This window comes from Trachypithecus francoisi, unplaced genomic scaffold, assembly GCF_009764315.1.
Source record: "Trachypithecus francoisi isolate TF-2019V2 unplaced genomic scaffold, Tfra_2.0 Lachesis_group12, whole genome shotgun sequence".
NCBI classification, from domain to species: domain Eukaryota; kingdom Metazoa; phylum Chordata; class Mammalia; order Primates; family Cercopithecidae; genus Trachypithecus; species Trachypithecus francoisi.
In genome coordinates, this window is record NW_022681457.1 from 8,714,775 (window position 1) to 8,785,941 (window position 71,167).

General features: G+C 44.9%; 4 protein-coding genes and 1 pseudogene across 7 annotated transcripts in view; all 5 read left to right on the plus strand.

The window, feature by feature from the left end:
• LOC117093601 (zinc finger protein 761-like) overlaps positions 1-4,096 on the plus strand; it is a 174,369-nt gene extending 170,273 nt beyond the window's left edge. Inside the window, exon 3 of the mRNA XM_033228920.1 lies at positions 1-4,096. This exon is cut by the window's left edge and continues 735 nt beyond it. Within this exon, the coding sequence (XP_033084811.1) occupies positions 1-2,084 (2,084 nt within the window). The 3' untranslated portion in view covers positions 2,085-4,096.
• Positions 4,097-13,083: 8,987 nt separating this feature from the next.
• LOC117093611 (zinc finger protein 761) lies at positions 13,084-43,598 on the plus strand. Its single transcript, XM_033228961.1, has 4 exons — positions 13,084-13,136; positions 30,804-30,891; positions 34,545-34,671; positions 40,570-43,598. The coding sequence occupies exons 2-4, from the start codon at positions 30,877-30,879 to the stop codon at positions 42,834-42,836; spliced, it is 2,409 nt and encodes an 802-aa protein (XP_033084852.1). The 5' UTR covers positions 13,084-13,136; positions 30,804-30,876; the 3' UTR covers positions 42,837-43,598.
• LOC117093642 (tropomyosin alpha-3 chain-like) lies at positions 23,978-27,672 on the plus strand. 3 transcript variants are annotated; one of them, XM_033229070.1, is made up of 2 exons: positions 23,978-24,035; positions 25,653-27,672. In XM_033229070.1, the coding sequence occupies exons 1-2, from the start codon at positions 24,020-24,022 to the stop codon at positions 26,219-26,221; spliced, it is 585 nt and encodes a 194-aa protein (XP_033084961.1). In that variant the 5' UTR covers positions 23,978-24,019; the 3' UTR covers positions 26,222-27,672. The 3 variants fall into 3 exon arrangements, with proteins under 3 accessions (XP_033084961.1, XP_033084962.1, XP_033084963.1); XM_033229071.1 differs by having other exon boundaries at positions 23,983-24,040; positions 25,658-27,672; XM_033229072.1 differs by lacking the exon at positions 23,978-24,035 and adding an exon at positions 25,153-25,300 and having other exon boundaries at positions 25,613-27,672.
• Positions 42,908-44,273, plus strand: LOC117093649 (annotated as a pseudogene). Its single transcript, XR_004441181.1, has one exon. The product of XR_004441181.1 is annotated as a putative zinc finger protein 137 (transcript).
• A 26,048-nt stretch (positions 44,274-70,321) lies between these two features.
• Positions 70,322-71,167, plus strand: part of LOC117093608 (zinc finger protein 845-like) — an 18,071-nt gene continuing 17,225 nt past the window's right edge. The window contains exon 1 of the mRNA XM_033228953.1: positions 70,322-70,361. The gene's annotated coding sequence lies outside the window, so the exon portion shown is untranslated. The remainder of the gene's footprint in view (positions 70,362-71,167) is intronic.

Here is a 71,167-nt window from a genome sequence, read left to right on the forward strand (position 1 = left end):
ATACTGTTGAGAAACCTTACAAATGTGAGGAATGTGACAAAGCTTTCAGTTTCAAATCAATCCTTGAAAGACATAGGAGAATTCATAGTGCAGAGAAACCATACAAGTGTAATGAGTGTGGCAAGACCTTCAGTCAGGAGTTAACCCTTACATACCATCGTAGACTTCATACTGGAGAGAAACTTTACAGATGTGAAGAATGTCACAAAGCTTTCTGTTTCAAATCAAACTTTGAAACACATAGGAGAAGTCATACTGGAGAGAAACCGTACAAATGTAATGAGTGTGACAAGACCTTCAGTTCAAAGTCATACCTTACATGCCATCGTAGACTTCATACTGGAGAGAAACCTTACAAGTGTAATGAGTGTGGGAAGACCTTTAGTCAGAAATCATCCCTTACATGGCATCGTAGACGTCATACTGGAGAGAAAGTTTACAAGTGCAATGAGTGTGGCAAGACCTTCAGTCAGCAGTTAACCTTTAAATGCCATCGTAGACTTCATAGTAGAGGGAAACCTTACAAATGTGAAGAATGTGACAAAGCTTACAGTTTCAAATCAAACCTTGAAATACATCGGAAAATTCACACTGAAGAGAATCTTTACAAGTGTACTGAGTGTGGCAAGGCCTTCAGCCGGATATCATCCCTTACATGGCATCGTAGACTTCATACTGGAGAGAAACCTTACAAATGTGAAGAATGTGACAAAGCTTTCAGTTTGAAATCAAACCTTGAAAGACATAGGAGAATCCATACTGGAGAGAAACTGTACAAGTGTAAGGAGTGTGGCAAGACCTTTAGTCAGAAGTCCTCCCTTATATGCCATCGTAGACTTCATCCTGAAAAGAAACCTTACAAATGTGAAGGATGTGACAAAGCTTTCAGTTTCAAATCAAAGCTTGAAAGACACAGGAGAATTCACACTGGAGAGAAACCGTACAAGTGTAATGAGTGTGGCAAGACCTTTAGTCGGAAGTCATCCCTTACATACCATCGTAGACTTCACACTGGAGAGAAACCTTACAAATGTGAAGAATGTGACAAGGCTTTTGGTAGGAAATCAAACCTTGAAAGACATAGGAGAATCCATACTGGACAGAAACCGTACAATTGTAATGAATGTGGCAAGACCTTTATTCAGAAGTCATCCCTTATATGCCATCGTACACTTCATACTGGAGAGAAACCTTACAAGTGTGATGAGTGTGACAAGACCTTCCGTCACAAGTCATCCCTCACATGCCATCGTAGACTTCATACTGGAGAGAAACCTTGCAAGTGTAATGAGGGTGGCAAGACCTTCAATCAACAGTTAACCCTTAAATGCCATTGTAGACTTCATAGTGGAGAGAAACCTTACAAATGTGAAGAATGTGACAAAGCTTACAGTTTCAAATCAAACCTTGAAATACATCGGAAAAGTCATACTGGAGAGAATCTTTGCAAGTGTAATGAGTGTGGCAAGACCTTTAGCCGGACGTCATCCCTTACATACCATCGTAGAGTTCACACTGGAGAGAAACCTTACAAATGTGAAGAATGTGACAAAGCTTTCCGTTTCAAATCAAGCCTTGTAATACATAGGGGAATTCATACTGGAGAGAAACTGTACAAGTGTAATGAGTGTGGCAAGACCTTTAGTCAGAAGTCGTACCTTAGACGCCATCATAGTCTTCATACTGGAGAGAAACCTTACAAGTGTAATGAGTGTGGCAAGACGTTTAATCAGAAGTCATACCTTGCATACCATCGTAGACTTCATACTGGAGAGAAACCTTACAAGTGTAATGACTGTGGCAAGACCTTTGGTCAGAAGTCACACCTTACATGCCATCGTAGACTTCATACTGGAGAGAAACCTTACAAGTGTAATGAGTGTGGTAAGACGTTTAGTCGGAAGTCATACCTTACACGCCATTGTAGACTTCATACTGGAGAGAAACCGTACCAATGTAATGAGGGTGGCAAAGCCTTTCATGGGCAGTCAGCACTTTACAAATGTAGTGATTGTCACCACGTCTTCAGTAATGCTACAACTATTGCAAATCATTGGAGAATCCATAATGAAGAGAGATCTTAGAAGTGTGATAAAACTGGCAAACTTTTCAGACATCATTCATACCTTGAACTCATACTAGAGAGAAACCTTACAAATGCGAAGAATGTGATGAAGCTTTAAGATTCAAATCAAACCTTGATAGTCATAGAAATCATATTAGAGAGAAACCTTAAAAGTGTAGTGATTGTGAAAGGGTTTTGAATCGAAAAGCGAAGTTTGCACGTCATCATACAATTCATCCTGGAGATAAACCTTAGAAATGTAAATCATGAAAAAAAAAAGTTTAGTCACAAACCAAGCCTTGAAAGACAAGAAAATTCATATTGGAGAGAAACCTTATAAGTGTAATGAATATGGAGTGGTTTTTAATCAATAGGCACACCATGCACGTCATCATAGTATTCATACTGGGGAGAAACCTTAGAAATGTGAAGCACAGTGACAAAGTTTACAGTTGCCAGTCAAGCCTCCAGAGACAGGAGAATTCATACTGGAGAGAAAGCTTACTAATGAATGTCACAAAGTTCAGTTGCACATCAAACCTTGAAAGACCTAGGTGAATTCATACTAGAGAGAAACCATAAAAATGTAAGTTTGTGACAAGGCTTTCAGGTATGATTCGCACCTGGCACAACCTAGAATTCACACTGGAGAGAAACCTCACAAGTGTAACGAGTGTGACAGGGTCTTTAGTGGGCAGTCAACACTTGTTTACCATCAGGCAATTCATGGTATAGGGAAACTTTACTGATGTAATGATTGTCACAAAGTCTTCAGTAATGCTACAACCATTGCAAATCTTTGGAGAATCCATAATGAAGAGAGATCATACTAGTGTAATAAATTTGGCAGATTTTTCAGACATCATTCATACCTTGCAGTTCATTGGTGAACTCATGCTGGAGAGAAACCTTACAAATGTCATGATTGTGGCAAGGTCTTCAGTCACACTTCATTCTATGCAAAACATAGGATAATTCATACAGAAGAGAAACCTCACAAGTGTGATGATTGTGGCAAAGCCTTTACTTCACGTTCACACATCATTAGGCGCCAGAGAATGCATACTGGACAGAAGTCTTACAAATGTCATCAGTATGCCGAGGTCTTCAGTCTGACTTCACTCCTTGCAGAATATCAGAAAATTCGTTTTGGAGGTAGTTGTTCCAAATGCAATGAGTAGAGCAAACTGTTAAGCATTAATTGACATTAGAGTCAATTCAGCATTGAGTTGAGTTTGAGTTGATTTAACATTGAGTTCAAGCATTAATTGAAATTAAAGTGTTTATGTTAAAAGGATTGGGCTGGGCACTGGCTCCTGCCTGTAATCTCAGCATTTTGTGAGGCCAAGGGAGGTACATCACTTGAGGTCAGGAATTTGAGATCAACCTGGCCAACAGACGTGAGCCATTTTCCCAGCCTGTTTTTTGTTTCTTTAAAAAAAAAAGCTGATAGGGATTTTTATGGGTATTGTGTTGAATCTAAATCACATTGGGTTATATAAGTATTTAACAATATTTTTCCAGAACATCAATATGGGTTGTAGCTCTGTTTTTAATCATTTTGATCAATGTTTGTAGATTTCAAGGTACGAACTTCCGAGCTTTTTAAGTTAATTTCTAAGTATTTCTTACTTTACGTTCTCCAGCAAATGGAAGTGTTTTAAAATTTTCTTTTAAAATTTTTATTGTTAAAGTATGGAAATTCAATTAATTTTTGGTGCTGATACTGTATTGCGCAAATCCACTGAATATGTTACTTAGTTCCAGTAGTATTTTGGTTGACTCTTTGTGATTTTCTACACAGAAGATATGTCATCTATAAACACATATAATTTTACTTCTTTCTTTCTGATTTGGATGAGTTTTATTTCTTCTGCTATTTCACTGCTCTGGCTAGGACAGCCAGTATTGATTGAATAAGAGGGGTGAGAGCATTATTGCATCATGTGAGATCCTACAGGAAAAGCGTTCCATTTTCCCTACATGACTATTTACTCATTGGTCATTTCACAGACGGTCTTTCTATTGTTGAGGTACATTTCCTTTTCTTTTTTCTTTTTTTTTTTGAGACGGAGTCTCACTCTGTCGCCGGGGCTGGAGTGCAGTGGCCGGATCTCAGCTCATTGCAAGCTCCACCTCCCGGGTTCATGCCATTCTCCTGCCTCAGCCTCCTGAGTAGCTGGGACTACAGGCGCCCGCCACCTCGCCTGGCTAGTTTTTTGTATTTTTTAGTAGAGCTGGGGTTTCACCATGTTAGCCAGGATAGTCTTGATCTCCTAACCGCGTGATCCGCCCGTCTCGGCCTCCCAAAGTGCTGGGATTACAGGCTTGAGCCACCGCACCCGGCCGAGGTACATTTCCTTTTCTATCTATTTTGTTTAGCATTTCTATGATGACTGGATTTTGAATTTTCTGAAATGCTTTTTCTCCGTCTATTAAGATGATGTGGTTTTCATCTTTCTTTCTGTTCAAGTGGCATATCACATTGATTTGCCTGAATATGTTGAACCATCCTTGCATCCCAGAAATAAGTGTCACGTGAATATCTACATTTTTTTAAATGCCCTCTTGAATATAGTTTTCTAGTGCAAGCGATCTTGGAGAAATTCATGGAAAAATAAGTATTTTGAGAAAATTGTGCATGAATTTCACAGTTTTTGCAACAAAATAAACTGGTACAAATCTGTTATAACATGTCTGAACAGGCTCTAGTTTAAGGCACTCAGGAAGGATAAGACATGAGTTTGAAAAGAGATTCTATCAAAGCAATATAAATTCTGCTAAAATTGAAACAAGAAGAAACATCAAATTTATGATGAGATCAGATGCAGTGTCTCAGGCAGTTAATCGCAGCACTTTCAGAGGCCAAGACAGGTGGGTCACATGAGCCCAGGTATTCAAGACCAGCCTGGGCAACATGGTGAAACCACCTTGTCTACAAAAAATACAAAAATTAGCTGGTCATGGTGGCATATGACTGCAGGGCCAGCTACTGTGGAGTCTGTGGTGGGAGGATGGCTTCAGCCTGGGAGGTTGAGGCTGCAGGGAGCTGTGGTCATGCCACTGCACTCCAGCCTGGCTGACAGAGCAAGATACTGTCTCAATAAAAGAATAATTAGCCGGGCGTGGTGGCTCAAGCCTGTAATCCCAGCACTTTGGGAGGCCAAGACGGGCGGATCACGAGGTCAGGAGATGGAGACCATCCTGGCGAACAGGGTGAAACCCCGTCTCTACTAAAAAATACAAAAAATTAGCTGGGCGAGGTGGCGGGCGCCTGTAGTCCCAGCTACTCGGGAGGCTGAGGCAGGAGAATGGCGTAAACCCGGGAGGCGGAGCTTGCAGTGAGCTGAGATCCGGCCACTGCACTCCAGCCTGGGCGTCAGAGCGAGACTCCTTCTCAAAAAAAAAATAATAATAATTATGGGAAAGTTTGGGAAGAGGAATAATATAATCATTGAGGCTTTATGAAAAGGTTATGGAGATGATGCCCAAAAGAAATCAACAGGTTGTAAATGGATAACTCATTTGAATCGGGACAAGACAGTGTTGAAGGTGTTGCAAGGAGCGGCAGGCAGACCATCCACATCAGTTTTTTGTTTTCTTTTCTTTGTTGGTTTTGAAACAGTGTCTTCATCTGTTCACCAGGCTGGGGTGCAGTGGTGTGATCTCAGCTCACTGCAACCTCTGCTTCCCGGATTGAAGTGATTCTCCTGTCTCTACCTCCCTAGTAGGTTGGGAGTACAGGGGCACGCCACCACACACGGCTAATTTTTGTGTTTTTAGTAGAGATGGGGTTTCACCATATTGGCCAGATTGATCTTGAACTCCTGACCTCGTGATCCACCCACCTTGGCCTCCAAAAGTTGTGGGATTACAGGCATGAACCACCACATCTGGCCCACATCAGTTTTACAAAAAAAAAAAATTAAGCTTGTTTGTGCCGCGATGAAGAGGACGGACAGGTAACAGCAGAAATAGTATTCAGGAGTTCAAGAACAGGCTGGTTAAAATGGTGAAACCCCGTCTCTACTAAAAATACAAAAATTAGCTGGTTATGGTGGCAGGCGCCAGTAATCCCAGTTACTCAGTAGGCTGAGGCTGGAGAATCACTGGAACCCGGGTGGCGGAGGTTGCGGTGAGCTGAGATGGTGCCATTGCACTCCAGCCTGGGCAAAAAGAGCGAAATTTTGTCTCAAAAACAAACAAAAAGATATCAAGCCCCTTCTCTTCCTCTCTCCTCTCGTGGTGTGTACTTGACTCTGCTTCTCACCGGATCTTCTTGTAAGACTTTCAGGATTAAGCGATTCCTGACCAAGAAGCAAAAGCAAAGTCGGTCCATTCCCCAGTGGACTCAGATGAAAACTGGTAAGAAAAGAGGTACAACTTTAAAAGGAGACATTGGAGAAGAACCAAGCTGAGTCTATAAGGAATTAATTGCATATGAGATGGCACACATATTTATGCTGTCTGAGTGTCTCAATCACGTTACCATATCAAGCTGAAAATGTCACCACTATCTGGAGAGTTGGACATGTTTTATCGGCAATATATTTTTTCTCTCTGAATCTGTTATGAACCCATTGTTTGGCTGGGGTCAGTAATGAATATATGAGACTTTTCATTTCAAAAAAAAGTTAAATGATGTAATTCCATAGAGTACCTTAATTTGTGTATTGCTTTTTTTGGTTGTTTTTTTTTTTTTACTCCACTGGGTTCAGTGGATCACACCTGTGGTCCTTGCACTTTGGGAGGCGGAGGTGGGAGGATTGGTTGAGACCAGGAGTCTCTTGGGAATCTTCTCGTCTCCCATAACCCAGTTCATGACAGACGCTTGGACTTTACTAGTTTGGAAAAATCTACATAAAACAGTATCTGTGTCAGAGCATTATGTCAGTCACAAGCATGTGAAAGCAAAATAAAAATTGCTAAGCCAAAGAGAAAAGTCAAGCTGGGAACTGTGTCAGAAAAACCTGCCTTCCATTTTATTCCTAAATGAGATAGCCACAAGGATTCTTAAAAAGCTACATAGAGGCCGGGCACTGCGGCTCATGCCTCTAATCCCAGCACTTTGGGAGGCTGAGGTGGGCGAATCACCCGAGGTTGGGACTTTGAGACCAGCCTGACTAACACAGAGATATCCCGTCTTTACTAAAAATACAAAACTTAACAAGACACGGTGGTGTGAGCCTGTAATCCCAGCTACTCCTGAGGCTGAGGCAGGAGAATCGCTTGAGCCCGGGAGGCGGAAGTTGCAGTGAGCCGAGATCGTGCTACTGCACTCCATCCTGGGGGACAGAGTGAGACTCCGTCTCAAAAAAAAAAATAAAAAAAATTCCAGCAAACATCATATTTTATAATCTTTGCCACAGGAGAGAATCAGGTATGAGAAATTCCTACTAATCCTTTGCCACAGGAGAGAGTCAGGTATGAGAAATTCCTACTAATCCTTTGCCACAGGAGAGAATCAGGTATGAGAAGTTCCTACATGGAGAACAAAATGTAAGTTTCTACTCTGTCTTCAGGTGCCTTCCCAGAGATGCCCCCAGATTTTCCTACAGCAGTGGGGATATAGGGTGTACTGACACTCCCCACCACACACCCCTCTAACCACCTCACCCTACCCCACCCCCACGAAAAACGCGAATAAATCCGTTCCCATTTCCTGCCACAAACTGCGGGCTCCCAGTGAGAACTACCTTAGATTTTCTTGTAAATCCCGTTCTTTTCTGGCCTACGTGATGACGGGGCCTAGAGGAGGCAGTACTGGGTGGAGTTACCTGGGTGCGCATTTGTTGGGATGTGACATTTTATGGCTACTCGCAGCAAGGTCTGTTATCAGTTGTCTGTCTTGGGGAGAATGTGCAGACACCATGGTGCAATTATCCTGTATCCAAGGACCACACAGGTCACCACAGGTGCTCAGGCAGCGTGATCCACATGCTGTGATGTGTGCTCTGGCAGGACACAGACGGACCCACTCAGCTCTGTCGATGTGTAAACAAGGAGTGTTGCAATGCCATGGTTTATTCACAATCACCATGAAATCTGATGTGGCGTTTTAAAACATGCATAGATCTATTACAACTGGTATGAAAACATCACTGATTGGCCAGACATGGTGGCTCACACCTGTAATCCCAGCACTTTGGGAGGTCGAAGCAGGCAGATCACCTGAGGTCGGGAGTTGGAGACCAGCCTGACCAACATTGTGAAACTCCATCTCTACTAAAAGTACAAAATTAGCCGGATGTGGTGGCGCATGCCTGTAATCCCAGCTTCTCCAGAGGCTGAGGCGGGAGAATCGCTTGAAGCCAGTTGGCAGAAGTTGAGGTGAGTTGAAATGACACCATTGGACTCCAGCGTGGACAACAAGAGTGAAACTCCATCTCAAAAAGAAAAAGAAAAGAAAAAACATGGCCGGGCGCGGTGGCTCAAGCCTGTAATCCCAGCACTTTGGGAGGCCGAGACGGGCGGATCACGAGGTCAGGAGATCGACCATCCTGGCTAACACGGGGAAACCCCGTCTCTACTAAAAAAAAAACTACAAAAAACTAGCCGGGCGAGGTGGCGGGCGCCTGTAGTCCCAGCTACTACTCGGGAGGCTGAGGCAGGAGAATGGCGTAAACCCGGGAGGCAGAGCTTGCAGTGAGCTGAGATCCGGCCACTGCACTCCAGCCTGGGCGACAGAGCGAGACTCTGTCTCAAAAAAAAAAAAAAAAAAAAAAAAGAAAAAACATCACTGGTCGGTGAAAACTATTGAAATAGACAGAAATGTAAATCTGAAAATATATATTTAAATATTGAAAAATGAACAGAATATCTGAATGGTGTGTATATTCATATATATTTTGTATACGATTTCAGAAGCAGGTTTAGATATTCGATGAAACTGTATAGGCAGGATACACCTCAAACTGGTGAATTTATGTTTAGATATAAATGACTACTTTTTATTTTAGTGTTTAAATATTTTATTACATTTGTTCAGGTGTGCATTAATTTTGTGTCTATGAATTGCCACGGTATACCCAGCAGTTTACTACAATACTCGTTTATTTTCTCACAGTTCATAGATGAGAAATGTGTCAGGTTTTTCTGGGTACTCTGTCTGGTCTCAGAAGGCCAAAATCAAGGTCAAAGCCACGGGATCAAGTCTTGAGACTGGGGGGCCAGAATTTTCTTCTAAGTTCATTCAGATTGTTGTCGGAATTCATTTCTTTCTCCTGGTTCCCATATATTCAAAATCCAGCACGTGGAATCACCCTCGCGCTCCTGGGTCCTAACTTCCTCCGCTGTTGCATCTCTCTGACATACATTTCTGCTTCAAGGACACTTAGGACCCACCCAGATAATCCAGGATAACTTTCTTTTCTTTCTTTCTTTCTTTTTTTTTTTCTTGAGACTGAGTCTTGCTCTGTCAACCAGTCTGGAGTGCCGTGGTGCAATCTCTGCTCACTGCAACCTCTGCCTCCAGGGTTAAAGTGGTTCTCCTCCCTCAGCCTCCCGAGTAGCTGGGATCACAGGCACGCACCACCACGCTGGCTAATTTTTGTATTTTTAGTAGAGATGGGGTTTCACCATGTTAGCCACGTTGGTCTTGAACTCCTGATCTCAAGTCATGCACCCACCTCGGCCTTTCAAAATGCTAGGATTGCACATAGTTTTCTCTTTCAAAGCCGAATGAGGCCAGGCATGGTGGCGGATGCCTATAATCCCAGCTACTCAGGAAACTGAGGTAGGAGGATCGCTTGAATCAGAGAGGCAGAGGATGCAGTGAGCCGAGATCGCGCTACTGCACTGCAGCCTGCTCAACAGGGTGAAACACGGTCTAAAAAAAAAAAAAAAAAATTCAAATGACTAGTAACCTTCATTAATTAGGAAACTACCAGCCAAATTCCTTTTGGTAGGTAACATAACAGAAACACAGGAGTAGCAGCAGGAGTTGGAGACCTGCCTACAACATCATAGGACCAGTAAACTTTTTTGCACTCAGAAAATAATTTGTGAACCTAGCTAGAAAATATTACCATTTGGGCCGGGCGCGGTGGCTCAAGCCTGTAATCCCAGCACTTTGGGAGGCCGAGACGGGCGGATCACGAGGTCAGGAGATCGAGACCATCCTGGCTAACACAGTGAAACCCCGTCTCTACTAAAAATACAAAAACTAGCCGGGCGAGGTGGCGGGCGCCTGTAGTCCCAGCTACTCGGGAGGCTGAGGCAGGAGAATGGCGTAAACCCGGAGGCGGAGCTTGCAGTGAGCTGAGATCCGGCCACTGCACTCCAGTCCGGGCGACAGAGCGAGACTCCGCCTCAAAAAAAAAAAAAAAAAAAAAAAAAAATTACCATTTGGCATATTTCTGTTCAGAGAAATTGGTATACTATATATTGATAAACTATATTCGTAATACTATATTTTACATAGTTATATAACTATACATCAATATCATTAAGTATACATCAGTATAATTATATAGCAATATATATGTAAAATTGGTAAACTATATGTTTCTATGAAATTTCTATATTATTTGGTATTCAGTTATGCTCACGAGTCCATTGATTTCTTTCCTTTTTTTTTTTTTTTTTTTTTTCTGAGACCAAATCTTGCTCTGTAGCCCAGATCTGGGGAGCAGTCCTGCGATTTCCACTCACTGCAACCTCTGCCTCCCAGGTTCAAGCAATTCTCCTCTCTCAGCCTCCCAAGTAGCTGAGATTACAGGTGTGCACAACCATGCCCAGCTAATTTTTGTATTTTTAGTAGAGACAACGTTTCACCATGTTGGCCAGGCTGGTCTCAAACTCCTGACCTCAGGTGATCTGCCTGCCTAGGCCTCTCAAAGTGCTAGGATTACAGATGTGAGCCACTGCAGCGGGCCATGATAATTTAATTTCTACCCTACTTGATTTTATGATCCTCTAGTGTTTCATGTCAGGTAGTTAGGACATGATATCAGAGTGTCCATTAATTCCTGTGGTAGGTTGTACTTTCCTATGCCATTGTACTTTCTTTCCTGGCATAAAAAGAAGTGAGTCTCTGTGTGGCTATCCTGATATGGGGTTGATCGTTTAGATCTAATTTAGTCATGAGGCAGATTCCTGTCATTTTATACTCCAATCAGGGTATCTACATTTAATCAAGGTCTTTAACGATTTATTCATAACTGGTATCAGCCTCTGGGGTAATATTTGACACATCAGTGGAAACTGGTCAAAAACAAAATTATGAAATTAAATGTACCTGTGTAAAATATACAGACAAGGTATACAATAAAAATTAAATATGTATGTTCGTTATTGGAAGAACTCCGCTAACTGGCTTTGACAGTAGAGTATGATGGTTAATGCGCTCTGCAATCAGCCCAGACAAGATCAGTCCCCATTCCACCCCAAACACGGTGTGAATTTACACAAATCATGTCATCTCTCTGTGCTTGAGACCTCTTGGTCTTCATAATGGTGGTGCCTGGCTCACAGATTATGAAGACTATGGAGGTGAATACACGTCTGTTCTTCATAGCAAAGAGCAATTCATTGCAAATACACTTAAAATGGGACACATCCAAAGATGGCAAACTCTTCATAATAGAAAGTAACTTTATGAAGTATTTCGATTGCATTTCAGCTGACTTTATTTTTTATTTTTATTTATTTATTTTTTTCTTTTTTGAGACAGGGTGTCACTTTGTCATCCAGGCTGGTGGGCAGTGGCACGATCTCAGCTCACTGCAGCCTCAACCTCCTGGGCTCAAGGGATCCTCTCATCTCAGCCCCCACCAAGTACCAGCTGCCTTTTAAATGTCGCTCATGCATCACGTTCCCTGCAGGATCCTGTGTCTCTGAAGATAAGTAGCAGCCTGTGGGAACTGACAGAACGTCTGCTGGGATGGGGCAATGCCAATGATGTTCTTATCGCAGACTGTACTTGGAATCCTGGGGAATTTCTCTCTTATTTACCATTATCTGTTCTTTTACATCACTGGGTGCAGGTTAAGGTCCACAGGTTTGATTATCAGACACCTAATTGTAGCCAACACCTTATTCCTCCTCCCTAGAGGAGTCCCACAGACAACGGCAGCTTTTGGGTTTAGACATTTCCTGAATGATTCTGGATGTAAATTTCTTTTTTGTGTCCACCGAGTGGGCAGGAGAGTGTCCATTGGCCGCAGTGAGCCCAGACGCGATCTGTCGGGCCACTGCCCTCTAGCCTGGGCGACAGAGAAATACTCTGTCTCAAACCAAAGAAAAGAAATAAGTAAATAAAGAAAAGAAAGTAACAGATCTCTTCCACAAATGTGCTGGGACAACTAACTGGATAACCACAAGGAAAAGAATAATGTTGGATCCCTATCTCACACCATCAAAATTTTATTTCAAAACGTTAAAAGAAAACGAAGAAAAAAAGAGAGAGAGACAAAGGGAGCCCTGCGGGAGAGGGTGTTACTTTGTCGCCCAGGCTGGCCTGGATCCCCAGGCTCAGCAATCCTCCCGCCGCTGCTTTTGAGTAGCTGGGACCTCAGGCTTCCGTCCCCGAGCCCGCATCTTTGCTGTGTTTATCCAGCAGGTCCTCCCTCGCTGACCTGAGCACTCCGTCCTGCATCCCAGGCGATGGTCCTAGGGAAGTCTCTGAAGCTGAGCACAGGGTGGACTCTCCCTCCCGAGTGAATGGAGAATAGAAAGGGAGAGGATTTCTGTTCTGTTTTGTGGGCGGTCAGCATGAAATCCTACCTTCCGCCCAGGCCGGGCCTTGCATTTTACATTCTAGTTTGCATCCCCGTTCCGGTCAATTCCAGGGGTTTTGAATCATGCCTCAGCCTTCCTGGCCGGTCTCGCCTCCAAAACCCCAAAACAGAGGTGCTGGGAAAAAGCCTGAGAGACGCACAGGTCCCGCCCCGGCCCCGCCCTCTGCGGGTTCTAAAGGGCAAGGTCTCTCCGCCTCGCGTCCCGCCCCTACCTCGCCCAGGACCCGCCCACCTCCTCGAGGGTCCCGCCCAGGCCTGGCTTCTGTCCTGTGCGCCCAGATTGGCGCAGACCCGGAAGCGGATGGCATGGAGTGACGGTCCTGCCGGGGCGCGTGAGTTTCACTATGTCTTGTATTAACTCTGCACTTCCCAGGTTTCCGGCTCTTCTGTACCTGGGACGTGGGATCCCCACAAACCTGGAAATTCTCGCCCGTCTTCCTTCACCCAGAGCAAATTGAGACATCCCCGTGAGAGGCCGGGGGTCGCTTCCTTTTGGGTTTAAGGTCGCCCTGAGGCTGGTCCCGTCCGGCGTCTTTCTGCTATAGGGCAATGTATACACTTTCTATCGCGTAGTTTTCCTGTTCTGAACCTTTTTCTGACTCCTCCCGCCGCGCGCTTTTTAAAGTCCTCACCCCAGAGGTGGATTCTTGCCCTCGTAGGCCCCTGAAGCGCAGCGCCGCTGCCCCAGTCCCGGGAAGGCCGCGTCCTCTGCCTTGTCCTTGGATCCTGCAGACCCCACCCTTGTCTTAAGGCGCCGTCACCCCTTCACCCCCGTCCTCGTGCCGGGCCCTGCTGCTCCACAGGTCTCCCCTCCACAGTCGCCGCTTCTCCTGAGCCCGCGTTGGGGAGGTGCCCGGGGCCCGCCCTGTGACACGGGGTGTTCTTGCCTGCCCAGCTCCAGCCCCTGGAAAATGCGCACCCCAGGGATGCAGGCGTCTTACTCCAAACCCTCCTGTGATTGTGTGGGCCAAAGGGATCAGGAGACGGAGAGAGAGCAGTAGAAAACCTGAGACAGAAAAGAAGAATGAGAAAGACCCACAACAGATGGCAAAGTAGAGGATGGTGAGGGATTTGCCAAGAGACAGCAAAAGTGGAAAGAAAACGATAAGACAGCAGGAGGAGAAAAGCTAGATGTACAGAGAGATGAAGGACAGCAATGTAGGGAGAAGGGCAGCAAAGAGGAAGGCTCATCAGGGTGAGCGAGAGGAGGAGGCATTTGGAGCCGGGGCAGACAGAGCAGAGTGGTGCTGGTGGCAAGGAGAACAGAGGGAGAACCACAGCAGGGAGGACACCTGGGGATCTAGGCTGCCAGAGAGTGGGGTCAGGGGGGTATAACAGGGAAGAGGGAATTTAATGGAGAGGGCAGAGGAGGCGCAGAGATGGTGTTGTGGGAAGCTGAGGACTAGAGAGGCTGATATGGGGGAGACAGAAGGGTGTTTATTTAAAGTAGGCACTGGCTCAGTGGATTTACATCTAAAAAGCTGAGCATTTCAACAGACACAGAGTGGGGTTTTTTGGTTTCAAAACTGCAGAATAAAAGCAGTTAATCATATATTGATAGGTCACGTAATCTATAGCATAGCGTAACTTGTGTCCTTCCATCGCTGGTGGCCTTGTAGCTGCGTTGAAAGAAAAACAAAAACAGCTAAATACACACATTTGTCCTTTTTTTTTCTTCACTCTTGTTCTGGGAAGGTGGGGGGCTGTCTGGAGCCCGTTCCTTTGGCTTTGACTTCATAAACAGCGTTATCTTATAACTGTCCTTGAAGTGAGCTTGCTAGGCAGAGGAAAACTGGTTCTTCTTTTCATTTTAACACTTGCCTTGCCCATTACTTTTCTTGGAGTGAATGAATGCATATTTATTTTTTAATTTTCTGCCTCAGTTTCCTCCCTTAGATGCTTGTTATAAATAAGATTTTAATGGAAAGCATCACTGTTACTGGATTCCTCATGAAAGAGCAGGTTTTCTTCTTTAGGCACAGGCTGATACTCACACAGAGCTATTAGCTGAGTGGTAGTCTGCCTGGTTGCAATTGCTTCTGTCATTGATTGAATGTTCTTAACAAGAGAGGTAAGAGGCAAGGGAGTATAAACAAATTCTTAGTATGGCTAGAACCATTTCTATTAAGGTTTTGAATCTACTGAAGGAGGAAAACCGGCCTCTAAAGAGGGACTCAGGAGTCTACTTTGTCTAAGTCTGGACTGATACATGGGCTAATTTTTTAATTTTGTCAGTTATTTCTATAATAACTTTCCTATTGTCGTGGATTTCTAGGCAGCAATTAGTTAGATTAAACTTGCTACATACTCCTGCTTCCTGGGCTAGGAGGTAGTCTAAAGTGAATCTGTTTTGGTACATGGCATGTCTCATTTTCATGGCTTGCTGGGCCAGTAAGTCGAATGCATTTTCTGTTTCATTAGTGATGATTTCACGTGCTGCTTGCGATTTTGTGATGCAGTTAGCGTGTAAATTGGGGTGTGGTAGCTTTATGACTTACCTTGTGCCCAGGTAGCTGGCCTAGAGTACTGAATTAGTCTTTCAGGGGCCTGAAGGGGTGGCCTGCCCCTCCACACCTGTGGGTGCTTCTCGTTAGGTGGAACGAGAGACTTGAGAAAAGGAATAAGACACAGAGACAAAGTATAGAGAAAGAAAAGCGGGGCCCAGGGGACCGGTGCTCAGCTTACAGAGGACCCACGCCGGCACTGGCCTCTGAGTTCCCTCAGTATTTATTGCTCAAAAGATAAGGGAGTAAATCAGCAGTAAGACATACAGATACACGGAGATGTTCCATTTACCCAGGGTCGGGCAGGAGACAGATGTTTTTCTTTTTTTTTTTTTTTTTTTTGAGACGGAGTCTCGCTCTGCCGCCCAGGCTGGAGTGCAGTGGCCGATCTCAGCTCACTGCAAGCTCCGCCTCCCGGGTTCACGCCATTCTCCTGCCTCAGCCTCCCGAGTAGCTGGGACTACAGGCGCCCGCCACGTCGCCCGGCTAGTTTTTTTGTATTTTTAGTAGAGACGGGGTTTCACCATGTTAGCCAGGATGGTCTTGATCTTCTGACCTCGTGATCCGCCCGTCTCGGCCTCCCAAAGTGCTGGGATTACAGGCTTGAGCCACCGCGCCCGGCCAGATGTTTTTCTTTTACTGAGATTTAAGAGAATGGTGATGGCCTTTAACCACAAGCAGGCTTTAAGCATTTGCCTAACAAAGCACATTCCTTACAGCCCAAAATCCTTTTAACTTGAATTAACACAGCGATGTCTCTAGCAAGGACAAGATTGGGGGTAGAGTCACAGATTAACAGCATCTCAAATACAGAGGCAAATGGAGTCTCTTAAATTTACTTCTTTCTCTATAAACACAGTAACAGGCTGACCTCTCTTTTCTCCATAGGGGCCAATCTGTGTCTTTCTAATCTTCTATCTTTATGTCTTTTCTTATGTCTATATCTCTTTTGTTTTTTTCTTTAATGTTATTGTAGACAGCATACCTTCAAGTTTCTCCCTGTTGCAGTGGGAGTGAGAAGAAAGATGGTCTAATTGTTTCAAGTACACAAGCCCTTGTCCACTTTCCTGGCAGCTGGCGGTAGCACACGGCCCACAGATCTAATAGAGACCGGAGGGGGCTTGCCAGGTATTGGGAGCTTCAAGCTGATACTAGGTGTGGTTTAGGGAAGAGAAACGGGAGAATGGATTTGGATGAGGTGATCTGGAGTCATCTTTGCCTTGCCACGAAGTTTTCTTTAGTGTTTTATTATACTATTGCTGTCGTAAACAAGTGAATTCTTCTACTGAGTCCGTAAAAGCTTTTCCTTAGCGAACAGCACGGTATCTCCTGATAATGGAAGTTTTTGTTTTCTTTTTTTTTTTTTTTTGAGACAGACTCTCGCTCTGTCGCCCGGGCTGGAGTGCAGTGGCCGGATCTCAGCTCACTGCAAGCTCCGCCTCCCAGGTTCACACCATTCTCCTGCCTCAGCCTCCAGAGTAGCTGGGACTACAGGCGCCCGCCACCTCGCCCGGCTAGATTTTTGTATTTTTTTAGTAGAGACGGGGTTTCACCGTGTTAGCCAGGATGGTCTCGATCTCCTGACCTCGTGATCCGCCCGTCTCGGCCTCCCAAAGTGCTGGGATTACAGGCTTGAGCCACCGCGCCCGGCCAGATAATGGAAGTTTTTAAGAGCGAGGCGCTTGAACATGTCAGCATCGGTTCGGGGGAAGAGTCTGTTAGAGTTACATTACCTTGTGACATTAACACTTTTGCTTCTTAAGGCCACTGGTCTCCTATGTTAGTCCTTCTACAAACAACATGAGGAAATGCTTAAGCTGCTAGCAATGTTTTCAGCTACCCGAGCAAACAGGTTTTGAGCTCAAGGAGGAGACTGTGGTAACTTCTGGTCTACGTGCTTATGGAATGATTTGAAGACTCGGAATCATTGGTGTGTGGAGACGTGTGGGGTACCCCGCAGTCCACATGGGTAAGTCTGGCTTTAGAATGGTGCAGTTTACAGGACGACAGGTTTTTGTTTGACAATCTGGTTTTGCCGGCATTTCGGTAAGCATAATTGGCCTTTGTTGTGTGCTGGGGTGCCGCGATATGCAATACTCACCATCTTTTTCTGGCGTCCCAGGGGAACAAGGTGGCACGCATACGTATTTATAGTCATTTCTATAGTATCTTTGTACAGGTAGGTTACCACAGACAGGTGAGTCTGGGTCTGCTGCTGGACAAGCATCAAAATACAGAGAAATAGGCCCTCGGTAAAAGGGAGGGACCTTGGTTTAGTTTAAGAGGGGACTTTCTTTTGACCTTGCACGAATTTTAAACTCTTCACCAGGTGAAAACTTGCGGTTGTAACATACATCAGGTTGGTTATTTCCTGGTCACAAATTGAGTAATTGGGTGGTCTGGTTATAAGTAAAAGTCTTTTTTTTTTTTTTAAAGATGGAGTTTTGCTCTTGTTGCCCAGACTGGAGTGCAATGGCGTGATCACAGCTCACTGCAACCTCTACCTCCTGGGTTCAAGCAGTTCTCCTGCCTCAGCCTCCCGAAAGGCTGTGATTACTGGCATGCAGCACCATGCCTGTTGAATTTTGTATTTTATTCGACATGGGGCTTCTCCATGTTGGTGAGGCTGCTCTTGAACTCCCAACCTCAGGTGATCCACCCATCTTGGCCTCCCAAAGGGCTGGAATTAAAAGCATGAGCACCCGTGCCTGGCCTTTATAAGTACAAGTTCTTAAGTGAGTCCTTGTACACTCATAATAAGTATGGTACAATAGAGTGTTAGTTATTCAGTGGTCATAGTTATATGAGCAGGTAGTATGTGTGCAGTGGGGGCACGTTTCTATAGGTGCTTCTTCTAACATGGTTAAGGGGGGGTAACAACAGCAAAACAATGGACAGCATATTCACATCCAGCAAGGACAGAAGAGGGCCTTGCCTGGGGGAGGAGGTTGAACACAATGACAGAACAAGAATGAAACAGTTAATATTACAAGGAAAACTACTAGTCTTAAGATTTCTAACCACATTTACTTACTTGAGGAATCCTCAAGCTTTGGCTGTGCATAGACTAGTCAGCTTCCCATGTGTGACTAGAGCAGGGCTTGTTATCCCCTCCAGCTTCAGCCATGCATAGACTGGTCAGCCTCTGGAGTGAGCAGAGCAGGGCTGTCGTCCTCAGCAGCAGCTTGGTCTCATTTCAGGATGAGCCGAGTTGGATGATCTGGGTCTTGCTGGCTGGTCCACTTGTCCTGAGCTGCCGGTTTCAGCTGACTGGTGGATCTAAGGTACGATTCCTGCAAGTTTAACAGCAGTGGGTGTGGATGAGATTACAGTATAGGGCCCATCCTATAGGGTCCTAGAGAAGCTGGATTCTACTTTTTTTTTTTTTTTTTTTTTTTTTTTTTTTTTTTTTGAGACGGAGTCTCGCTCTGTCGCCCAGGCTGGAGTGCAGTGGCCAGATCTCAGCTCACTGCAAGCTCTGCCTCCCGGGTTTACGCCATTCTCCTGCCTCAGCCTCCCAAGTAGCTGGGACTACAGGCACCTGCCACCACGCCCGGCTAGTTTTTTGTATTTTTTAGTAGAGACGGGGTTTCACTGTGTTACCAGGATGGTCTCGATCTTCTGACCTCGTGATCCGCCCGTCTCGGCCTCCCAAAGTGCTGGGATTACAGGCTTGAGCCACCGCGCCTGGCCTTGGATTCTACTTTTTAACCTAAATAGAGTCTCCAGGTTTAAAGGAGTGTACTGGATCTGTCAGACTTATGGGCATTGTTTCTCGCATTCAGTGATGGACTTCTTGCATGGCTATTCTTAAAGCCTGCATTTGCTTTTTTTTTTTTTTTTTTTTTTTTTTGAGACGGAGTCTGGCTCTGTCACCCGGGCTGGAGTGCAGTGGCCGGATCTCAGCTCACTGCAAGCTCCGCCTCATGGGTTTACGCCATTCTCCTGCCTCAGCCTCCCGGGTAGCTGGGACTACAGGCGCCCACCACTTCGCCCGGCTAGTTTTTTGTATTTTTTTAGTAGAGACGGGGTTTCACCGTGTTAGCCAGGATGGTCTCGATCTCCTGACCTCGTGATCCGCCCGTCTTGGCCTCCCAAAGTGCTGGGATTACAGGCTTGAGCCACCGCGCCCGGCCTTGCTTTCTTAAAGTTAATTCCTCTAGTTGTTGGAGTTGACTTTTAATTTGACTTATGCTTGGAGAAAGCTGACTGAACCAACTTTCATAGGGTGAATACCTAGTTTGTTTGGTGGGGGTGCACCTGAGTCGGAGGACGACCATAGGAAACACCTGATCTTAGATGAATTCCTTGGCAGTATTTCTTCAGTAGCTTCTTCAGTGTCCAGTTCATACATTTTACTTTCCTTGAAATTTGCAGCTGACAGTCTGTGTGTCACTTCTCTTTTATTTTTAGCAGTCTTGTAAAATCTTAAACTATTTCAGCTACAGATGCTGGCCTAGTGTCTGACTTGAAAGTTAGAGGCAGTCCAAACCTGGGGATAATGTCTTTTATCAGTATTTTAGTCACTTCTGCTTTTTCTGTCCCGGTGGGGAAAGCCTTAACCTATCTTGAAAAGGTGCAAATAATCTCGAGCATATGCCCATAGCCTCTGGCATGGGGCAGTTCAGTAAAGTTTATAAGCAAGTTTTCACAAGGCCTGGCTCCTACTTCTTGAATTCTTGGGGTTGAGTGGGCCGCTGTCGTGGGTTATTCTGAGGACAGGTTAAGCATTGTTGGCAAACAGCTCGAGTGACAGCAGAGAGCCACGGCACATAGAAATGGCATTTTCGTGGCCCAGCGCTGTGGCTCATGCCTATAATCCCAGCACTTTGGGAGACCGAGGCAGGCAGATCATGAGGTCCAGATTTCAAGACCAGTCTGACCAACATGGTGACAAACCATCTCTACTAAAAATACAAAAAAAAAAAAAAATAGGCGGTCGTGGTGGCGGGTGCCTGTAATCCCAGCTAGTAGGGAGGCGGAGGCAGAAGAAACTCTTGAACCCAGGAAGCAGAGGTTGCAGTGAGCCAAGATAGTGCCACTGCACTCCAGCCTGGGTGACAGAGCAAGACTCTGTCTCAAAAAAAAAAAAAAAGAAATGGCACTATATAACATATCACTACATAACTGTTTTTCTTTTGCAATTTTTTTTTTTTTTTTTTGAGACAGAGTTTCCTCTGTCGCCCAGGCTGGAGTGCAGTGGCCAGATCTCAGCTCACTGCAAGCTCCGCCTCCCGGGTTCCCGCCATTCTCCTGCCTCAGCCTCCCGAGTAGCTGGGACTACAGGCGCCGCCACCGCGCCCGGCTAGTTTTTTGTATTTTTAGTAGAGACGGGGTTTCACCGTGTTAGCCAGGAGGGTCTCGATCTCCTGACCTCGTGATCCACCCGTCTCGGCCTCCCAAAGTGCTGGGATGACAGGCTTGAGCCACCGCGCCCGGCCTATAACTGTTTTTCTTATATGAGTTTCTTGATGAATTTGCTTCACAAACATCTTTGGAATGGCTACTCTCCTATAGAAGAACTTCTATTACTTTCTTTTAATGTATTTTTCATCCTCCTGGGCACACCGTGTTCTTTGATTTGGAGTATAACTTGGGTCGTCTTTGGGAGGAGGTTCTTGGAAGAGAGGCATAGCTAAGGCTTCCATTTGAAAAGGAAGCGTAATCGATGCTCCCCGCGTTGCCTCTCTGTCTGCTTTTCTGTTTCCTTTGGCTTCTGGCGTCCTTGCCTTTTGGTGCCCTCTGCAGTGCATTACAGCTCCTTTTTCTGGAACCTATACAGCCTCTAGAGCTGTAGAATCTCTTCTTTGTACTTTATTTCTCGCCTCTAGGTGATAAAAGTCCTCTCTCTTTATATATAGTTCCATGTACATGCAATGTAGTAAAAGCATACTGAGAATTAGTGTAAATATTGACTTTCTTGTCTTTTCTAGCAACAGTGCTCTTGTCGGGGCTATTAATTCTGCCTTTTGAGCTGATGTTCCAGTAGACAGAGGCTGAGCCTCTACTACTGAGTCTAGTGTTAGCACTGCATACCTGGCACGCCGAACGCTTGTAGCACAGAACTGCTTCCACCTGTGAAGTACTTGACATCTGGGTCTGGGAGAGGTCTGTCTGTAAGATCTTTCTCACTGGGGAACACCTCATCTCACTGTTTCCACACAGTCATACGGGGAGCTCCCGGTTTGACTGGGAGCGGGTTGCGGGGTTTAGGGTGTTTACTGTTCTAAAGTTATGTAACGGTTTTCATATAGAAGCCCTTGGTACCGAGTCATCCTCGGGTTTGATAACTAATGATGCCTTCTTTGGTCCATCAAGTGATGGCTGAATGTGGCACCTGGATGCTTAGTTGCTGTCCTAAAGTGAATTTGCTATCTTCTTGTGTTAACAGGGTTGGGCAGCTAATGCCTTAAGGCAAAGAGGCCATCTTAACAGCACGGAGTCGCGTTGTTTGGAGAAATGCGCCACTGGGCGACGCCATGATCCTATAAGTGAGTCAGAGTCCTGTAGCCATTCTTTTGTGTTCATGAACATAGAGAAAGAAAGATTACTATATGTCTGGTGGTCTTGAGGCTGGGGCCTGGGTTAAAGCTTCCTTGATCTGTTTGAAGGCTATTTCTTGCTTAGTTTTTCAAAGGAGGGCTCCTTTTTCTCCTCCTCTTGTGGCCTCATATAAGGCTTAGCCATCAGTGAAAACTTGGAATCCAGATGCGGCAGAATCTTGCTGCCTCTGAAATTCCTATTTGTCATTGGGTGGTCAGGGTCGAAGCGCACAAATGGCTTGCTTCCTCTCATAGCCAAGCCAGTGTTCCTCGTGGCTTGCTATGACACCTAGATATGTAACCTCCTCATGGCAAATTTGGGCTTTCTTTTTTGATATTTTGTAACTTGCTTTCTGTAGGAGATGTAGGAGATCGTAGGTTCCCGGTAACAGCCCTCTCAGGTTGGGGCTGGCAAAAGAAGCTCATCTACAGATTGCAACAAAGCGCAGTTGTTACTTGGAAGGATATAGGCCATGAGGTCTGAGGCCAATGTTTCTCTAAAGATTGTGGGAGAGGACAGGGCATGGTGACTCACACCTTTAATCCCAACACTTTGGGCGACCGCGGTGGGTGGATCAGTAGGTCAGGAGTCCAAGACCAGACTGGCCAAGATGGTGAAACCCCATCTCTACTAAAAATACAAAAATTAGCCAGACATCGTGGCAGGTGCCTGTAATCCCAGCTACTTGGGAGGCAAAGGCTTGAGAATTGCTTGAACCCAGGGGGCAGAGATTGCAGTGAGCTGAGATTGCGCCACTGCACTCCAGCCTGGGTAGCAAAACAAGGCTCTGAGTCAAAAAGAAAAGAAAAGAAAAGAAAAAAGATTGTGGGAGTTTTTTAACCTTTGTGGGAGTCTAGTCCACGTGAGCTGTGATGCTTCTTTGTCTTATAAAATGCAAAGATAGACTGACTGGTGCCAGACAGATACAAAAGAAAGCATCCTTGTCTAAGACTGTAAACTAGCACTTGATGGCATAAGTCCTATCAAAGTATACGGGTTGGGTACTGCTAGATGGATAGTTGCCGCGGCCTGGTTTACAGCATGCAAATCTTGCACCAACCTGTATTCATTAGAACCTGGCCCTGGCAACAGCTTCTGAACTGGCAAAAGCAGTGTGTTTTAAGGTGACTGGCATTGGACTAAAATCTTAGGTTTATGGAGCCGTTCTAAATGTTTGCAGATGCCCTGTATGGACTTTTGGGGAACTGGGTCCTGATGAACCCGAACAGGAATTACTCCTGGTTTTAATTCTGCTACTACTGGTGCATGATTTACAGCTAACCCAGGTGGGTTGTCCTCAGCCTGTACTCCAGGAATTTCAACTAACTGAAATAATAATTTTTGTTCTTCTTGCATATGAGGTTGCATTGGTACCTGAAAAAGGGGCTGGGTGCTGTGGCTCACTCCTGTAATCTCAGTCTCTGTAATTCAGAGACTGGGGCAAGGGGATTGCTTGAGTACAGGAGTTTAAGACCAGCCTGGGCAACATAGTGAGAACTCCGTCTCGGCCAAAAATAAACAAATAAAATTAACTGGGCATGATGGTGCACACCTGTACTCCCAAGTACTCTGGAGGCCGAGGCAGGAGGATCACTGGAGCCTAGGAAGTCCAGGCTGCAGTGAGCCGAGATCATGCCACTACACTCCAGCCTGGTCAACAGAGCGAGACCATGTCTCAAAATAATAAAAAGAGTGGGGGACTTTGGGTTCAGACGAGTGGGTGAGTTCATTGGCTATGATTACTTGTGACATGTTGACTTCTGTGTATGTAATCTAATAACTTAAAATTTGTTTAAATTATACAGATGAGATTGAGAATTTTAAAATCCCTATCTATAAGGCATGTACATTCTATAAATCTTGGCATAGAGGTCAGCTTCCACTTGGATCCCTATTCAGCCAGAGGGCAGTGACTTATTCAGTTGTGAATTACTCTATTCCCTTTTCGCAGGGTGGGGTAGGAAGTGGTACAGTGATGTGGGGGAAAAAATCAGTTTCTGTTATTACATAATATTTTAATTAAATATTTAATAATTAATACTTTGGGACAGGGCCTGGCTCTATCACCCAGGATGGAGTGCAGCGTGATCTCTTCTAACTGCAGCCTCAACCTCCTGGGCTCAAGTGATCCTCCTACCTCAGCTTCCTGAGTAGCTGGGATCACAGGGATGAACCACCAAGTCAGGAAAGTTTTGTATTTTTTTTTTTTTTTTGTAGAAATGCGTTTCACTATGTTTCCCAGGCTGGTCTCAAAATCCTGAGCTCAAAAGATCTTCCTGCCTTGGTCTCCGAAAATACTGGGATTACAAGGATAAGCCACCACACGTGGCCTACATAGTACTTTTTAAAAGGGACATCAGGCCGGGCGCGGTGGCTCAAGCCTATAATCCCAGCACTTTGGGAGGCCGAGACGGGCGGATCACGAGGTCAGGAGATCGAGACCATCCTGGCTAACACGGTGAAACCCCGTCTCTCCTAAAAATAGAAAAAACTAGCCGGGCGAGGTGGCGGGCGCCTGTAGCCCCAGCTACTCCGGAGGCTGAGGCAGGAGAATGGCGTAAACCTGGGAGGCGGAGCTTGCAGTGAGCCGAGATCCGGCCACTGCACTCCAGCCCGGGCGACAGAGCAAGACTCTGTCTCAAAAAAAAAAAAAAAAAAAAAAAAAAGGGACATCAAAATGTGGTGGCTCCTGCCAGTAACCCCAGCACTTTGGGAGATGGAGGCAAGTGGGTCACCTAAGGTCAGGAGTTCAAGACCAGCCTGACCAGCATGGTGAAACCTAATGGTAGAAAGAGAAAACCAATGGTCTCTACTAAAAATACAAAAGTTAGCCAGGCATGGTGGTGTGCACCTGTAGTCACAGATACTGCGGAGGCTAAGGCGTGAGAATCACTTAAACCTGGGAGGTAGTGGTTGCAGTGAGCAAAAATCATGCCACTGCACTGCAGCCCGGGTGGCAGAGTGGGTCTCCATCTCACAAAAACAAGCAAACACATACACAGACAAATAAAAAACAAAAGGGACATCAAAAGTGCTTTTGTTCTCATGTGTAGTAGATTTACTTTATTTTCTTTCTGTTTCCTCTTCATTTATTTTTTTATTTTTATTTTTTGCAGTTTGCGACAAATGTTAGTTTTGTTATTGATTTTATTTTTTGGGGGGGCAGAATCTCGTGCAGTCACCCAGGCTGGAGTGTAGAGGCATGATTTCAGTTCACTGCAACCTAGGCCTCCCGGTTTCGAGCAATTCTTTTGCCTCAACCTCCTGAGTACGTGGGACTACAGGCCCGTGCCACCAAGCCCAACTAATTTTTGTACTTTTAGCAGAGATGAGATTTCACCATGTTGGCCATGCCTGCCTTGAACTCCTGACCTCAGGTGATCTGCCTGCCTTGGCCTCCCCAAAGTGCTGGGATTACAGGTATGAGCGACCATGCCTAGCCAAGATAAATCTTAGTTTTCTTTTTTTTTTTTTTTGAGACGGAGTCTCACTCTGTCGCCGGGGCTGGAGTGCAGTGGCCGGATCTCAGCTCACTGCAAGCTCCGCCTCCCGGGTTCACGCCATTCTCCTGCCTCAGCCTCCCGAGTAGCTGGGACTACAGGTGCCCGCCACCTCGCCCGGCTAGTTTTTTGTATTTTTTAGTAGAGACGGGGTTTCACAGTGTTAGCCAGGATGGTCTCGATCTCCTGACCTCGTGATCCGCCCGTCTCGGCCTCCCAAAGTGCTGGGATTACAGGCTTGAGCCACCGCGCCCGGCCTAAATCTTAGTTTTCAAAACTTCTTTTTTAATACATAATCATGGAGAGGAGGCTGCAATGCCAAGTGGAGGAAGCAGGAACCGGAAGGTGAGCAGTAGAAAGCTGGAGGAAGTAGAAAAAGATGCTGATGAGAGTGAAAGTGGTGTAAAGGTTATTGAAAACCCAGCCTTAAAAGATGAAGAAAAGATGGAACTCCAACTCAAAGAAGCTAAGCACATTGCAGAAGAGGCAGATAGAAAGTATGAAGAGGTGGTTCATAAGCTGGTGATCATTGAAGGAGACATGGAAGGCACAGAAGAACGAGCTGAGCTGGCTGAGTCGCATTGCTGGGAGATGGATGAACAGATCAGACTGATGGACCAGAACCTGAAGTGTCTGAGTGCAGCTGAAGAAAAGTACTCTCAAAAAGAAGATAAATGTGAGAAAGAGATGAAGATTCTTACTGATAATCTCAAGGAGGCAGAGACCTGTGCTGAGTTTGATGACAGATCAGTAGCCAAGCTCAAAAAGACAATTGATGACTTGGAAGATAAAGTGAAATGCACCAAAGAGGAACACCTCTGTACCCAAAGGATGCGGGACCAGACTCTGCTTGACCTGAATGAGATGTAGAATATGCCAGTTCCCCCCTGCTGCTGCTCCTTCCTCTGACCCTGACTCCGCCTGAGGCCAGCCTGCCCGAAGCTGACCTTTACTTGAGGGCTGATCTTTAACTGGAAGGCTGCTTTCTCCTTTCACCACTCCCTCCTCCCCTGCGTCTTTTTGGCCAAACTATCTCTGCCTCTTCCTGGAGATTCCAGCTGGGCTAGAGGCTAAGAACTTTCGAAACAACATTTAAGGGAATGTGAGCATAATGCATAATGTCTGTAAAAAGCATGTTGTGATGTAAAAAAATAAAATAATCACTTCTGAAAGATGCCTTTGTCACATCCTATAATCAGCTCACATCATTTTTTTTTCTACAAATGTATTTTCCTGTTGTTTTCCTATTGACCCCAGAATTTGTTAGATTTTTAAAAAACAATTTCAAAAAGTATCTGTTTGAAACTAGTTGTGTCTGGTTCAGATCAAGGTCTGTATGCTTTCCAGTCTTTATTATTTATTGGAAAACTTTGGTACCTAATACAGAAGGTTGATTGTGTCCGTGTGTACCTGGTAATGATGTCAGTGACCTTTTACCTTAACGTCAAAATGCAGTTTAACCAGTTAGTCTGTTTTTCAGTTTTCTTTCCTTATGTCATGTGTGAACATCTTGAGTGTGAGCTATTAAGTGCATGCTTCCCTCAAGGCCCTCTGATCCCTTCTGGACTCATGTTGAAAGATGGCATGGATTGGCATGGAACTGTTGGGATGGCCACACCCAACATTAGGCCGCAGGGGCTATGAAGTCCGGTGGAGTCAAAGGAATGAGAAAAGACAAGTTAAGGATGCATAAGGTGGGTCCAGGGGGCCAACGCTAATATGGAGGCTGCAAAAGACCCGAGCTCTGGAAGCCCACACTAGTTATTGGTGGTCAAACAAAGAAGCAGGTGGTGCGACTGTGGGGGTTGAAAGGAAGTGGTGCATCCAGCACATGATCTACAGGTGTGTGGTTTAGCATTTATATGGAACATGTTCTGCTACTTGAGATCATGGGGAACATGTTCTTTTAGTTTAAGATAAAACCGTTTTATAAGCCTGGAAGTGCTAAAAGCAAGGAACCAGCAAGTCTAGGCACATTCCAGAGGCCATGAGGGGTTTTATGCCCTGTGCCCTGGATTCCATCCAAGCCACGAGGGGTCTGTGGGGAAAAGAAAGAGAGATCAGACTGTGGCTGTGTCTATTGTAGAAAGAAGAAGACATAAGAAACTCCATTTTTTTCTGTGCTAAGAAAAATTCTTCTGCCTTGAGATGCCATTAATCTGTAATCCTAGCCCCAGCCCTGTGCTCACAGAAACATGTACTGTGTTGACTTAAGGTTTAATGGATGTAGGGCTGTGCAGGGTGTGCTTTGTTAAAAATGTGTTTGCAAGTAGTATGCTTGGTAAAAATCATCGCCATTCTCCAGTCTCTAATACCCAGGGACACAATGCACTGCAGAAGGCTGCAGGGACCTCTGCCCAAGAAAGCCTGGGTATTGTCCAAGGTTTCTCCCACTGAGACAGCCTGAGATATGGTCTCGTGGGAAGGGAAAGACCTGACCCTCCCCCAGCCGGACACCCATAAAGGGTCTGTGCTGAGTAGGATTAGTTTAAGAGGGAGGCCTCTTTGCAGTTGAGATAAGAGGAAGGCATCTGTCTCCTGGTCATCCTGGAATGGAATGTCTCGGTGTAAAACCCGATTGTACATTCTATTTACTGAGATGGGAGAAAACCACCTTAAGGCTGGAGGTGAGACATGCTGGTGGCAATATTGCTTTTTACTGCACTGAGATGTTTGTGTAAAGTCAAACATAAGTCTGGCCTATGTGCACATCGAGACACAGCACATTTCCTTAAACTTATTTATGACACAGAGTCCTTTGTTCACATGTTTTCCTGCTGACCCTCTCCCCACCATTACCCTGTAGTCCTGCCACATCCCCCTCACCAAGAGAGTAGAGAGAGTGATCAATAAATACCGAGGGAACTCAGAGACCAGTGCCAGCACAGGTCCTCCGTATGCTGAGTGCCGGTCCCCTGGGCCCACTGTTCTTTCTTTTTAGTTTGTCTCTGTGTCTTATTTCTTTTCTCAGTCTCTCATCCCACCAGGTGAGAAATACCCACAGGTGTGGAGGGGCCGGCCCCCTTCAGGGTTTTATGCCTTGGGCTTAGATTGTAATGCAGCAGGGCAGCCTTCCACCCTTTGGCGGAAAGCTTGGAGTTCCAAAGGCCACAAGGGGTTTTAGACCCTGGACCCCGCCATGTTCCAAGACTCTTTTTATATTATGTCAGACTAGCAAGCCCTGCCTCAGGTTTTCTCTGACACTCAGCTTCTCCCCAACATGGAACGCTATTGTAAAAGCACCCATGGAGTCTTTTTTCTTTTCTTTTCTTTTTCTTTTTTTTTTTTTTCAGGTGGAGTTTCCCTCTTGTTGTGCAGGGTGGAGTGCAATGGTGTGATCTCAGCTCACATGGCACCTGACCACCCATGTTTTCTTGGTTGAAAAAATGTGCTTATGTCTTAGTTCCACAGCTGAGCCTCTTTCACTGTTTTCAAGGTCAATAGCTGTGTGTTCGCACTTCTGCATTTTATAAATGTTACTGTGCTTTTCTTGTAAGGAAAAATTAAATGTTGGGAATCAGTGGCATCAGAACCTTGTAAAGAAGTTTCTTTAGCCCAGGCATGTGAAAGAGGCTTCTCTAATTTTCAAAGATGGGGTAATAAAGACCAACCCTTCCCATGAGCCCTTCCAGGCCCCATGTAAGAATTCAGGCACACCTCACTCATCTCAGACCTTCTCAGGATAACTTGGTGAAAATGTCCCTCCTCTGAGCCCCAGTGAGCCTCCCTGCAACTTGGAGATGAGGGGCTAGACCAGAAAAACTCAACCTGAGTGATCCTGACCCCTGAAATGATTGGAAAAATAGAGTGCGTGTCTGGGCGTGGCTTTTCTTCTGGGAGACGGGAGTGCCCAGTCGTAATTAGAATTTTCAATGGGATGCAGTAACCCAAAAATAAAATTAAAAAAACAATTTTTTAAAAAACACGAAAGAATGGAAGAAACAGAGGTGTAGACTCAGACACAGAGACCATCTTCGGGGCCTTTCTCCGTAGGAGGAATTCACAGTGAAATCTAAAGCAGTCATGTCAGTCCCTGGCAGGAAACCCTCCACTGGCTTCCCGTGTTCCCCAGGACAAAAGCCCAACTCCTCACTGTGACTCCACAGCCCTGTGTCCAGGGCCCCTGCCAGTGTCCAGCCTCCTCCTAGGAGCTTGCCCGCATCTCCTGAATCCCTCTGCCCCAGTCACCTTTGCTTTTCTCTTTTCCCAAACATCAAAACCCTTCCTGTCTCAGGTCACTGTCCCTGCTCTTACCCTATGTCCCTAAATGATCACCGCACTGTCCCTTTTCTCCTCCTTCACGTCTAGGTTCAGAGCTGTCTCTCATGCCCTCCCACCCCCATCTGAAGTTCCCTCTGCCCGTCAGTCTCTGTGACGTTACTCAGGTTTTATTATGTCTGCATCAATCACATCAGAAACTTTTTGTTTGTTTGTTTGTTTTTTGGGTTTTTTTTGAGACAGAGTCTCTGTTGTCCAGGCTGTGAGTATAGTCTGATGATCTAGGCTCACTGCAACCTCTGTTTCCTGAGTTCAAATGATTCTTGTGCCTCAGCATCCCAAGTAGCTGAGATTACAGGAGTGTGCCACCACACCTGGCTAATTATTGTATTTTTATTTTATTTTGTTTTTGAGTCTCACATTGTCACCCCAGACTGAAGTACAGTGGCATGATCTTGGCTCAGTGCAACGGCCACCTCCTGGGTTCAAGCAATTCTCCTGCCTCTGCCCCCTGAGTAGCTGGGATTACAGACACCCACCAAGCCCAATTACTTTTTTTAGTTTTAGTAGAGATGGGGTTTCACCATGTTGGCCAGGCTGGTCTCAAACTTCTGACCTCAAGTAATCCACCCTCCTTCACCTTCCAGAGTGCTAGTACTACAGACATGAGCCCCCGTGCCTGGCTCAGTTTTTATTTTTAGTAGAGACAGGGTATCACTGTATTGGCCAGGCTGGTCTCAAACTCCTGAGCCCAAGTGATCCTCACACCTCAGCCTCCCAAGTAGCTGGGACCACGGACACACACGTGCACAACCATGCCTGGCTACGTTTTTGTATTTTTGGTAGAGATGGGGTTTCACCATGTTGCCCAGGCTGGTCTCAAACTCCTGAGTTCAAAAGATCTATCTGCCTCAGTCTCCCAGAGTACTGGCATGACAGGCGTGAGTCATCACACCCAGTATCTGCATGGGGTTTGGTCAGGGCTGGGTCTGGGGACCCAGGGCTGGGTCAGGCAGGAAAGCCCATTCCAGCCCAGCTCCCCACTGCTGCAGCATATGTGTGGGCTCCTTCAGGAGAGAAGTGGGAGTTTTCCTGTAGGAGTTTATCATCCCTGGTGCGGTGGACAGCACAAGGGACCATATTCCCAGGGTGAGGTCTCCTTTGTATGTTTCATTGTGTTACAGGAGGGGGTGTCTTGATTCTGAGCAATAAGCAACGTGTTTCTAACATTCAGGACTGACTTCTAAACACTCTCGGTCCATGAGGAAGAAACCCAGAAGAGGAAGAGGAAAGCAGAGGAGTCAGGGATGGCTCCTCCTCAGGTGAGATGATATTCTCGGTGGATTGTTCTGTCTCCTTCCTTTCAGAACGCTGGGCCTTGGAGTTGGGAAACTTCTCTGAGTCTGAAGCGTCCTGCCTGACAGGTTTGCTCACACTCACCCGTGCCTTCCCTCAGTCCCTCTCATCTCGCTTAGATTCTGTCTCTTGTGACCCAGTGACATGAACTTGGGAAGAGGTGGCACAGGGCATGGTCCTGGGAAGGGCTCACACCAGACATGGATGGAAATGGGGTGAGGGTCCCGTGGTGTCAGTGCTGTTGGGCAACAGGGATTGTTCAGGGGCCACATCTGGATGCACTGTCAGCTCTCTGTGGACCAGGATTAGAGCAGCTGCCAATGGAAGTCACGTATTCATGTGCACAAAGAATGTGGTAAATTCCAGAAAAGAAGACCAATATGGAGAAATGTTTTCTGCCTGACTTTTTACTACACTTTTAGGTAATTGAGTGAGTTACTGTGTTTCTGACTCCAAAAATCTTACTAAGTAGAATGGAAAGTTTGTACACAGACATGAATGATACAAGGTGTTTTACTCCATCATTATTTTAAGAATATGAAATCAACTTAAATAATAGGAGATTCATTAAACCATTCTTGGCACATTAAGCTCATGGAGACTGTGGTGTTACTGTGGAGAGGCTTGTGAAACAGGTGTGTTTAGTAAAAATGTTTATAATTTTTATTATTATTATTATGATAATGTTATTGTATTTCAAATATACATAGTCTTGCTCTATCGCCCAGGCTGAAGTGCAGTGACATGATTGTGGCTCACGGCCACCTCCATCTTCCAGGTTCGAGCAATTCTTCTGCCTCAACCTCCCGAGTAGCTACGATTATAAGCACACGTCACCATGTCCAGCTAATTTTGTTGTATTTTTATTAGTAACGGATATCACCATGTTGGCCAGGCTGGTCTCAAACTACTGACCTCCGGTGATCTGCCCACCTCAGCCTCCTGGAGTGCTGGGATTACAGGTGCAAGCCACTGTGCCCAGCCCCAACAATTATTATTAAATATATATTTTTTCTATTTAAAGATCACATGATGATATATTTGTTTTGTGGTAACACTCCAAGCAAAGCTGCAGCTTAGACGCTTGGCCGTAAGGCATCTCCTTTCCCAGTCATATCCTCCACCTTCCTTCCAGTCTCACTGGGGAGCCGCTACTGTCAGTTTTGGGCCAGGCATCAGAGCAAGTCTTGTACACGTGTATTTCTGCATCATTATGAAACTTTAGAAAAAATTCTACAATAAATTTATTTTTTAAAGTGTTTTACAAAAATTAGTTGGGCGTGGGGGCTCGTGCCTGTAGTCCCAGCTACTCAGGAAGCTGAGGCAGGAGAATCGCTTGAACCTGGGAGGCGCATGTTGCAGTAGACATTGCAGTAGGACGTTGCAGAGATTGTGGCACTGCACTCCAGCCTAGGCACAGAGCAAGACTCCGTCTCAAAAAAAAGAGAAAAAAAGTTTTTATATTTCTGTTTTCACTTTAGGTTTGGGGCACATGTGAAGCTTTGTGACACAGGTAAACTAGTGTCATCGGGTTCATTGTACAGATTATTTCATCACTCTGGTGTTAAGCCCTGTACTCAAAAGTTATTTTTAATTAATTAATTTTTTTGAGACTGAGTTTTGCTCTTGTTGCCCAGGCTGGAGTATAATGGTAAGATCTTAACTCGCTGCAACCTCTGCCTCCCGGGTTCAAGCGATTCTTCTGCCTCAGCTTCCCAAGTAGCTGAGATTACAGAGGCCTGCTACCATGCCTTGCTAACTTTTGTATTTTTAGTAGAGACAGGTTTCACCATATTGACCAGGCTGATCTTGAACTCCTGACAGGTGATCCACCTGCCTCGGCCTCCCAAAGTGGTGGGATTACAGGCTGAGCCACGGCGTCTGGCCCCTAATAGTTATTTTTTCTGCCACCTCCTTCCTCCCACCCTCCACCCTCAAGTAGACCCCAGTGTCTGTTTTTTCTTCTTTGTGTTTTAGTAAATATTTTACTTTGATATTTGATTCTGCTGGTTGTGAATTGACATGTTGTCCTGTTAGTAAACATGGTTACCTTGCTCTTTGCCATCTGCATTGGAAATTGGCTGAATGACAAGTGGCCCCTTTGTGATTTTTCTGTGTATAAAGAGTGCCATAGTGGCAGCCTCTGCGCACACCTGCATTCCTGCAGATACCTGAGGATTCCTGCAGGTCAGGCAGTTGAAAGGTGATTGCTTCCTCTAGGATGTGGCATTTCCTGTTTTCTTAGATCCCACAAGATTCCCCCTGCCCCCAATTGCCGAAGTATCCTTTTCCAGCAAGATGAGATTCCTCTTCAGTTAAACAAAACTTGCTACTTTTTATTAAAGCCTTTATATATATAAACACACACACACATATACATATACATACATATACATGCACAAATGTATATATTTTGAACAACTTTTACAGTTTGAAAATCTGGGGAAAATGACAACCCTGTGTATTAACATCTAGTTTTTTGTGAGTCTGCGTAGGCTTCATTATTTTGTTATATATATATAACATATATTTACATATATAACAAATAATGGATATGTATTTGTTATGTATAACAAATATTTATATATATTTGTTTTGTATATATAATATACATATATCTAACAAATATATTATTTATATATGTTATATAACACATATATATGTTATATACATATATAAAATGGATTTTCATACTTTGAGTAATCTAGTTTTCGTGTATTTTATTTTATTTTGCGACTGGGTCTCACTGTGTTGCCCAGGCTGGAGCACAGTGGCATGATCTTAGCTCACTGCAACTTCTACCCTCAGGCTCAAACCACCTTCCTACCTCAGGCTCCTCAGTATCTGGAACCACAGGTGCCTGCCACCATGCCCAGCTAATTTTTTTTTTTTTTTTTTTTGAGATGGAGTCTCTGTTCCCCAGGCTGGAGTGCAGTGGCGTGATTTTGGATCATTGCAACCTCTGTCTCCCAGGATCAAGTAATTCTGCTGTGTCAGCCTCCCAGGGAGCTGAGATAACAGGCATGTGCCACCGTGCCCAGCCAGATATTAGTTTCTGATCTTTCATTGTGAATGTTGTCATCACTGAAGACATCATCCATACTCTGTCTCATCTAGATACTGAATGTCACTTGGTATGTCAATAAAAGTTTCTTGGCCAGGCACGGTGGAGCACACCTGTAATTCCAGCACTTGGAGAGGCTGAGTCAGGTGGATCACGAGGTCAGGGATTTGAGACCAACCTGGCCGATATGGTGAAACCCCATTTCTGCTAAAAATACAAAAGTTAACTGGCCATGGTGGTATGTGCCTGTAATTTCAGCTACTCAGGAGGCTAAGGCAGGAGAATCGCTTGATCCTGGGAGGTGGAGGTTGCAGTGAGAGGAGACTGCGCCATTGCACTCCAGCCTGAGTGACAGACCGAGACTCCACCTCAAAAAAAAAAAAAGTTTAGTAAAACACAACTGGGAGGACAAAGTGTGGTGAGAAATCCCTTACTCAGATTTGTTAGAACATTCACTGCATTTAAATCCATGCTTTCACCTCTCTTTCTTCTCATTTTCTGTAAAGATAAGAATTCCACCCATCATCATTTGGTTAAAATGTGTTTTCATTTCAGGGTCTGTTGACATTCAGGGATGTGGCCATAGAATTCTCTCAGGAGGAGTGGAAATGCCTGGACCCTGCTCAGAGAACTCTATACAGAGACGTGATGCTGGAGAATTATAGGAACCTGGTCTCCCTGGGTAAGGATAACTTCCCTCCAGAAGTGGGGATGTGTCCTTGTGTATCTTTGTATTTTGTCTTTTTTTTAGATACAAGGTCTTGCTCTGTCCCACAGGGTGGAGTGCAATGGTGGGATCAGGGCTCACTGCAATCTTGAATTCCTGGGCTCAGGTGATTGTCCCACCTCAGCCTCTACCAGTAGCTGGTACAGGTGCATGCCGCCATGTTGGGCATATTTTTAGTTGTTTTTTTTTTTCCAGACGGGGTCTTGTTGTGTTGTTGAAATTTGTCTTGATCTCCTGGGCTCAAGAAATCCTCCTCAGTCTCCTGAGTAGCTGAGATTACAGGTGCCAACCCCCATACCTCATTATTGGCTTTTATTTTTAAGATTTTTGCATATGTGCGGCTGGGCATGGTGGCTCACACCTGTAATCTCAGCACTTTGGGAGGCCGAGGCGGGCAGATCATGATGTCAGGAGATGGAGACCAGCTTGGCCAACACGGTGAAACCCGGTCTCTACTAAAAATACAAAAATTAGCTGGGTGTGGTGGCACTGGCCTGTAATCCCAGCTACTTAGGAGGCTGAGGTAGGAGAATTGTATGAACCTGGGAATCAGTTTGCAGTGAGCCAAGATAGCCAGTGCACTCCAGCGTGGCGACACAGTGAGACTCCATCTCAAAAAAATAAATAAAATAAAATAAAATATTTGCATATGTGTGTCCTTAAGGCTAATATGAGTCTATGAGTTTCTTGTAGACAACACGTAGTTGGTTCCTGTTGATTGAGCCTGTCTTTGCCTTCTGAGTGCAGAGTTAAATACTTACAGCTGAAGTATTACTGATGGAGAAGACCTTACCTTTGTGATTTTGTTACATATTATCTGTATTTCTTGTAGGTTTTTTTGGGTTCTTCATTTCTCATTTCCTACTTTTGTGTTTTATTGCTTTTTTGTGTAGACCTGCTTTGACTCCCTTCTTATTTCCTTTTTGTTTGTTTGTTTATGATGGAGTCTCACTCTGTCGCCAAGGCTACAGTTCAGTGGTCCGGTCTTGGCTCACCACAGCAAGCTCCGCCTCTCGGGGTCAAACAATCCTTGTGCCCCAGTGGCTCACCCCTATAATCCCAGCACTTTGGGAGGCCGAGGCGGGCAAATCACCTGAGGTCAGGAGTTCAAAACCAGCCTGGCTAACATGGCAAAACTCCGTCTCTACTAAAATACAAAAATTGGCGGGACATTGTGGTGGGCGCCTGTAATCCTGCTACTCAAGAATCTAACCTAGGAGAGTAACTTGAACCCGGGAGGTGGAGGTTGCAGTGAGCCAAGATTGCGCCACTGCACTCCAGCCTGGGTGACAGCATGAGCCTCTGTCTCAAAAAAAAAAAAAAATTCCATAACCTGCAAAAACTACTCTTTCTCTGTTAGAACTCTGTGTTTATGTCAGAATTTTTTCTGTGTATGTTGCATTTTCATTAACATATATGTACAGTGTATTTTCATGCTTTTTTCTTCTAAACAACAGAAAAAAAGTTGAATTATGAAGAAAAGGTATACTTATACCAGTTTTCGTATCTGTCCTTTTATTTTCCTATTTATTTATTTATTTATTTGTTGATGAGATGAAGTTTTGTTCTTATTGCCTAGGCTGGGGTGTAATGGCACAATCTCGGGTCACTCCAACCTCCACCTCCCGGGTTCAAGTGATTCTCCTGCCTCAGTATCCCGAGTAGCTGAGATTACAGGCGTGTGCCACCATGCCTGGCTAATTTTATTTTATTTTTTTTTGAGACGGAGTCTTGCTCCTTCGCCCAGGCTGGATCGCAGTGGCGCGATCTCGGCTCCACCTCCCGGGTTCATGCCATTTTCCTGCCTCAGCCTCCCAAGTAGCTGGGACTACAGGCACCCGCCACTGCACCTGGCTAATTTTTTATATTTTTAGTAGAGACGGGGTTTTGCCATGTTAACCAGAATGGTCTCGATCTCCTGACCACATGATCCACCCGCCTTGGCCCCCCAAAGTGCTGGGATTACAGGGATTACAGGTGTGAACCACCACGCCCGGCCATAATTTTGTATTTTAATAGACAGGGTTTCTCCTTTTTGATCAGGCTGGTCTGGAGCTCCCACGCTCGAGTGATCCACCAACCTCAGCCTCCTAAACTGCTGGGATTACAGGTGTGAACCACCGCGCTCAGCCTCTCTGTCTTTTTATTTACCTTTACTGGAAAACTTTATATATATTTGTGGGTTGGAGTTACTCTTTGGACTTCTTTCATTTCTTTCTTTCTTTTTTTTTTTAAGACAGAGTCTCGGTCTGTCACCCAGGCTGGAGTGTGGTGGTGCGATCTTGGCTCACTGCAACCTCTGCCTCCCAGGTTCAAGTGATTCTGCTGCTTCAGTCTCCCAAGTAGCTGGGACTACAGGCACAAGCCACCACACCTGGCTAATTTTTTCTTGTTTTCCTTTTTGTAACAATGGGGTTTCACTGTGTGAGCCAGGATGGTCTCAATCTCCTGACCTCGTGATCCTCCTGTGTCAGCCTCCCAAAATGCTGGGATTACAGGTGTGAACCACCATGCCTGGCCAGCCTCAAAGCTTTTTTTTTTTTTTTTTTTTTTTTGAGACAGAGTCTCGCTCTGTCGCCCAGGCTGGAGTGCAGTGGCGTGATCTCGGCTCACTGCAAGCTCCGCCTCCCGGGTTCACGCCATTCTCCCGCCTCAGCCTCCGAGTAGAGTAGCTGGGACTACAGGAACCTGCCACCCCCCCCGGCTAGTTTTTTGTATTTTTAGTAGAGATGAGGTTTCACCATGTTAGCCAGGATGGTCTTGATCTCCTGACCTCGTGATCCACCCGCCTCGGCCTCCCAAAGTGCTGGGATTACAGGCTTGAGCCACCCTCCCGGCTCCTCAAAGTTTTTAAAACATGTTATTGCTATAGATGCCTTCAAGTATTACAAGATTTATAGTACAGGCTCTAAACTTCCTTTGTTTAATCAGATTTGTCAGTCTTCGGTGATGTTGATGATGAGATGCTCCTGTTCCTGTCTCTGTCATTCCACTGTCCTGTCAGAAGTAGCTTAGACTGACCAGCCGAGGTGGCTCATGCCTCTAATCCTAGCAGTTTGGGGTGTCAAGGTGGGCGGATCACTGGAAATCACGAGTTTGAGACCAGTCTGGCCAACATGATCAAACCTCAAATCTACTAAATACAAGAAATTGGCCGGGTGTGGTGGCTCAAACCTGTAATCCCAGCACTTTGGGAGGCCGAGAGGGGCAGATCACCTGAGTTTAGGGGTTCGAGGCCAGCCTGGCCAACATGGTGAAACCCCGTCGCTACCAAAAATACAAAAATTAGCTGGACGTGTTGGCGCATGGTTGTTATCCCAAGTACACGAGAGGCTGAGGCAGGAGAATCACTTGAACGCGGGAAGTGGAGGTTGCAGTGAGCCAAGATTGCCCCACTACACTCCAGTCCAGGTGACAAAGTGAGACTCTGGGCTGAGGTGGGAGAATCTCTTGAGGCAGGAGAATCCTGCCACTACACTCCAGCCTGGGTGACAGAGCGTGACTCGATGTCAAAAACAAACAGGAATAGAAATAGCTTAAACTAGGAGGCTTCAGACATAGAAATTTATTTCTCATGAATTTGGAAAGTGAGAAATCCACGAGCAAGGTGCCAGCCAAATTGGTTCCTGGTGAGAGCCTTCTTCATGGTTTAGTCCAGCCATCTTCCTGCCGTGTCCTGACATGGGGGAAAGAGGAACAGAAAACGAGCTCTTTAATATCTCTTCTTATGAAAGCACAAGTCCTATTCATGAGTCGTCAACACCCATGACCAGATTCTCTCAAAGGCCCCATCTGCAGGAACATCGTATTGGAGAATAAGAACTCTGAACATGGCTTTTGGTCAAAAAGAACATTCAGACCTGGGAGGCTGCGTCATATTTTTTATGTTTTTATTGTTCCATTTGATTTATAAAACGTGTTCTCTGATCTCAGTTTAAACATTTTCCCGGTACATAGTCTATGTTTTATATTTCGTGCATAGTGAACTAGATAATTAAGGCCAACAATGCATATATATATAGAATTGCTGTATTTCCTGGCTGTTTCATAAATGTAGTTGTGACATGGTAATTGCACCCTCTGACAGTGTTAGTCATTCTTTTTTTTTTTTTTGAAATGAAGTCTCACCCTGTCACTCAGGCTGGAGTGCAATGGTGCGATCTCAGCTCGCTACAACCTCTACTTCCCATGTTCAAATGATTCTCCTGCCTCAGCCTTCCAAGTAGCTGAGATTACAGGCACTCACCACCACAGCTAATTTTTTTATATTTTTAGTAGAGTTGGGATTTCACCATGTTGGCCAGGCTACTCTCGAACTCCTGACTTCATGATCTGCCCGCCTCAGCCTCCCAAAGTGCTGGACCTGAGCCACCATGCCCGACCGTTAGTCAATTCTTATTCCTTATAATGCTGTGTACTTTTTTGACCTCATAAATCAGAAGGTAGTAATCTTAACATGTATTTCAGTTCTTATATTGTGTGCTGGTTGTAAGTAGAAGTTTGGCATTTTTCTTAACAGGGAATTGTTTAGAATTTTGCAGTTTGTGTAAATCTAGTTATTATTTGCTTGCTGGTTTTGTGGATGGCAATATTTTACTAATTAAATTTTGTGACTGTACATAAGGCTTTTCAGTATGGTTATACAATATAACTGACATAGTCCACTAGTTAATGTCACAAAGTGCCACTGGAAGCTGTGGCTCACGCATGCCATCCCAGGACTTTGGGAGGCTGAAACAGGTGGATCACTTGAGGTCAAAAGTTTGAGGCCAGCCTGACCAAATGTTGAAACCTTATGTCCACTAAAAATACAAAAATTAGCCAAGCATGGTGGTGTGTGCCTTGAACCTAAAAGGTGGAGGTTGCAGTGAGCCAAGATCAGGCCATTGAACTCCGGCCCATTGTGACACAGTGAACCTTTGTCTCAAAAATATAAAAATTTAAAAAACATTTCAAATGTCACAACGTGCATTTTCTGCATGGATTTAGGTAATTTTATGACAGTTATTCAGAAAAACATTGTTTTTTTTTGTTTTTTTTTTTTGAGACGGAGTCTTGCTCTGTCACCCAGGCTGGAGTGCAGTCGCCGGATCTCAGCTCACTACAAGCTCCATCTCCCGGGTTTACGCCATTCTCCTGCCTCAGCCTCCCGAGTAGCCGGGACTACAGAAAAACATTGTGTTAACTTTTTTTTTTTTTTGAGATGGAGTCTCACTTTGTCTCCCAGACTGAAGTACAGTGGTGCAATCTCAGCTCACTGCAACCTCAACCTCTTGGGCTCAAACGATTCTTGTGCCTCAGCCTCCCAAGTAGCTGAGACTACAGATGTGGGCCATCACGCCTGGCTAAATTTTGTAATCTTATCTTCTCAGTGCTATGATTATTTGACAACACAGAATTTCCGTTGATTTTGGTTATCCTTACTTGAGGTTTTTGTGAATTATTTACCAATATAGTATATCATGTGGTCCTTTAACATTTTTTTGTATACAGTAAATATGCTGTGAATATGAAGAATATATACTTTTCATTGATGTGACAGTGATTTTTTTTGCAAACTGTTAGACACTTTAGGGTCACAATGGAAAAATATTCCTTACTTTAGGCTACACACGTTTGTGCCCTGTTAGTATTTTGTCACGATGTTGGAAATAGGCTTCTGTAAAAATAATCCGAAGCACATGTAATTGCACTTTACTTGTTAAAAAATCTTACGCTTTTCTGTTCCTAAACTTTGAGGGTCATGTTTGGAAGGTTTGAAATAAGTATTGTTTTTTGTGTCATATTTACACATTTCAGTATTATTTACCATCTGTACTTAATTTGAAACCTTTCGGTGTTTATATTTTGTAGATATCTCTTCCAAATGCAAGATGAAGGAGTTCTTGTCAACAGCGCAAAGCAATAGAGAAGTGCTCCACACATGGACATTGCAAAGACATGAAAGTCATCAAATTGGAGATTATTGCTTCCAGGATGTTGATAAAGATATTCATGACTTAGAGTTTCAGTGGCAAGAAGATGAAAGAAATGGCCATGAAGCACCCATGACAAAAATCAAAAAGTTGACAGGTAGTACAGACCGATATGATCAAAGACATGCTGGAAACAAGCCTATTAAAGAGCAGCTTGGATTAAGCTTTCATTCACATCTGCCTGAACTGCACATATTTCACACCAAACAGAAAATTGATAATCAGCTTGAGAGGTCTGTCAACAATGCTTCCTCAGTTTCAACAACCCAAAGAAATTCTTGTAGGCCCAAAACACATATATCTAATAACTATGGGAATAATTTCCAGAATTCTTCATTATTTACACAGAAACAGGAAGTACATATGAGAGAAAAATCTTTCCAATGTAATAAGAGTGGCAAAGCCTTTAGTAATAGATCACTCTTAAGGAAACATCAGATAATCCATTTAGGAGAGAAACAATATAAATGTGATGTATGTGGCAAGCTCTTTAATCAGAAGCAATACCTTGTAGGCCATCGTAGATGTCACACTGGTGAGAAACCTTACCGTTGTAATGAGTGTGGCAAGACCTTCAGTCAGACGTCATCCCTTACATATCATCACAGACTTCATACTGGAGAGAAACCTTACAAATGTGAAGAATGTGACAAAGCTTTCCATTTCAAATCAAACCTTGAAAGACATAGGAGAATTCATACTGAAGAGAAACCATACAAGTGTAGTGAGTGTGGCAAGACATTTAGGCAGAAATCAATCCTTACATGCCATCGTAGACTTCATACTAAAGAGAAACCATACAAGTGTAATGAGTGTGGCAAGACATTTAGGCAGAAGTCATCCCTTACATGCCATCGTAGACTTCATACTGGAGAGAAACCTTATAAGTGTAATGAGTGTGGCAAGAACTTTAGGCACAAGTCATCTCTTACATGCCATCATAGACTTCATACTGGAGAGAAACCTTACAAATGTGAAGAATGTGACAAAGCTTACAGTTTCAAATCAAACCTTGAAATACATCAGAAACTTCATACTGAAGACAATCCTTACAAGTGTAATGAGTGTGGCAAGACCTTTAGCCGAATGTCATCCCTTACATGCCATCGTAGACGTCATACTGGAGAGAAACCTTACAAATGTGAAGAATGTGACAAAGCATTCCGTTTCAAATCAAATCTTGAAAGACATAGGAGAATTCATACTGGAGAGAAACCATACAAGTGTGATGAGTGTGGCAAGACATTTAGTCGGAAGTCATACCTTACATGCCATTGCAGACTTCATACTGGAGAGAAACCTTACAAGTGTAATGAGTGTGGCAAGACATTTAGTCACAAGTCATCCCTCACATGCCATCATAGACTTCATTATGCAGAGAAACCTTACAAGTGTAATGAGTGCGGCAAGACCTTCAATCAGCAGTTAACCTTTAAACACCATCGTAGACTTCATACTGGAGAGAAACCTTACAAATGTGAAGAATGTGACAAAGCTTACAGTTTCAAATCAAACCTTGAAATCCAACCGAAAATTCATACTAAAGAGAATCCTTACAAGTGTAATGAGTGTGGCAAGACCTTCAGCCGGACGTCATCCCTTACATGCCATCGTAGACTTCATACTGGAGAGAAACCTTACAAATGTGAAGAATGTGACAAAGCTTTCCGTGTGAAATCAAACCTTGAAGGACATAGGAGAATTCATACTGGAGAGAAACCATACAAGTGTAATGAGTGTGGCAAGACTTTTAGTCGGAAGTCATATTTTACATGCCATCATAGACTTCATACTGGAGAGAAACCTTACAAGTGTAATGAATGTGACAAGACCTTTAGTCAGAAGTCATCCCTTATATGCCATTTTAGACTTCATACTGGAGAGAAACCTTACAAGTGTAATGAGTGTGGCAAGAACTTTAGTCAGAAGTCAAACCTTACATGCCATCGTAGACTTCATACTGGAGAGAAACCTTACAAGTGTAATGAGTGTGGCAAGAACTTTAGTCAGAAGTCATACCTTACATGCCATCGTAGACTTCATACTGGAGAAAAACCTTACAAGTGTAATGAATGTGGTGAGGTTTTTAATCAACAAGCACACCTTGCAGGTCATCATAGAATTCACACTGGAGAGAAGACTTAGAAATGTGAAGCATGTGACAAAGTTTACAGTCGCAAATCAAGCCTTGAAAGACAGGAGAATTCATACTGTAGAGAAAGCTTACAAATGTGAAGAATGTCACAGAGTTTTCAGTCGCACATCAATCCTTGAAAGACATAGGAGAATTCCTACTGGAGAAAAACCATAAATATGTAAGAGTTTGTGACAAGGCTTTCAGGTGTGATTCGCACCTGGCACAACATCCTAGAATTCACACTAGAGAGAAGCCTTACAAGTGTAATGAGTGTGACAGAGTCTTTCATGGGCAGTCAACACTTGTTTACCATCAGGCAATTCATGGTGTAGGGAAATTTTACTGATGTAATGATTGTCACAGTCTTCAGTAATGCTACAACCATTGTGAATCGTTGGAGAATCCATAATTGGAGAGATCATACTAGTGTAATAAATTTGGCAGATTTTTCAGATGTTGTTCATACCTTGCAGTTCATTGGTGAACTCATGCTAGAGAGAAACCTTACAAATGTCATGATTGTGGCAACATCTTCAGTCAAGCTTCATCCTATGGAAAACATACGATAATTCATACAGGAGAGAAACCTCACAAGTGTGATGATTGTGGCAAAGCCTTTACTTCACACCTCATTAGACATCAGAGAATGCATACTGGACAGAAATCTTACAAATGTCATCAGTGTGCCAAGGTCTTCAGTCTGAGTTCACTCCTTGCGGAGTATCAGAAAATTCATTTTGGAGGTAGTTGTTCCAAATGCAATGAGTAGAGCAAACAATCAAGCATTAATTGACACTAGAGTCAATTCAGCATTGACTTGAGTTTGAGTTGAGTTAACATTGAGTTCAAGCATTAATCGACATTGAAGTATTTATGTTAAGAGGATTCGGCCAGGCACAGTGGCTCACACCTGTAATCCGAGCGCTTTGGGAGGCCAAGGTGGGTACATCACTTGAGGTCAGGAGTTTGAGATCAGCCTGGCCAACAGATGTGAGCCATTTTCCCTGCCTGTTTTTCATTTCTTTAACAAAAACTGATAGGGATTTTTATGGGTATTGTGTTGAATCTAAATCACATTGGGTTATATAATCATTTAACAATATTAATTTTTCCAAACCATCAATATGGGTTGTAGCTCTATGTTTTTAATCATTTCAGTCAATGTTTGTAGATGTCAAGGTACAAATTTCTGACCTTTTTATGTTTATTTCTAAGTGTTTCTTAATTTAAGTTCTCCAGCAAATGGAAGTGTTTAAAAATTTTCTTTTAAAATTGTTTATTGTTAAACTGTGGAAATTTAACTAATTTTTGGTGCTAATACGGTATTGTGCAAATCCAATGAATATGTTACTTAGTTCCAGTAGTATTTTGGTTGACTCTGTGATTTTCTACACAGAAGATCATGTCATCTACAAACAAATATAATTTTACTTCTTTCTTTCTGATTTGGATGAGTTTTATTTCCTCTGCTATTTAATTGCTCTGGCTAGGACAGCCAGTATTGATTGAATAGAAGGGGTGAGTGCATTCTAGCATCATGTGAGATCCTACAGGAAAAGCATTCCATTTTCCCTGCTTGGTTATTTACTCATTGGTCATTTCATGGATGGTCTTTCTATTGTTGAGGTAAATTTCCTTCTCTACCTATTTTGTTTAGGATTTCTATGATGACTGGATTTTGAATTTTGTGAAATACTTTTTCTCCATCTATTAAGATGATGTGGTTTTCATCTTTCTTTCTGTTCAAGTGGTATATCACATTGATTTGCTTGAATATGTTGAACAATCCTTGCATTCCAGAAATAAGTGGCACTCGAATATCTACATTTTTTTTTTTTTTTTGAGACGGAGTCCCGCTCTGTCACCCAAGCTGGAGTGCACTGGCCAGATCTCAACTCACTGCAAGCTCCGCCTCCCGGGTTCATGCCATTCTCCTGCCTCAGCCTCCCGAGTAGCTGGGACTACAGGCGCCCGCCACCTCGCCCGGCTAGTTTTTTGTATTTTTTAGTAGAGACGGAGTTTCACCGTGTTAGCCAGGATGGTCTCGATCTCCTGACCTTGTGATCCGCCCGTCTCGGCCTCCCAAAGTGCTGGGATTACAGGCTTGAGCCACCGCGCCCGGCCTCCAATATCTACATTTTTTTAATGTCCTCTTGAATACAGTTTTCTAGTACAAGGGATCTTGAAGAAGTTCATGGAAAAATACGTATTATGAGAAAATTGTGCATGAATTTCACAGTTTTTGCAGCAAAATAACCTCATACAAGTCTGTTATAACATGTCTGAACAGGCTGTAGTTTAACGCACTCAGAAGGATAAGACATGAGTTTGAGAAGAGATTCTTTCAAAGCAATATAAATTCTGCTAAAATTGAAACAAGAAATATCAAATTTATGATGAGATCAGATGTAGTGGCTCAGGCCATTAATCCCAACACTTTCAGAGGCCAAGACAGGTGGGTCACATGAGCCCAGGTATTCAAGACCAGCCTGGGCACATGGTGAAACTACCTTGTGTACAAAAAAATACAAAAATTAGCTGGGCATGGTGGCACATGACTGCAGGGCCAGCTACTGTGGAGTCTGCAGTGGGAGGACGGCTTGAGCCTGGGAGGGCAAGGCTGCAGTGAGCTGTGGCCATGCCACTGTCCTCCAGCATGGGTGACGGAGTCAGATACTGTCTCAATAAAAGAATAATTACGGGAAAGTTTGGGAAGAGGAATAATGAAATCATTGATGCTTTATGAAAAGATTATGGAGACAATGCCCAAAAGAAATAAACAGTTTGTAAACGGATAACTCATTTTGAATTGGGACAAGACAGTGTTGAAATTGATGCAAGGAGCAGCAGGCACACCATCCACATCAGTTTTTTGTTTTCTTTTGTTTGTTTTGAGACTGTCTCAATCTGTTCCCCAGGCTGGAGTGCAGTTGTGCAATATCAGCTCACTGCAACCTCTGCCTCCCAGATTGAAGCGATTCTCCTGTCTCTACCTCCCTAGTAGCTGGGACTACGGGTGCGTGCCACCACAACTGGCTAATTTTTGTTTTTAGTAGAGATGGGGTATCGCCATATTGGCCAGGCTAGTCTTGAACTCCTGATCTCGTGATTCACCCACCTCAGCCTCCCAAAGTGCTCACATTTCAGGCATGAGCCATGGTGCCTGGCCCACATCAGTTTTACAAAAAAAAAAAAAAAAGAGGCCGGGCGCGGTGGCTCAAGCCTGTAATCCCAGCACTTTGGGAGGCCGAGACGGGTGGATCACGAGGTCAGGAGATCGAGACCATCCTGGCTAACCCGGTGAAACCCCGTCTCTACTAAAAAATACAAAAAAACTAGCCGGGCGAGGTGGCGGGCGCCTGTAGTCCCAGCTACTCGGGAGGCTGAGGCAGGAGAATGGCGGAAACCGGGGAGGCGGAGCTTGCAGTGAGCTGAGATCCGGCCACTGCACTCCAGCCTGGGCGACAGAGGAAGACTCCGTCTCAAAAAAAAAAAAAAAAAAAAAAAAATGTCAAGCCCCTTCTCTTCCTGGCTCCTCTCATGGTGTGTACTTGACTCTGCTTCTCACCGGATCTTCTTATAAGACTTTCAGGATTAAGCGATTCCTGGCCAAGAAACAAAAGCAAAGTCGGTCCATTCCCCAGTGGACTCAGATCAAAACTGGTAATAAAACAGGCACAATTTTAAAAGGAGACATTGGAGAAGAACCAAGCTGGGTCTATAAGGAAGTGCACATGATATGGCACACATATTTATGCTGTCTGGGCGTCACTATCACGTTACCATATCAAGTTGAAAATGTCACCACTATCTGGAGAGTTGGACATGTTTTATTGGGAATATATTTTTTCTCTCTGAATCTGTTATGAACTCGTTGGTTGACTGGGTTCAGTAATAAATATGTGAGACTTTTCAAGAAATTGAAATGATATAATTCTGTAGAATACCTTAATTTCTGCATTGCTTTTTTTTTTTAAACTCTGAGTTCATTGGATCACACCTGTGGTCCTCGCACTTTGGGAGGCTGATGTGGGAGGATTGGTTGAGACCAGGATTCTCCTGGGAATCTTCTCGTCTCCCATAACCCAGTTCATGACAGACTCTTGGACTTTACTAGTTTGGAAAAATCTACATAAAACAATATCTGTCTCAGAGCATTATGTCAGTCATAAGCCTGTGAAAAGAAAATAAAAATTACTAAGCCAAAGAGAAAAGTCAAGCTGGCAACTGGGTCAGACAAACCTGCCTTCCATTTTATTCCTAAACGAGATAGCCACAAGGATTTTTTTAAAAAGCTCCATAGAAGCCAGGCGCGGTGGCTCATGCCTCTAATCCCAGCACTTTGGGAGGCTGAGGTGGGCGGATCAACAGAGGTTGGGACTTTGAGACCAGCCTGACTAACAGGGCGATATCCCGTCCCTACTAAGAATTCAAAACTTTGCAAGGCACAGTGGTGGCACATGCCTGTAATCCCAGCTACTCAGGAGGCTGAGGCAGGAGAATCTCTTGAACCCGGGAGGCGGAAGTTGCAGTGAGCCGAGATCGCGCTACTTCACTCCATCCTGGGAGACAGAGTGAAATTCTGTCTCAAAAAAAAGAAAGAAAAAAGAAAAACTTCCAGCAAACATCATATGTTATAATAATCCATTGCCACAGGAGCCGGGCGCGGTGGTTCGAGCCTGTAATCCCAGCACTTTGGGAGGCCAAGACGGGCGGATCACGAGGTCAGGAGATCGAGACCATCCTGGCGAACACGGTGAAACCCCGTCTCTACTAAAAATACAAAAAAAAAAAACTAGCCGGGCGAGGTGGCTGGCGCCTGTAGTCCCAGCTACTCGGAGCTGAGGTGGGAGAATGGCGGGAACCCGGGCGGAGCTTGCAGTGAGCTGAGATCCGGCCACTGCACTCCAGCCTGGGCGACAGAGCAAGACTCCGTCTCAAAAAAAAAAAAAAAAAAAAAATCCATGCCACAGGAAGAACAAAATATGAGTTTCTACTCTGTCTTCAAGATGCCTTCCCAGAGATGCCCCCCATTTTCCTACAGCAGTGGAGATATAGGATGGACTGACCCCACCACACACACCCCCATCCCCACCGTGGTGAAAAACCCAAATAAAGCAGTTCCCATATCCCACCACAAACTGCGGGCTCCCAGTGAAAACTACCTTAGATTTTCGTGCAAATCCCATTCTTTTCTGGCCTTCTACCGGATGAGAGAGGCCTAGAGGAGGCAGTACTGGGTGGAGTTACCTGGGTGCCCATTTGTTGGGATTGATATTTTATGGCTACTCGCAGGTCTGTTATCAGTTGTCTGTCCTGGGGAATGTGCAGTCACCATGGTGCAATAATATCTATCCAAGGACCACACAGGTCATCACAGGTGCTCAGTCAGCGTGATCCACATGCTGTGATGTGTGCTCTGGCAGGAAACAGATGGACACACTCAGTCCTGTCAATGTGTAAACAGGGAGTGTTGCAGTGACATGGTTTATTCATAATTACCATGAAATCTGATGTGGCGTTTTAAAACATGCAAAGATCTATTGCAACTGGTATGAAAACATCACTGATTGGCCAGACATGGTGGCTCACGCCTGTAATCCCAGCACTTTGGGAGGTCAAGGCAGGCAGATCACCTGAGGTCGGGAGTTGGAGACCAGCCTGAGCAACATGGTGAAACTCCATCTTTACTAAAAGTACAAAATTAGCCTGGCATTGCGGCACATGCCTGTAATCCCAGCTTCTCCAGAGGCTGAGGCGGGAGAATTGCTTGAAGCCAGTTGGCAGAGGTTGAGGTGAGTTGAAATCACACCATTGGACTCCAGCCTGGGCAACAAGAGTGAAACTCCATCTCAAAAAGAAAATAGAAAAAGAAATAGATAATGTCACTGATTGGTGAAAGCTATTGAATTAGAAATGTAACTCTGCAAATATATATTTAAATATTGAATAATGAACAGAATTTCTGAATGGTGTGTATATACATATATATTTTTTATGTGATTTCAGATGCAATTTTAGATATTGTATGAAATTGTATAGGCAGAAGGATACAGCACAAACTGGTAAAAATTATGTCGATATAAATGACTACTTTTTATTTTAGTGTTTAAATATTTTATTACATTTGTTCAGGTGAGTGTTAATTTTCTGTGCATTGCCACGGTATAGCCAGAAGTTTACTACAACACTCGTTTATTTTCTCACAGTTCATAGATGAAAAATGTGTCAGGTTTTTGTGGGTACTCTGGTCTCACAAGGCCAAAATCAAGGTCAAAGCCATGGGATCGAGTCTTGAGACTGTGGGGGCAGAATTTCCTTCTAAGCTTATTCAGATTGTTGTCAGAATTCATTTCTTTCTTCTGGTCCCCATATATTCAAAATCCAGCACATGAAAGCACCCTCGTGCTCCTGGGTCCTAACTTCCTCTGCTTTTGCATCTCTCTGACATGCATTTCTGCTGCAAGGACACATAGGACCCACCCAGATAATCCAGGATAACTTTCTTTTCTTTTCTTTTCTTTTTTTGAGACTGAGTCTTGCTCTGTCGACCAGTCTGGAGTGCAGTGGTGCAATCTCTGCTCACTGCAACCAGCGCCTCCCAGGTTAAAGTGATTCTCCTGCCTCAGCCTCCTGAGTAGCTGGGATTACAGGCACACACCACCGTGCTGGCTAATTTTTGTATTTTTAGTAGAGATGGGGTTTCACCATGTTAGCCAGGCTGGTCTTGAACTCCTGACCTCAAGTGATCTGCCCACCTCGGCATTTCAAAATGCTGGGATTACACACAGTTTTCTCTTTCAAGGTCAAATGAGGTCAGGCATGGGGGGGTGCCTATAATCCCAGCTACTCAGGAGACTGAGGTAGGAGGATGCAGTGAGCCGAGATCGCGCCACTGCACTCCAGCCTGGTTGACAGAGCGAAACTCAGTCTCAAAAAAAAAAAAAAAAAATTCAAATGACTAGTAACCTTCATTAATTAGGAAATTACCAGCCAAATTCCTTTTGGTAGGTAACGTAACATAAACACAGAAGTAGCACCAGGAGTTGGAGACCTGCCTACAACATCATAGGACCAGTAAACTTTTTTGCACTGAGAAAAAAATTAGTCTAGCTAGAAAATTATTACCATTTGGAATGTTTCTGTAAAGAGAAATTGGTATACTATGTATTGATAAACTATATTTGTAATACTATATTTTACATAGTAAAATATATTTTATTTATTTCATATATTTATATTAATTATATTTATTTATATAAAATATAGTATTTCATAGTAAAGTATAGTATTTTACAATACTGTATTTTACATGATCTCATACCATTTTATGGCTGCATAGGTCACGATGTATAGGTCACAATAACTATACGTCAATATAATTATATATCAATATAATTATATAGTAATATATATTTAAATATTGGTAAACTATATGTTTCTATGAAATTTCTATATTATTTGATATTCAGTTGTGCTCACAAGTCGATTGATTTCTTTTTTTTTCCCCGAGACCAAATCTTGTTCTGTAGCCCAGATCTGGGGAGCAGTGTTGCAATCTCGGCTCACTGCAATCTCTGCCTCCCAGGTTCAAGCAATTCTCCTCTCTCAGCCTTCCAAGTAGTTGGGATTACAGGTGCACACCACCACGCCCAGCTAATTTTTGTATTTTTAGTAGAGACGAGGTTTCACCATGTTGGCCAGGCCGGTCTCGAACTCCTAACCTCGGGTGATCTGCCTGCCTAGGCCTTGCAAAGTGCTAGGATTACAGGCATGAGCCACCGTGCCTGACCAGGTTTCTTTTATTTTTAAAAGACTTTTAAGTTCAAACAGGTGCAGGTTTGTTACATAGGTAAACGTGTGTCATGGAGTTTGTTGTACAGATCACTTCATCATCAGGGTATACATTCTAGAGCCCACTAATCATATTTCCTGATCCTCTCCCTTCTCCCACCCTTCGCCCTCCAATAGGCCCCAGTGTGTGTTGTTCCCCTCTATGTATCTGTCTTCTCATCATTTACCTCCGTCTTGTAAGTAAGAACATGTGGCATTTGGGTTTGTGTTCCTGGGTTAGTTTGCTAAGGAAAATGGCCTCCAACTCCATGTCCCTGCAAAGGACACGGTCTCGTTCTTTTCTATGGCTGCATGGTCTGTGAGGTATAGGTACCACATTTTCTTTATCCAGTCCACCAGTGATGGGCATTTAAATTTCTTCATGTTTGCTGTCGTTGAATATTGCCACAAAGAACATATATGCGCATGCGTCTTTACAATAGAACAATTTATATTCCTTTAGGCATGTATCCAGTAATGAGATTGCTGGGTCGAATGATATATCTGTCTTTAGGTCTATTTTGTGGAAGGCAGAGTGACAAATTCAAACATTTTTAATTTAAACTAATGGCTTTATGTTCTTCCTTTTATTTCCTTTCATGTCTTTCAAAATCCATCTTAAGTACTTTGCCTGATTCTAATCATCTGCATATAGCTTAAACTATCAAAGATCTAAATATTATAAGGAAATCTACTTTGGGTGGAAAGAGTTCTCTGGGAGGCAGAGAATCCACTGAGACATACGTAGCGTGTGTTAGGTGCCTGACATACCAGACCTCAGTATTTCCTGCTTCCTTCTTGTGAGACCCTCTCTGCCTCCAGGGATCAAAGAGAAGAATCTCCCCAGACACTCTAAAATCCCTTTGGAGATACTACCTAGGAATTAGTAAATGTTTTGTTCATAATTACAACAGGGAAATAAAGTTTTAAAAGCATAATAGCGTCCTAGGACTGCACTGTTACCTGTGACAGGTAAAATGATCATTGCAGTTGTGAGAGCAGGTGAGGTCACAGAACCACAAGCCCATATCTAGCAGTCTCGCCTCTGCCGTCTCATATAATACTGACTGGCATGACCAGGTCACTGAGCTCACCACCCAGACAGAAGGATGGGTCAGGTGAGTGTTTTATGCTTCAGTTTGACAGGTAGAGTCTGGAATAGAAGGAGGTATATAAGAAGTCCAGATATGGCCGGGCGTGGTGGCTCATGCCTGTAATCCTAGCACTTTGGGAGGCCAAGGGGGGAGTGGATCACCTGAGGTCAGGAGTTTGAGACCAACCTGGCCAACATGGCTAAACCCATCTCTACTAAAAATACAAAAATTACCAGGCTTGGTGGTGGGTGCCTATAATCCCAACTACTCTGGAGCCTGAGGCAGGAGAATCGCTTCAACCTGGGGAGCGGAGGTTATCATGAGCCGAGATCATGCTGCTTCACTCCAGCCTGGGAGTGAAACTCCATCTTGGGAGGAAAAAAAGAAGGTCCAGATAAGTGATCACATCAAGAAAAGGGAATCTTAGGGGTTTGAAACTAGTCTAATGTCAAAGCCACACAGGAAGGAAGACTAATTCCTGAGGCATGAGCTGAGCCAGAAAGGAGAGTTGGGGACTGTAGACCCTACACCAGTCCCTGATAGCTCCTAATGTAGTTTAGTTTAATCCTTCCATAATAATGATTTTTTGGTATTTAATCCACATGATGATGAAACCTGGGTTTTAAGGTGCTTGAAGATTGGAACTCTAAAATTTGTCTGTGGTTCAGCCACTTTGCAGAAATCATAGAAAGACTTAAGGATAATTAGCAGTATGCCCTTATGACCTGATGCTGGAAATCATTGGGATAAATCTACAAAAATTATCTAATTCTGTGCGGAGTCCGTGGCCTCAAGTGGCAGTTGCTGGCATAGAAATGTTATCTCAAAGTTCTCTGAAGGGCTAAATGGAGAGTCATTGTTTCTCTGTTGAAAACATAAGGAGTCTGTTGATTATGGTGAGACTGTGTTCAGTCTTGAAGTTAGGAAGGCAACATTTAGGGAACAGGAAAGTTTCTAATAATCAGTTTTAGATAGCAATTATCAGTCTTGGATTATCTTGTAATGCTGTTGTCTGGCTTAAAAGAAACTCTAATATCCGTTTCTCATCACAACAATACAGTAAGTTGGTGAGGTGATGCATATGTTAATTAGCTTGGTTGAATCTTTCTACTATGTATACATAGATCTAAACATCCCATTATATCCCCTAAATAGACACAATTATTGGCCAGTTAAAAATGAATAAATGTGACTGGGCACGGTGGCTCACGCCTGTAATCCCAGCATTTTGGGAGGCCAAGGCAGGTGGATCACTTGAGGTCAAGAATTCAAGACCAGCCTGGCCAACATGGCGAAACCCCATCTCTACTAAAAATACAAAAGATTACCTGGGCATGGTGGCAGTCACCTGTAATCCCAGCTACTTGGAAGGATGAGGCAGGGAGAATTTCTTGAATTTGGGAGGTGGAGGTTGTGGTGAGCTGAGACTGCGCCACTGCACTCCAGCCTGGGCAACAGAGCGAGGCTCTGTCTCAAAAATAATAATAATAAAATAAATAAATAAATAGGGCCATGTGCAGTGGCTCACACCTGTAATCCCAGGACTTTGGGAGACCGAGGTGGGTGGATCACGAAGTCAGGAGATGGAGACCATCCTGGCCAAAATGGTGAATCCCCATCTCTACTAAAAATACAAAAATTAGCTGGGCGTGGTGGCGCATGCCTGTAATCCCAGCTACTCAGGAGGCTGAGGCAGGAGAAATGCTTAAACCAGGAAGTCAGAGGTAGTCGTGAGCCAAGATCGTGCCACTGCACTCCAGCCTACAGAGTGAGTATCCCTCTCAAAAAATAAAATAAATTAGGCTGGGCGCGGTGGCTCAAGCCTGTAATCCCAGCACTTTGGGAGGCTGAGATGGGCGGATCACGAGGTCAAGGAGATCGAGACTATCCTGGCTAACACGGTGAAACCCCGTCTCTACTAAAAAATACAAAAAAACTAGCCGGGCGAGGTGGCGGGCGCCTGTAGTCCCAGCTACTTGGGAGGCTGAGGCAGGAGAATGGCGTAAACCCGGGAGGTGGAGCTTGCAGTGAGCTGAGATCCGGCCACTGAACTCCAGCCTGGGCGGCAGAGCGACACTCCGTCTCAAAAAAAAAAAATAAAATTAAATTAAATTAAATTAAATTAAGTAATCAAATCCAAATCTACCACTTCAATTTATCAAATGCACAAGATTCCAGGCCTTACAGATTTAATTTTTGTATATGTTCTATATTCACATCACACCTTTTACAAATCTCACCTCAACACTTACTGTTTTACTCATTGTATGTATTCATTGATTGATGAGTATATGAACTGAAAATTGTGGGGAAAAGAATGAGAGATCAGACTGTTACTGGGTCTATGTAGAAAGAAGTAGACATAAGAGACTCCATTTTGTTCTACATTAAGAGAAATTCTTCTGCTTTGAGATGCTGTTACCTGTAACCCTAGCCCCAACCCTGTGCTTGCAGAGACATGTGCTGTGTTGACTCAAGGTTTAATGGATTTAGGGCTATGCAGGTTGTGCTTTATTTAAAAAGTGTTTGCAGGTAGTATGCTTGGTAAAAGTCATCGCCATTCTCTATCTCGAGTACCCAGGGACACAATACACTGCGGAAGGCCACAGGGACCTCTGCCCAGGAAAGCCAGGTATTGTCCAAGGTTTCTCCCCATGTGATAGCCTGATGGGAAGGGAAAGACCTGACCATCCCCCAGCCCAACACCCATAAACGGTCTATGGCTGAGGAGGATGAGTGAAAGAGGAAGGCCTCTTTGCAGTTGAGATAAGAAGAAGGCATCTGTCTCCTGCTCATCCCTGGGAATAGAATGTCTCGGTGTAAAACCTGATTGTGTGTTCTATTGACTGAGATAGGAGAAAATCACCTTAGGGCTGGAGGTGAGACATGCTGGCGCCAATACTGCCTTTTAATGCACCGAGATATCTGTGTACGTGCACATCAAAGCACAGCACCTTTCCTTAAACTTATTTATGACACAGAGTCCTTTACTCACACGTTTTCCTGCTGACCCTCTCCCCACCATTACCCTATAGTCCTGCCACATCCCCCTCTCCGAGACGGCAGAGATAGTGATGGATAAATACTGAGGGAACTCAGAGACCAGTGCCGGGGCGGGTCCTCCATATACTGTGTGCCAGTCCCCTGGGTCCACTGTTCTTTCTCTATACTTTGTCTCTGTCTCTCATTTCTTTTCTCAGTTTCTCATCCCAAATGATGAGAAACACCCACAGGTGTGGAGGGGTGGGCCCCTTCAGAAAATAGAGACAATTAATTTTTTTTTTTTTGAGACGGTTTTGCTCTTGTGACCCAGGCCGGAGTGCAGTGGCACTACTCAGTTCACTGCTACATCTGCCTTCCAGTTTCAAGCAATTTTCCTGCCTCAGCCTCCCTAGTAGCTGTGATTACAGGCGCCCACCACTATTCCCGGCTAATTTTTGTATTTTAGTAGGGATGGGTTTTCTCCATGTTGGTCAGGCTGCTCTCGAACTCCCAACCTCAAGTGATCCGCCCACCTCGGGCCGCCCAATGTGCTGGAATTACAGGCGTGAGCCACCGCGTTGGGCCATGATAATTTAATTTCTACCCTACTTTATTTTATGATCTTCTAGTGTTTCATGTCTTGTAGGTAGGACATAATATCAGAATGTCCATTAATTCCTGTGGTAGGTGCCATTGTACTTTCTTTCCTGGTATAAAAGTAAGTGAGTCTCTCTGTAGCTATCCTGATATGGGGCCAATCTTTTAAATCTAATTTAGTCATGAGGCAGATTCCTGTAATTTTATACTCCAATCAGTGGATGTACATTTTATCAGGGTCTTTAAAGATTTATTCAAAATTGGTATCAGCCTCTGGGGTAATATTTTACACATCAATGGAAACCGGTCAAAAACAAAATTATGAAATTAAATGTCACCTGTGTAAAATATACAGACAAGGTATTAAATAGAAATTAAATATGTATCTTCATTATTGGAAGAATTCCACTAACTGGTTTTGACAGTAGAGCATGGTGGTTAATGCACTCTGAAACCAGCCCAGACAAGATCAGTCCCCATTCCACCCCAAACACGGTGTGAATTTACACAAATCATGTCATCTCTCTGTGCTTGAGACCTCTTGGTCTTCATAATGGTGGTGCCTGGCTCATAGATTATGAAGACTATGGAGGTGAATACATGTCTGTTCTTCATAGCAAAGAGCAATTCATTGCAAATACACTTAAAATGGGACACATCCAAAGATGGCAAACTCTTCATAATAGAAAGGAACTTTATGAAGTATTTCTATTGCATTTCAGCTGACCTTTTTTTAAATTTTTATTTATTTTATTTTTTCTTTTTTGAGACAGGATGTCACTTTGTCATCCAGGCTGGTGGGCAGTGGCACGATCTCAGCTCACTGCAGCCTCAACCTCCTGGGTTCAAGGGATCCTCCCATCTCAGTCCCCACCAAGTACCAGCTGCCTTTTAAATTTCGCTCATGCATCACGTTCCCTGCAGGATCCTGTGTCTCTGAAGATAAGTAGCAGCCTGTGGGAACTGACAGAACGGCTGCTGGGATGGGGCAATGGGAATGATGTTCTTATCGCAGACTGTACTTGGAATCCTGGGGATTTTCTCTCTTATTTACCATTATCTGTTCTTTTACATCACTGGGTGCAGGTTAAGGTCCACAGATTTGATTAAACACCTAATTGTAACCAGCACCTTATTCCTCCTCCCTAGAGGAGTCCCACAGACAATGGCAGCTTTTGGGTTTAGGTATTTCCTGAATGATTCTGGATGTAAATTTCTTTTTTATGTCCACAGAGTGGGCGGGGGAGTGTCCATTGGCAGCACCTGCCTCCTGAGTGTCTTTCAGGCCATCACCGTCAGCCCCGGGAGCTCAGGTGGGCAAAGTTTAAAGGGAACGCCCCCAAGCACGCTGGCTCCTGTGTATTCCTCAGCTGGCTCCCCCACGTGCTGGTGAATAGCATTGTTCTCATGCACGTGACTGGCAAGCGGCCTAGCAAAAATACCACAAAGACCAAAGATCTGGGACACTGTTCTGCTGCTCATCACGAGGACACCAGAGAGTCGCGGCACGCGGCACTGCTGTCCTTCCTGATGTGATCTGTCTGGGGCTCGCGCTCTGGGCAGCAGCTCCATCGTTTGCATCCTGCACAGGCACAAGCAGCGTCTCCCCCACATCCTCCCGAGTCCAGAGCTACCAAAACCATCCTCCTGGTGAGCGCCTTTGTGTCCTTTTACACTCTGTCTTCACCTTTCAAGTTTGTTTGGGTCTTTTGAATAATCCCAGTCAGTTGGTGGTGAACATCTCTGCAATGATCAATGCAACTTTCCCAAATGTCAGCCCCTTTATTCCCATGAGTGGGGACCTCTGTGTGTCCAAGCTTTGCTCTGCTTGGCTGAGCAGCACAAAAAACCCTGATCTTATCAGAAACATGTGAATAGGATATGTCTGTACAATGTTTATGTTTCTTCATTGATCTCTATAGTCCCATAAACACGGTTATGAAATGAGCCTTGTTAGTGCTGTGCTGGCCAGCAGCAGCCACTGTTTTATTCTGCACCTCCTGGTCCCCCACTCCACCCACACCGCACTGGAGCAGCTCTGTGGAAAAAGTGAAATCAGCTTAGAGGTTTTGGAGAGGAATATACTGAAATGTAAACGTTATAAGGAAGTCATGGTGTACAAACATACATGCCTCATTTCTGTGTCCCTTGGAGTAGGTGGGGGAATGTGTGCAGATGTGAAGTTCTTGCTGTCATTTATGTGAGACATAATAAAATATATATTTTCTCAGATCCAGAAATCTCATGCCTTCAGCCAACATCCATAAACTGACAGTCTAACTTGTTGGCTTGCAAGTAAGGTAAAAATATAAAACCGGCCAGGCGTGATGGCTCACGCCTGTAATCCCAGCACTTTGGAGGGCCGAGGCAGATGGATTATCTGAGGTCGAGAGTTTGAGGCCAGCCTGACAAACATGGAGAAGTGACTGGCAAGCGGCCTAGCAAAATTTAGTTTCTACTAAAAAAAAAAAAAAAAAAAAGCCAGGTGTGGTGGCACATGCCTGTAATCCCAGCTACTTGGGAGGCTGAGGTAGGAGAATCACTTGAATCCAGGAGGTGGAGGTTGCGGTGAGCCAAGACCGTACCACTGCACTCCATTCTGGGTGACAAGAGCCATACTCCGTCTCAAAAAAAAAAAAACTAAAACATTTTGCAAGTTCTGAAAGTTCTGGTGATGCTGAGACAGGTATGACTTTGTGTAAGAGGAAGGTAGAAAGATTCTTCACTGGCGTGGTTAGCAGACAGAAAACCGCTCTCTGGAACAAGCAGCAAATTCTCTCACCCAAACTGGAGTGAAATGAGAGTAAGATTCCTCCACTCTCTAATCCTTAAATGGGGCTGTTGTGTGAGAGGGAGGATTGAAATGAACTGTCCGAATGTGATTTATCTGTGGCTCATTTTCCTCCTGGCAGGAGGAGGAAAGGAGAAGGAGTCCCCGAAGCTGACACTGAATTCATGGGGTTGAGCTGACAGCGGCCAACAGGCCCTGCTCAACTCTAATGAAAGGAGGCTTGTTAGTGCTGCGCTTGCCAGCAGGGGTCACTGTTTCTGTACCTCCTGATCCCGCCCTCTACCCACACTGCATTGCAGCAGCTCTGTGGAAAAAGTGGAATCAGATTAGAATTTTTTGGGAGGAAGACACTGAGACACTGAAAGTCCTTTTTTTTTTTTTTTTTTTTTTTAGATGAGCTCTCACTCTGTCGGTCAGGCTGGAGTGTGCAATGGTGCCAACTTGGCTCACTGCAACCTCCCCACCCCAGGCTCCAGCAATCCTCCCATCTCAGCCTCTGAAGTAGCTGGGACAACAGGTGTGCCTCCCCACTCTGGGCTATTTTCGTTTTTTATTTTTATTTTTATTTTTGTATTTTGTAGAGGCAAGGTCTTGCCATGTTTCCCAGATTGGCCTCAAACTTCTGGGCTCAAGTGATCTGCCATCTTGGGCCTCCCAAAGTGCTGGGATTACAGACATGAGCCACCGTGCCTGCCCTAAAACTCTTTTACTTTTTTTTACTAGGGTATGAAATCTAACATACATATTGTCACTTGCTTTACATATTGTTATGTTTTATGTATTTTCCTATTTTCATTTTACACAGCAATAATGTAATCTTTTACCATATAAATGTATATATTTTGATCCAGAGAATATATAAGTAATGGTTGGGTATTGTTTTGTCTTTTCCTTATAATTTCCATATTGTATAGTATGAGATAAATGTTAATATTTCTAGGTATTTTATACTTTAGATAATTACCTATTGATCCATAGGGAGCTTGTTTTGCCGCATGTGTGGGTTACAGAATGTTTTCTCTTCACTTTTGCTTCATCTCCACCCTGATTTCCCTCAACCCAACAGCGCTTGTTGTGGATATGGAATAGTAGTCATTCCAGTGAATGGGGAACATTGAGGGGTTTATGTTACAAATCAGTTTGAACCCATGACATGGCCTTAAATTCCACACAGCAGGTACTTACATATATATGAAATCATAATTTACAAGTTAGATTTGGGATGAGGAACGAAATTACAAAATGATAATAAAAGAAAATATACTTTGGAATAATTTTAACAAATATGTGAAATGTATATAAGAAATAAGTAGAAAATTTCTGAAATACATGAACATACACATAAGAAGTTACAGCATGGACTTGGGTAAAAAATTCAATATTATAAAAATCAATAGGCCGGGCGCGGTGGCTCAAGCCTGTAATCCCAGCACTTTGGGAGGCCGAGACGGGCGATCACGAGGTCAGGAGATCGAGACCATCCTGGCTAATACGGTGAAACCCCGTCTCTACTTAAAAATACAAAAAACTAGCCGGGCGACGAGGCGGGCGCCTGTAGTCCCAGCTACTCGGGAGGCTGAGGCAGGAGAATGGCGTAAACCCGGGAGGCGGAGCTTGTAGTGAGCTGAGATCCGGCCACTGCACTCCAGTCTGGGTGGCAGAGCAAGACTCCGTCTCAAAAAAAAAAAAAAAAAAAAATTGTTCATAAACTCATTTATAAATTTAATTTGGTCCAAATGTAGATACATTCAGTTAGGAATTATGGATGTTATTGCAAGAATCTCATAGATGAAAACACAAATGAGAATAACCAAGAAAACTCTGGAAAAGGATGAAATGAGGGTAGCTACCCCTGCAAGACATGTTGGTTGATGGACAGACTGATAGATGGGTGGAGCTCAAAACTCAGAAATAGACTGTAGTGCATAAGACACATTACAAAGTGACAAAATAGATTCTTTACAAAATATAGCAAAATAAAACTCTGATTAAAAATAAAGCTATATGACAAAAAAAAATGTATGTTTCAATCAGGTTAATTCTGACGGGTTGTGCTGGGCCTTCTGAGATTTCTGTGGATGGGCAGCTCCCACTCCCGCCCCGAGTTCCCTAATGTGTCCTTTTTGCTGAAGTCACTCCCCACCATCACTCGAATTGGAAGTGGGTAACATTTTCCTCTGAATCCTTTTTCAAGAAACTCAGAATAAAGAAAGCCTATCTATACATGCTCCTCAAATGATGATTGTCAGCGCTTCTCTGCCAAGAAAGAGCAAAGACTGTCACGCCCACAGAAGCAGGATGTGCCGTCACATAGGACACTTCTCCATGAGCTCTAACATGGTTTGCTCTGTGTCCCCACCCAAATCTCATGTCTAATTGTAATCCCCACGTGTCAGGGGAGGGGCCTGGTGGCAGGTGATTGTATCTTGGGGGCAGATTTCCCCCTTGCTGTTCTGCTGATAGTGAGTGCGTTCTCACGAGACCTGATTGTTTAAAAGCATGTGCTTTTCTTCAGTCTCTCTGTGTCTGCTTTTCGCAATGGTAAGACATACGTTGCTTCCCCTTCTGCCATGATTATAAGTTTCCTGAGGCTTCCCCTCTATGTGGAACTGTGAGTCAGTTAAATCTCTTTTCTGTACAAATTGTCCACTCAGGTAGTTCTTTGTAGCAGTGGGAAAATGGACCAATAGAAGCCCAGAGTTTCATCTTCCACGTGTGATTACAGCTTTTCCAGGCTCTGCATTGCTCTGCAGATCAGCCCTACCACAGAGGCTTAGCTGTGAGCGTCTGACCTCGGAAGTGGCTGCTGAACCTGTGGCCTGCTACTCAACTCTCTGCAGGGATCCTGCCTGCTCTAAATAATCTCTTCTGGGGCTCTAGGATCTTTCCTGGATTCATCTACCTCCTATAGATACACCTGTAGTATCAGACACAACCTTTGATTCTCACTAGGACTGCTGCCATCTCCAACCGCCTTTTCTAGACGTATCGTGTTGCCATCTGTTCTCAGAGACCCCATCTCAGGGATTCTCTCTGCACCAACATAATGAAATTAGTTCACTGGGAAAAGGAACAGAAAAGAATCAGGCTGTGCTGGGGGCTGGGTCTGGAGTTCCGTGACTTGATTTGTTTCTCTGGTTTATCCAAATAGGAATAAACATACATTCATCTCTATGAGGAACAAAAACAGGAGGAGACGCAGTTCACAGGGCAAGGAAGACAGGTGGGCACTGAAAGAGCACACTCCTCACTAGAATCCCACACCTGCATCCCAGAGGGAGGAAGAGTCGCAAAGGATTCTTCCGGGTGACGTGGAGACCAAACACACAGGAACCCCCAGCATGTGCCCTGCCATCTGGCTTAACTGGAACACAGTCCTGGCCCCACACGATTTCCAGCGAGACTCTTTCCGGGACTCATGGAGGTGATTACGGGAGACAAAAGGCAATGAACGTCCCTCCATTCTTCAGAGCTCCTAGGACCTAAGTTGATTGCTCTCCAGGTTTCAGGTTGTCACTCTCCCTCTCCCTCCACAGAATCAGTCAGTCCCATTCCGGTACCTAGAATTTCACCTTTATTTTCATCTTCACCTACTGTCTCCAAGACACTTGTCCCTAAGAGCAAGGTGAAATGGGGATAAAGATTTTTGTATAAACCTTAATTGTAACTGACTTCGCGTCCCATAAACTCGCTTTTAGCTGGGCTGCCACTCATCGTGGGCAAAGTAGACTGGCCTGGGGCTGCTGTTCAGAGAAAGAATGACAAGTTGTGCCCAGAACGGTCAGAGGGAGAAATCTCATATTTTAAAAACAGATTCATAGCCTCCAAAGATTTCATCCTCATCATGGAGGCTGTCAAGAAGAGATCATTTCTTTTGGAGACAGCCACATTCAATCAACAAATTACCTAAACAACGTTGATGGATTAAGAGGGGAGACAAGGAAGTAAAATCAGACAGATGGCCCATTTTCAGTAGATCTGGTGATTAAAGTCTCAGTATGTCAGAGTGAAGATGGTCCCAAAAGTCTAAAAGGTGACATGAATGAGTTTCAAGGGACAGGTGGTGTGGTTGGAGTCAGCTGGCGTGACGCTCAAGGTGGCGACAGTGGCGCTGAAGGTGGCGACAGTGGTGAGACATGACTGAAACCTCCAGAAGTGGGTCAGAAGTCCAATGCACTCATTCTGCCAGGAATGGTCAGGGGCCTCCCCAACCGCGAGGTAAACAGATCGACTTTCCCCAAGAACCACAAGCCTGGTCTGCAGTGACAAGCTCTACATGAGACACATTCAGGCTCCGTCCAGAGCTTGATGATGGGCAGGTGCTGCCGAACACAGTCCCTTCCCGTGGACTTCTAAATGAGGGATGCGACTGTCAGATCAGCAGCTGAGACTGTTTCCAGTTTGCAGCCTCAAAGAGCATGTGCTTCATCAGACAGTCTCTGGTTTGAATGGGGATGAACGAATGGCTAGAATGTGGGCAGTGGCCAAAACCCTGAGTTTTGACGATTTTTTTTTGTAACCTCCATGTTCAAGCAATTCTCCCCTCTCAGCCTCCGAAGTAGCTGGGATTACAGGTGCGTGCCACCATGTCCAGCTAATTTTTTGTATTTTTAGTACAGATGGCATTATGCTATGTTGGCCAGGCTGGTCTCGAAATCCTGGTCTCAAGTGATCTGCCAGCCTCAGTCTCCCAAACTGCTGGAATTACAGGCTGGAGCCCCCACACCCGGCCCTGAGTCTGACTATTGAGCGGAGACACCACCCCTGCTGCAGCTTCTGTGGGCGGAGGATTACCCAGGTGCAGAGGAAAGAGGCTGAAGGCACAAACTGTTTCAGTGTAACAAAGAAAATAGTTAGAATAAGAATAATCATAATACAAATTAGATATAGAGGTGATCATGAGGTGATCATGAACAATTATCAATCATTATTATAAACATTGTTAATCATTAGCTTTTAATACTACTCTTTGTTGCATTACTAATATAACCTAGGAATAACCGGTGGGTAAAGGGTCAGGTGCTGAAGGGACATTGTGAGAAGTGACCTAGAAGGCAGAGGTGAGCCTTCTGTCACACCCGCAATAAGGGTCACTTGAGGGCTCCTTGGTGAAGCGGTAGTGCCAGGGTCTGGGAAGGCCCCCGTTACTTAGCAGACCACGAAAGGAGTCTCCTTTTCTTGCAGGAGTCAACGAACGCTCTGCTCCACCAGCTTCTTGTGGAAGGCTGGCTATGATCCAGGCCTGCCCGCAGTCATCCGGAGGCCTAAACCCCTCCCTGTGGTGCTGTGCTTCAGTGGTCACGCTCCTTGTCCACTTTCATGCTCCTCCCTTACTCCTGGTTCCTCTTTGAAGTTCGTAGTAGATAGCGGTAGAAGAAATAGTGAGAGTCTTAAAGTCTTTGATCTTTCTTATAAGTGCATAGAAGAAAATGCTGACATATGCTGCTTTCTCTCTCTTCTGCTTCGGCTACTTAAGAGGGAAGGGCCCGCTCATCTATGATCACATGACTTGCTTCACCTTGTCAATCACATAGAAGATTCACCCTCCTTACCCTGCCCCTTGTCTTGTATGCAATAAATATCAGCATGTCCAGCTGTTCGGGGCCACTACTGGTCTCCACGTGTAGATGGCAGTGGTCCCCACAGCCCAGCTGCTTTTTCTTTATCTCTTTGTCTTATGTCTTTATTTATTACAACCTCCCGACTCCACACACAGAGAGAACACCTGCTAAGCCCCGTAGGGCTGCACATTTATGAAACACACAGTTCCCCATTCTGAGTATATCGTCCAAGTTCTTTTCCTATTTTCCTTCCCCAGGATCTAACATGTATTAACACCGTGTGTCTAAAGTCCTCCCTGCTGGGCATCTGGAGCAATCTGAGAAGGGGCAGGTCTTTGTTGTAACTCTCAGAGCAGCACCCTCTGCTGAACAGGGCCGGGCACCCCATCTCAAGCCCAGTCTCATCCACTGACAGGGTCCGTTATCTCCTGTCCAGGGAAGAGGCGGGCCTGTCTCCGTCCTGGGAGGAGCTCTGAGCTTCTCCTTCATCCAGAGATGGGCCCCAGGGACCTGCCAGTGGGGCTGGGAGGAGGCCCCCTCAGCAGGGAAGACACAAGTGCGTGGGTGGCCGAGGCCTGGAAGGTCTGCACCATGGTGCACAGAGGCCCCGGAGCTGGGTGAGCCCAGAAAGCTGCTCTGGGGTCCGCGGGGACTGTGCCTGCTGAATCTGCACCTGAGCTACATCTTCACAAATGGCCTCAGACCTAGAGTGCAGGGAGATCCCCTGGCTTTTCTGAAGTGGTGGCCGGTGGTCCCCTGGGGAGCAGGACCTGGGCTGCTGACTGTCCTTACCCAGTGAGGGCCCGCGGGGAGCTCTGAAGGTGGAAATCATGGGTCTGCGTGATGTGGCTGCTGTGCCCACATCAGAGGGTTTTTCTTTCTCTTCCAAAGTCAAGCTGCACTAATCTAGACCAGGGATCCCACCCCTGGGCTGCGGCCCGGTCCCCGTGGGTGGCCTGTTGGGAACAGGAACGCACAGCCGGAGGTGAGCAGCGGGTGAGAGAGTGTGACCACCTGAGCTGGCCTCCTGTGAGATCAGCAAAGCCCCTGCGTCCCAGAGGAGTGAGAACCCTACTGTGCAGAGTGCATGCGAGGCATCTGGGTTGCACGCTCTTTATGAGAATCCAACTAATGCCTGATGATCTCAGGCGGAACAGTTTCATCCTGAAACCATTCCCCTGTCTGTGGAAAAACCGCCCTCCACAAACCAGTCCCTGGTGCCAAAAATGCTGGGAACCGCTAATCTAGACAGTTCTCTGCTAAGGAAGCACGTGGTTGAGAAACATCAGACTCCTTCCCAGGGACCCTGCTCTGGAGTCTCAGCAGGCGCCTGGAGGTGAGCCCACTGGCCTCTCCTCTTCCTTCCAGACCTCCTCAGCTTTGGTAATGAAAAGCTGCATCCTCTTCAGTCCCTAATTCCTCTCTGGGTGTCAGGAGCTCTAAAACCCTCTCAGCCGCTGAGAAATCTGTCTGTCTGTCTCACAGCGTCTTCATCCGTGCATCATGAAGGACACTCATATGGTGACGTGCCTTGGCTAATGCGAGTAACACTGCAGCAAGCGCGGGGGTGCAGATATCTCTTGGAAATACTCATTTCCTTCAGATACACACCCAGAGGTGGGATTACTAGATTGTATGGTCATTTTGATTTTCAAAATTAAAAGGAATTTTAATTCTCATATTGTTTTGAGTAAAATTAAATTATAACTTGTGAGGCAACTCCATGTTTCTTATAATTGTTTAAGAAATAATTGCTCTGCCAATTGACTGTCCCAACAACAGTGTACAGGGGCATTTTTTTCCCTCTACATCCTCACCACTTGTTACCTTTTGTTTTTTTAATACCAGCAATCCTCAGACATGGGAAGTGAAACCTCGCTGCGATTTTCATTCGCATTTCCTGATGATTAGTCTATTCAGGCGCTTTACTATTTTTATATATATATTTTTTGAGATATGTTCTCATTCCATCATCCAGGCTGGGGTACAATGGCACAGTTTATTGTGATTTTGGTCTGAAAACACATTTATATATGTGATATTCCCCAATAATGAATGTATTTTTATTTTTTATTTTTTGAGACAGAGTCCTGCTCTGTTGTCTAGGCTGGAGTGCAGTGGCATGATCTCAGCTCACTACAACCTCTGCCTCCCAGGTTCAAGTGATGTTCCTGCCTCAGCCTCCTGGGTTGCTAGGATTACAGGCAGGTGCCACCACACGTGGCTAAATTTTTTGTATTTTTAGTAGAGATGCGGTTTCGTCATATCAGTCAGGCTGGTCTCGAACTCCTGAACTCAGATGATCCACCTACCTTGGACTCTCAAAGTGCTGGGATTGCAGGCATGAGCCACCGCACCCAACCCTAACTAATGTATTTTAAATAACTTTTTGCTCTTGGCACATGGACTAAAACCACATTACCAGGCCTTCAATGATGTCCAATATCTGCCATCTTATTTCCACGCCAGCTCCGCCCCAGGCATAATTGTTTTTCTTTTTATTGAAGCCTTCTCCTTGCCAAGTTAATTAAAGAGGATGTTTTATTCATCAAATTAGAAATTACATCCTCAGAGAAACTTTCCAGTATCTGTAGTTCTTGCAGGCCACATTTATTACAAGTTTATAGACTCCAAACTTCTCCACTGAACAGTTAATAAAAAGGACACAGGCTTATTGTAAAATAATTCCTTTAGTGCCTGCCATTCTGACTGCATTAGAAATTTAGTTCTCCTGCTCAACGTTCTGTTATGTGACTGTTCAATGCATTACTTAAAACTGCAAGATTGAATAGAGAGATCAGCTTCTGACATTGATGAATGCAAACCACAAGAAACCAAGTCTCCTCGGCAAAATGATGAAAATACTAGCAAAGTCACTCAAATCAATCATTTTAGACTCCTGAAATTTACCAGAGCCACAGAACAAAGTGAAAATTGTCTATCCCACAGAGAGTACCACACTGCAGTAAGACAGCAGCATTTGAGTCATTGTAACGTGGGGGCATTTCCATCACCCTCCATCCTTCGTTCAGTGTAGAGCACCTACCTCTTTGGAAGCTTCTTTTCAAGTCCTCCTATCAGGCCAGCCACGGTGGCTCATGCCTGTAATCCCAGCACTTTGGGCGACAGAGTGAGACTCTGTCTCAAAAACAAAAAGGAAAAAAAGGAAAAAAAAAAAAAAAAAAAAGAAGGTGACTTTCCAAGACTGTGATTTATGGTCTCGCCTGGGAACCAATGGTATCTCTGCTGAGACCAGATATTTGGGTCTGAGGGGCTCTGGCGTGCAGGCATGCCTTCTGTAGCTCAGTGCTTCTGACAACGGATCCAAAGGGATCTTTAACAAGATCCCTGGCGTTAACAGGGAACTTGTTAAAGATGCCAATTTATAAACTCTACCTCAAACCTGCAGAATAAACGTTATTACAGTGGGTTGTGGAGTGCCAGATGAGTTATATTCACCTTAAAGCTTGAGAGTCTGTGCTTACCTAAGAGGCTCTCGGCCCAGGCTTCCAATTAGGATCAAATGGTCATGTTTAATTACTACGGTCACCTGTGCCCTCCCCATAGCATCTGTCTATTGGTCTCCGGGGATACATCCATGCTGTTTCAATTAACTACCCTGCCCCCAGGTGATTCTAGGGTGAGGACAAGTCCAGCATGAGGGCTTCCATATGCATTTCTGAGGGTTGACCGCAGACTGTTCCAAACGAGAATAATGATTTCCGTGATACTGATAAAAGCAATGTTATTGAATATGGTGATGACCAATGAGAGGTTTTCAGTAGCATTAGTTGTAAAGAAGCCACTTGTAAGCTGGGCATGGTGATTCATGCCTGTAATTCCAGCACTTTGGGAGGCTGAGGTGAGCAGATCACCTGAGGTCAAGAGTTCCAGACTAGCCTGGCTAACATGATAAAACACCATCTCAACTAAAAATACAAAAATTAGCCAGACATGGTGGCGGATGCCTGTAATCCCAGCTACTTGGGAGGCTGAGGCAGGAAAACTGCCTGAATTTGAGATGTGTAGGTTGAAATGAGCTGAGATCACACCACTGCACTCCAGCCTGGGTGAGAGAGAAAGACTCCATCTTAAAAAAAAAGTTTTCCTGTAAATAATTGAAAAGACTAAGCAGTCTCAGAGCTAAGACCTCCTGGGATCATTGTCGCTTTATATCAACTGATAAAGTAACCTACCTTAAAGTGTATCAATCCATAACCAATCAACTTGCTGTACTCTATGCACTGGGCTTGAATGAAAAGTGTGGTGATTCTGCTAAAGCTTCTCTGTCTTTCCTGTGTGTGAAACCTAAACATCTCTACTTGGGTACCCTCATCCCATTCATTCAGAGTTGATGTTTCCAGGTGGCTATCCTCACGCTTTGTGTTCACATAAACTCTATACTTAATCATATATTCTAAATTTTATTATTTACTATTGACATCAGTTTCTGTCGGATTGTAGGAGCCTCACCAGAGAGGGCACCTGTCGCCATGTTGTAAATCTCACACTTGTCGGCCGGGCGCGGTGGCTCAAGCCTGTAATCCCAGTACTTTGGGAGGCCAAAACGGGCGGATCACGAGGTCAGGAGATCGAGACCATCCTGGCTAACACGGTGAAACCCCGTCTCTACTAAAAACTACAAAAAAAAAAACTAGCCAAGGCCGGGCGCGGTGGCTCAAGCCTGTAATCCCAGCACTTTGGGAGGCCGAGACGGGCGGATCACGAGGTCAGGAGATCGAGACCATCCTGGCTAACACAGTGAAACCCCGTCTCTACTAAAAATACAAAAAACTAGCCGGGCGAGATGGCGGGCGCCTGTAGTCCCAGCTACTTGGGAGGCTGAGGCAGGAGAATGGCGTGAACCCGGGAGGCGGAGCTTGCAGTGAGCTGAGATCCGGTCACTGCACTCCAGCCCGGGCGACAGAGCGAGACTCCGCCTCAAAAAAAAAAAAAAAAAAAAAAAAAAAACTAGCCGGTGAGGTAGCGGCGCTTGTAGTCCCAGCTACCCGGGAGGCTGAGCAGGAGAATGGCGTGAACCCAGGAGGCGGAGCTTGCAGTGAGCTGAGATCCGGCACAGCACTCCAGCCCGGGTGACAGAGCGAGACTCCATCTCAAAAAAAAAAAAAAAAAAACCTCACACTTGTCAAAAAGACATGGTTTAGGGTTTCTCCCCCTCCCTCAGGATGAAGCTAATTCGCTGACACAGATGGTCACCTCCACTACCATGCAGAGCCAGGATGAACTATGTGTGACCAAGAGTGTTAAGTCCTCTTCCCTGAGGACCGATTAGTGTTTATCTTGAAAACATGTACTTAATGGGTTGTATAGAAAAGTGAAGTTTCCCTTTTTTCAGCCTCCTAGCTGTTTGCCTGTATTTTGCATCACAATCTGGTCTAAGGATTATCTATCAATGAAATGGTTTTTATTTCTTTCTCTACTATCGTCGTGGAGATGTGGGGAAGACTTTCTCCATTTGTTTTCCATTATATTTTCTCAACAATTAGTAAAGTAAAAAGTATTTTTGGGGGGCCAGGCGCGGTGGCTCACGCCTGTAATCCCAGCACTTTGGGAGGCCGAGACAGGTGGATCACTTGAAGTCAGGAGTTTGAGACCAGCCTGCCCAACATGGTGAACCCGCCTACAAAAATACAAAAATAAGCCGGGCATGGCGGCACGCGCATGGAATGGCAGGTACTCTGGAGGTTGAGGCAGGGAAATCGCTTGAACCCAGGAGGCAGAGGCTGCAGTGAGCCCAGATCCCGTCACTGTACTCCAGCCTGGGCGACAGAGAAATACTCGGTCTCAAACCAAAGAAAAGAAATAAGTAAATAAATAAAAGAAAGCAACAGATCTCTTTCACAAATGTGCTGGCACAACTAACTGGTTATCTACATGGAAAAGAATAATGTTGGATCCCTATCTCACACCATCAAAATTTTATTTTAAAACGTTAAAACAAAATGAAGAAAAAAAAAGAGAGAGAGAGAGAGAAAAGGAAGGGAGCCCTGCAGGACGGGGTGTTACTTTGTCGCCCAGACTGGCCTGGACCCCCAGGCCCAGCAATCCTCCCGCCCCTGCTTTTGAGTAGCTGGGACCTCAGGCTCCCGCCCCCGCGCCCGCATCTTTGCTGTGTTTATCCAGCAGATCCTCCCTAACTGGCCCGAGCACTCCGTCCTGCATCCCAAGCGGTGGCTTTAGGGAAATCTCTGAAGCTGAGCACAGGGTGGACTCTCCCTCCCGAGTGAATGGAGAATAGAAAGGGAGAGGATTTCTGTTCTGTTTTGTGGGCCGTCAGCATGAAATCGTATGCTCCGCCCAAGCAGGGCTTTGCATTTTACATTCTAGTTTGCATCCCCGTTCCAGACAATTCCAGGGCTTTTGAATCATGCCTCAGCTTTCTTGGCCGATCCAAAACCCAACACTCAGCCTTCCAAAACCCGAAAACGGAGGCGCTAGGAACAAGGCTGAGAGACGCACAGGTCCCGCCCCGGCCCCGCCCTCTGTGGGTTCTAAAGGGCAAGGTCTCTCCGCCTGGCGCCTCGCGCCCCGCCCCCCGCCCAAGCCCCGCCCACCTCCTCGCGGGTCCCGCCCAGGCCTGGCTTCTGTCCTGCGCGCGCAGATTCGCGCAGACCAGGAAGCGGATCGCGTGGAGTGACGGTTCCACCGCGGCGCGTGAGTTTCGCCATGTCTTGTATTAACTCTGCGTTTCCCAGATCCCCAGCGCTTCTGTACCTGGGACTTGGGATCCCCAAAAACCTGGAAATTCTCAGCCGTCTTCCTTCACCCAGAGCAAATTGAGACATCCCCGTGAGAGGCCGGGGGTCGCTTCCCTTTGGGTTTAAGGTCGCCCTGAGGCTGGTCCCTTCCCGGGTCTTTCTGCTATAGGGCAATGTATACACTTTCTATCGCGTAGTTTTCCAGCTCTCAAACTTTTTCTGACTCCTCCCGCCCCGCGCTTTTTAAAGTCCTCACCCGAAAGGTGGATTCTCGCCCTCGTAGGCCCCTGGAGCGCAGCGCCGCTGCCCCAGTCCCGGGAAGGCCGCGTCCTCTGCCTGGTCCTAGGAGCCTGCAGACCCCACCCTTGTCTTAACGCGCCCACGCCCCTTCACCTCCCTCCTTGTGCCGGGCCCTGCAGTTTCCCAGGTGTCACCTCCACAGTCACCGCTTCCCCGGAGCCCTCGTTGGGGAGGTGCCCGGGATCTATCCTGTGACACGGGGTGTTCTTGCCTGCCCAGCTCCAGCCCCTGGAAAATGTGCTCCCCCCGGGATGCAGGCGTCTTACTCCAAACCCTCCTGTGATTGTGTGGGCCAACGGGATCAGGAGACAGAGAGCAGTAGAAAACCTGAGACAGAGAAAAGAAGAATGAAAAAGACCCATAACAACTGGCAAAGTAGAGGATGGGTGAGGGATTTGCCAAGAGACAGCAAAAGTGAAAAGAAAGCGATAAGAAAGCAGGAGGAGAAAAGCAACTGGAGAA

Bases quoted from the DNA above. Each gene is read 5' to 3' on its own strand.
- LOC117093611 (XM_033228961.1), top strand. The intron at 34,672-40,569 runs GTAAGGATAACT...TATATTTTGTAG, and splicing joins TAGGAACCTGGTCTCCCTGG to ATATCTCTTCCAAATGCAAG.